Here is a 72,089-nt window from a genome sequence, read left to right as displayed (position 1 = left end):
CCAAATCACCACTTTCCTCCAAATCGTCCATGAACTTGTAAATACTCTAAATAGACTCTATCTAGTAGTAATTAGTTTATTAAAACACTTAAACCATGGCAAAAAGAGGGTAAATCCATGGCCTATCAACTCCCCCAGACTTACCATTTTGCTTGTCCTCAAGCAACTCATGTAGTCTTATGAAAGAGGTTTGAAACAGCCGGGACTCACATAAATTAAAATCACTACTCTTACTTCTGCAAATATGATAGGTGGAAGTGAATCATTACTAACCTTGGTTGCTTTCAATATACTACACACTAGCTTAGTCACCATACTATACATCACACAACAATACTGATAGCGCCTGACGTACACCTCTGTTGACCTTATTTCTGCATAAATATATATGTGTAGGCTACGTCTTGGGAGTATCGATCAAGGGATATGGGATCTTACTCAAGAAAGTTTCTGACCACACAGATAGTCTTCTCTGGTTCTTTTCTTCCCTCTTTTTCTCTCTTCTCTGAATCGTTATAGTTTCAATTTCAATGAATGTTGATGCTGATGCAGTCCATCTTGTTCATCTTATTTACTTGTCTACTTTTGTAGCTCTATTTGACAAAGTTTAGCGAATATCGGGTTCACAGGAGACACTCCTACCCCTCGTTTCCACAATGTGTAATCATTCCTTTCAGACTTAGAATAATGGGGTAACAGGAGACACTCCTACCCCTCTGCCTCTTCAAGGAAATCATTTCAATCTTTTGTATCTTAAGATGCCGCAGAGAGAGAGAGAGAAGGGAACCAGAAGCACACAGACTTTTACCTTTCAGACTTGTAGGAAGACTCATAGCCAACGTATACCAAGCCCCAAAACAAGCAAGTATAGTAGATTAAGGTTTGAAGTAATCTTTGGTTTCTCCAAACATTCTCAGCAGGTGTGGATGTTAGCATTACGTGATACACTGCGGGGTTTCTATCTAATACATCCTGCAATTAGTAAATCTAGATGGTGCTAGAGAGTGATTAGAGTAGCAATCAAATTGTATTTGATCATAATCCCCTTCTTGACTCGATAAAAACTTTTTTTGAAAACATTTGATAAAACTCACAATAAACTTAGATATCAGTAAACATCCCCCTACACTTAAACTACACTATCCCCAGTGTAAATTCAGTCGGAGTTATGGTGACAACATAACAAGTTTTGCTGAAGTGCTGTCGAATGATAGCAACATGGTCTCATCGCTCGATGGCTAGAGCAATCATTCGACACAATGAAGAGACAATCGATCATTGGATCTGAAGTGATGTCGATCGATATCGAGCTGGTCTCATCAGTCGATGTGCTAACGAATCGTCTACTCGGATCTGTTTTTTTTTTTCTTTTTATATATGTAACTAAAACAAGTATTAGTTGAACCTCCCCCAGACTTAAATAACAATATCTCCAGTGTTATACAGTCTAAGATCGGTGGGAAAATAAATCATAAGGACAATATTTAACAAGGAAAAACGGTATACCTGACTTTGATGTGAGTGTCGACCAACACAATTAAGTGGCGATCAATACTATAGAAGATCTGTCGATCGACACAGTTAAGTGGCGATCGATCGATGCTAGTGATCCTCTGTCGATCGATGCTGCGCAACCATCGTCGATCATCGTGCAAACTCGTCTTCCTCGTATCTATATCCTTTTACCTAACATAAATAAAACACAAAAAGTAAGTATAAATAAATAATAAAACCAATTATCTAAATATTTTTTTTATCGATGAATAGTGACTGCTACAGTGTCGTAGCTACAATAACTTCTGATTTCCTGCTACAGTGTCGCTCGATTCTCTTGCTATAGTGTCGCTCGGCGCTTGCTACAGTGCCATCATTACTGTTCACCTTTTTTTTGACCTGCATAAAAATAAAACAAAATCAGCAACAATCTAACATAAACTGAATAAATTACTTAATAGTGGGTTACCTCTCACTCAGCGCTTTGTTATAGTCATTTAGCTTGACTTTGGAGATCTGATTTAGTCCGGATGAGAATGAGAACATGCGCCAAAACAAGTCTCAATGTCTACTCTGTGGGAACCAAAATTCGCACTGTCGATTTATGTTGAATTAGGAAAGTTAGGAAAGCCCTAATTTCCCAGAGGTCACGGATATCTGCTAAACCATACGTCAAGCAACCAAGAACATGAAAAGACAGACGGAAAAATATAAGAATCGAAAAGAGAGCAAAATTGATCTTATTCTGAATCTGGGTATGAGCGTTACAACAAGGTAAGAGCCATGGCTACGAGAGCTGTCGTCAAGATTCCTAGTTCTAGCACCTAAGACTGCAGAAACCTAATTGAGTCGCAGCTGGAATAACAAAAACAGAAAGTTGCCTACATTGCTCTAAGTATTGCTCTGAGTAAAACATTTGCGCCCCTCTGTACCTTCAACTTCGATCCTCTTATATACTCCTTCTAAGGCGGTTTTCTCCTTTCCATTCAGCCCTTGGTCGATTTTATCGCTTCACGGAGTATTCCATTTTCTCTTCGATCTTTTGTGTTTATCCTTGGAAACTTAGCATTTATCTTCCGAACTTGACATTTATCTTTTTCCTGCAAAATAAAAGATAAACTGTCATATTGATTGGGCTCAACTTCGTATAGAGTCGTGATTGGCCGTTAGCCGCATTTCGGTGTTTCGGGTCCTTTCGGGCCGTTTTGACTTTAGTTTTTTTTACGATTTATCGGAGAGAGCGCCATCGAAACAACGTAGATTCCAAGAAAGTTTGTATTTCTCATACAGTATAGGCGACTCAAAGTGTTTTTAACCGTCGCTGTTTCGTATGATCGACCTGAACTTCACGCGATAAACGAGTCCTTGCGGGTTTTTAAATTGTAAAGTTCGAACAGTACCTCCGATCAACACGAAACAAGAGCGAGTTTGATACAATCTCGGGAGAGGAGCTACGAGGACGAGGTGATGGATTCTAGTCGACCAGCTCAGCCGTTCGCTGAACTGGACTGGTCCAGCTCGGCGAATGACCGAGCTGAATCCCGCGGACGATCCAGCTCTTCCGTTTCGACGAGCTGAACATTTGACCTTTGGTAGGGAAGGGAAGATTTTTTGTTCTTTTTCAACTTCTTTCTCATTTTATGCAAGGGGAGATTTCTCGGGAAGTTTTCTCTGACGTTGATTTCGTCGTAAACGATATTGACCCGAATATACTCTCTGAAGCTTTATCATTCTTGTGTGAAAGCCTCCTCCATAGACTCTTCTTCTTTGTCTATCATATCAGCAATAAGGAGTGCTCGAAGCTTTGCAAATGGCTTTGAGAAACATCTGCTGCGCACTCGGATTTCCTGACACCATTTGGGGAGTGAGGAATCAATGATAACTAAGACCTCCCTTGGTCCTTTTCCTCTTCTTCCAATTCCTCTCTTCTTTCCCCCCGACTTGTCTGATCGCGTGGTGGTTTCTCCATCCTTAAGCTTTCCACACACATCGAACTCCTTCTGGTCTGATACGCGATGGGTGTCGATCGATGTTGAGGTGATCAGTGTCGATCGATGCCAGTTTATTGGTGTCGTTCGATGGTATCCAGTCGGTGTCGATCGATGCTGCTTCTGCTGGGCCCTTATCGACTTCATATTTAAATCGCAACCCTCTCTCAGAAGTTTCTGCATGTAGAGGATCATAAAGTATCCCAATGTAAGGACTTAACTGCATACTTCTATCTGGTGGGATAGGAAATTCAACTTCAACCACAGCGAATGGAACCACAATCTTCACAGGATCATGTATCCTCTTCACTCTTTTGCGAATCCCAGCAGCTTCTTCTGCGCAGATAGGTGGTCTCCGAAGTTCATAAACAGCAAGGTGTGAGGCCTCAGACTTGTGCATTCTCTCCTCAATCGGTTACATCTCAACTATACAACCGTTTGGTTCGTCCAACAATGGGTGTCGGTCGATGTTGGGCGTGTATGGTCGATCGATGCAACCATGAGGGTGTCGATCGATGCTCTTCGGTGGATGACGAACGATGATATAAGGTGGGCGGTTGTCAGTGATGCAAGGTGGTTGTTGACTGATCTCATCAGGTTGGTGTCGATCGATTCTAACCTTTAGTGACGTTTCCAGGTCTCCTCTCGAAGTATGCTGATCGTCATCAAGTTTCTTCTTCGAATTCTGATCCATATCTTCAAGCCATTCCTCTAGCTCTAAGAACTCTTCTAGCTCCAAGAAAACTTCCATGGTGATTTCTCTATCCACATCTGAGGTAAGATAACAGCTTAATCCATCTGCACTCTCCAATGTCGAGTCTGCAATGTCCCGAGGACAACTCAAACTTTTCGGTGCTGAGATGGTGCTGTCGTCGATTGTTGTTGAGGCGGTGCTGTCGATCGTTGCTGAGGCGGTGCTGTCGATTGTTTCTGAGGTCATACCGTTGATGGACATTAAGGTCGTGCCGTTGGTCGACGTTGAGGTTGTCCTGTTAATCGACGTTGAAGTCGTGCCGTCGGTCAACCTTGAGGTTGTACCGTCGGTCGACGTTGAGGGCGAACCGTCGATCGACATTGAAGTCTTACCGTCGGTCGACGTTGAGGTCGTACCGTCGACGTTGAAGTCGTGTCGTCGGTCGACGTTGAGGTTGTATCGTCGAACCGTCGATCGACGTTGAAGTCGTACCATCGGTCGACGTTGAGGTTGTGGTGGCGATCGATGCTGAGCTCGTGTCACTAATGTCGGCTTCTTCTATTATGCTCAGCTCTCCAGATACATGTTGTTCATCACCCTCTACCATATATCTCCTCAAAGATTCCATCTCAATCTCTAGATTTGCTGTAGCATCATAGAGAAATTTGTTGAGGAAGGCATCTCTCATGTCAGTCCAGGTAGTGAGAGATCCTGGTGGTAGCTTCTTGAACCAGTGATATCACTCAAATTACCCTAAAGAGTGAATTTACTCTCTCAAATAAGAGGTTCAATTGCAGTACTTAGGGATCGAATCCATAAGGAGCTAGGGAACCTAATGAATCTAATATGATTTATTAAGTAAAGTGGTTTTAACGATTTAAATAGAAAGTTGCAGTTTTGTTGAGCAAGTAATTGCTTGATTGATTGGTTGAGGTTTGGTACCTAAAAGGAAATAGCTAGACTTAGGGTTTTTATTCAAGAAACTTGGGATTATATTCCTAGAGATGCCTATTAGTTGCATGCATGATAATGTAAAGCTCAACTACTAAATCAACAAGTCAATCAGCTCTCGCATGTCTGGACTTGTCTATTACCTAGATCTAATGACCCAAACAAATGTGTTCGATCAATAGCAGTGTCGATCGATGATCCTATACGGATATCGATCGATACACCTTTCGCTCTGTCGATCGATTATTCAGTATTGATATCTATCGACGCGCTTTTAGTTAAGCTTTATGCACGGGTTGAATGATGCTTACTAAGCTCACTAGATTAGCTCTCGCCTTACTCTTACCAAGAAACTTAGCTCAGTTAGAATGGTTTCAGGATGAGAATGAAGCTATCGCTTTTATCTAACAATCCTAGGGCAAGTTCTAGGTAGCTAATCTAGAATCAGACATTAACAACAATCCTAATGATAATTATCACAACTCAGCAATCTATAGTTGGAGCTAATCCCTCATAACCTATTTAAACCCTAAAATCTAACAATGGAACTACTCAGACATGGCCAAGCAATTCATGAAAGCAATTTGGTAAGAAAACTTCATTAGAATAGCAAATAGATATTAATAGAGTTCCAATCACAAATTATAACTTGGGATTTTCTCTCCAATCTATCAAAATCCTAAAAACCTTTGCTGATAATAATAACTAGAAACACAAGAAAGCACACTTTGCCTCTAACATGGTGGCAAAGCTTATATAATTAAGTTAAAACTCGTCAGGGGTAATCTTGTAAATTGGTGAAGACTTGGGCTTCAAGTCGGCTGTGACCAAACGGACTTTCTGCGCGTTTCGTTGTCGATTGATGTTCTGATGTGAACATCGATCAATATTTGTTCCTCAATATCGAACGATAGTCGAGCTCGATGGTCATCTCGGGTGTTTGCTCCAAATATCTCCAAAATGCTCCAAAATCACCACTTATCTCCAAATCACTCCTGGTCTTACAAATATAATAAATAGACTCTATAATATAATAATTAGTAGTAAAAACACCTATTAAACATGGGTGAAAGTGGGTCAAATCCATGGTCTATCAACCAGTGAGTGGCATCTCCAATAAGGGAGTATGGGAAGAGTTTGCAGAAGTAGTGATCTTCAAAGACTCCATTGAAGATAAACAATACCAATTCCTCGATCATGTTGATGTGATGTATTGCTTGCTCGTGAGGACAGCCATGAAAGGGATACTGTTCCATAAGAGTTATGTATATAGATTTCAGCCTAAAGTCCTCCCCCTCAGCAATACTTGGTATGATACCTTGACCTTCTCTGCCTTCTCGCAAGTAAAGTCGATCGATGGTGTTGTGTTGCTGTCGATCGATTTCTGGTTCACTTTGTCGATCGCTGTTGCTTGGAGGGTGTCGATCGATACTTCCCTCGTAGACTTACGGATCATGCATAAACCAGCAGGCTCCTTCTTTGAAGGACCTATAAATCCTCTCTTCATTGTTGTTCCTGGTACTGAGATGTATGTACCTGAAGCAGAAGAAAAATTTTATAAGTTTTTTCGAACAATAGTAAAACCTAGACTAAATCTAACTATGCATGCCTAACAAGTTGCATATTATAGAGCTCAACACTTATAAACAAACGGTTAGTCTCTCACTTTCTAGGTTTGTCTATTGACCTGTGTCGATCGATGATTCTATAGGAATATCGATCGATCCACTTGTTGAAACCGTCGACCGATCATTCTATTGGAATATCGATAGACGCGTTTGGTCAAGCTGTAATGTGCGGGCTGAATGTGCTCACTAAGCTTCCTAGATCAGCTCTCGCCTTACTCTAGCAATCTTAGCTCAGTTAGGATGAATTAAGGGTGAGATGCAAGCTATCGCTTATGTCTACAACTCCTAGGGCAAGTTCTAGGTAGCTAATCTAGAGACAGGCATTAATGCCAATCCTAATGATGATATCACAACTTAGCAATCTATAGTTGGGGCTAATCCCTCATAATCTATTTAAACCCTAAATCTAACAAGTGGATCGATTCAAGCATCAAGTTTGTCACATAAATCATAGATGAATAGATATAAAATTGCAATATATATAAAACCAAAACCAATGGAGTTCCAGGAGGACTCTGAAGGAGTTCCTCCCTTCTCTCCTAACTAATAGAAAACAATGAATAGAAAACAAAGATAGTCTAGCTAGCATAGTCGTCAACAATGGCTTATAAATAACATAAATAGGGTTTTAGATCGTCGAAGGGTATTCTGGTAAATTGTGATTGCTTCTGGGATTCAGTCGGTCATAAAATCTGCAAGGCCCATACTCTGGCATCACCGTCGATCGACAGAAAGGGTGCACCGTCGATCGACAGTCTCCTCGACAGCTTCCTCTCGGGAGGCAGACCGACAACTCTTTAGTAAAACATACATAACTTCTGCTAACTCAAAGCTCTATTTTGTTTCAAAATATCTGATGCGTCTGTACAGTTCTGCACTCAAAAGGCTCCAAAAGACACCAAAATCACCACTTTCCTCCAAATCTTCCTTGAACCTGTAAATACACTAAATAGACTCTATATAGTAGTAATTAGTTAGTAAAACACTTATAAACCATGGCTAAAAGTGGGTAAAATCCATGGCCTATCAATGAACTGCCATGGATAGGCCATGGATACCTCCGGGAGTTCCTTTCCGAGAAGGCCAAGAGCCATCTAAACAAAGAGACGTCGGGGAAGCCCACTCAATCTGCTCCCGCCTCGCCACCTCGACAGGACTGAGTGATCCACGTGATATCAGGAGGCTCGGAAGTCAGCGGCATAAGCCATGCGGCCGCAAAGAAGAGAACCTGGAACGCCAAGCACGGCCTAGAGGCAGCCAAGCCAAAACGCTTGCTCCTGGGTACGGACGAAATAAGTTTCACGGCCAGGGAGCAAGAAAAGATCCTAGCCCCACATCACGACGCCCTGGTCATATCGCTCAATGTAGTGAATTGCCTGGTGAAGAGGATATTGGTAGACAATGGAAGCTCCGGCAACATCATCTTCCAAGCCGCTTATCAAGATCTAGGACTGGAGGAAAGAGCTCTAACACGGAGAATAACCCCACTCATAGGATTCAGCGGAGAAGTCAAGCAGACCGCTGGAGAGGTCGTTGACTGCGAATCATCTTACAACATGATCCTGGGACGGCCCTGGATTCATGACATTGGAGCGGTCCCTTCGACTCTTCACCAGATGGTGATATCACTCAAATTAAACTAAGGAGTGATTTATACTCTCTCAAATAAGAGGTCGAGTTGTAGTACTTAGGGATCGAAATCACAGGGAGCTAGGGAACCAATTAAATCTAATCAGTTTGATTAAGCTAGGCTAATAGGTTTAAAAGCAGTAAATAAATATAGCAAAACAGTAAACAAGTTGAACAAGACAATTGTTCAGCTTGGCAGGGAGTTGTTTGATGGAAGGATGGTTGCTAAATCTAGGGTTTCTATTCAGGTGTTGGAGATTATAATCCTATAGATGCCTAACAGTTGCATGCATGATATATTAGAGCTCAACTCCTTAATCACAGTGATCAACGATGGTAATGTTTCACTGGTTAACTAACTAGATCTTGGATCTCAACTGTCGTCTTCTGATCACAAGAAAGTGTCGATCGATGATCCTATATTGATATCGATCGATACACCTTTCGCAAATATCGATCGATTGTCAGAAGACAATATCGATCGATGCTTCTAGTTAAGCCCTAGGCGTAGGTCGATAATGCTCACTAGTCTTCTAGATCAGCGGTTAGCATTTCTCTAGCAGTCCTAGCATGACAGATTTAATTCAGGACAGGATGATCAAGGATGCTTGATACATGCAAATTCCTAGGTTCATGTTCTAGTTAGCAAGGCTAAAATAAGCATTAATTAACAATCAATCAATGAATATCACAACTTAGCAAATCTATAGTTGGGGCAAATCCCTCAAACCTATTTGAACCGTAAACCTAACAGGTGGATCAATTCAGACATGAAGTTTGTCACAGAAATCATAGATGAATAGATAAAAAGCATAAATAATATTAAACCAAAACCAAAGGAGTTTCAGAAGGACTCTGACGGAGTTCCTCCTTTCTCTCCTAACTAAAAACAAGAATCAAAGAAAGCGTAGATAGCCTCACCGTCAACATAAATAGGGTTTCTGGTCGTCCAAGAGTATTCTGGTAATTTGGGGTTGTTTCTGGGCTTCAGTCAGTCATAAAATATGCTCGGCCCGCATTTTGGCATCCATATCGATCGATGTCAAGAGTTCTGCATCGATCGACATATGTTCCTCTTCTCGACAGCTTCCTCTCGCGAGGCAGATTGACCACTCTTCAGTAAAACAGGTATAACTTCTGATACAGGATGCTGATTTACCTTAAACCAGCGGTATTGGAAAGCTAACACAAATCTATATCTTGTGTCAAAAGATGAGCTCAATATAACGGTGGAAAGATCTTCATCCATAGCTAGACATCTGACGCGTCTGTGCAGTTCTGCACCTCGAAAGACTCCAAAATCACCATATTTCTCCAGAACGTACCTGAACCTGTAAATATTCTAAATAGACTCTATATAGTAGTAAATATATATTAAAACACTTATAGACCATGGCTGAAAGTGGGTAAAATCTATGGTCTATCAACTCCCCCAGACTTACCCTTTTGCTTGTCCTCAAGCAAAACAGATAGACAATCTCTCTAAGTTTGAAAACAGCAGGGACTCGCATGATTTAAATCTTAGAATCTTAACCTCTACAATATTGCAATCCACATCTAAGAAGTCCTAATCACAAAAGCACATTATACCATATCCTAGCTTAGCAACCAAATTCACCTAGCCAACAACTTAGCAAATCTTGTTTGACATTCCCCTCTACCATGCTCATTTCTTAACATAAATAAAAGTGTAGGCTTTACCTTGGGAGTGTCGATCACAAGATGCAAGGATTTTCAAACAAGTAACTGGATCTGCAGGTAAAAGTTAGTTCCTATATTTTTCTCTCTACTAATTTCTCTCTTTAGTCAAAATCTACTTATATTGCAAGATCATTGACCAAGATTGGACAGGCTTCCATGAATTAAGCCTTAATGGTGGTTGCCACCAAGTCCTGTTCACTTCTTTTTGCCAATATCCAAGAATTCATATGAATCGAGCCTTGAAGATTGTCGCCACCAAGTCCCATTCGAATTCTTTTTGTTGGAATCCTTATGAAGCAAGCCTTAATGGTTGTAGCCACCAAGTCCTGTTCGGATTCCACCTAACTAACACCTATTATATATATATATATATATATTATTTTTTTTCATTTTGTTTTTCTTTTTTTTCTCTTTTTTTTTTCTCTTTTTATTTTTTTTTTATTTTTTTATTTTTTTGAAAATAAATATCTCTACCTATAAATCTAGGGTCGAAGTAGAGAGAGAAAATGTGATAAATCTACACAAGGCTTTACCTTCCAGACTTGTTTGAAGAATCCGATCCCATGTATACCAAGCCCCAAGACAAGTAGTTGTGTCAGGTTTAGTGTTGGAGGTTAGCTTTGGTTCCTTCAAACAATCTCAGCAACTGTGAATAGTTGACAGGTTGATCCACTTTAGTATCTTTAGTACTATCTGCAATCAATAAATCTAGAATGGTGCTAAAGAGTGGTTGGATAACAAGTAAAAAACTAATATGTTCATTATCCCATTCTTGACTCAATAAAACTCTTTTGAAAACATTATGATAAGACTCACAATAAACTAGATATCAGTAAACATCCCCGAAGACTTAAATTAAACTGTCCCTAGTGTATATCCAGTCGGAGTTATGGTAATAACATAAACATAAGTACCTAATTTAACAAGTAAGAACGATAACCTGCTCAGTGTCGATTGACACAATGAAGTGACAATCGATCGTTGTTGATGAAGTGTTGTCGACTGATAGCGACATGGTCTCATCGGTCGATGGCTAGAGCAACCATTCGACACCATGAAGAGACAATCGATAGTTGGATCTGAAGTGATGTCGATCGATATCGAGCTGGTCCCATCGGTCGATATGCTGAAGAATCGTCTACTCGGATCTTTTTTTTTTTTTTACTCTAAATAGCTAACGAAAACACAATACTAGTAGAACCTCCCCCAGACTTAAACAACACTATCTCCAGTGTTATAAAGTCTAAGATTGGTAGGAAAATAAATCATAAGGACAATATGTAACAAGGAAAAACGGTATACATGACTTTGATGTGAGTGCCAACCAACACAGTTAAGTGACGATCAATACTCTTGAAGCTCTGTCGATCGACACAGTTAAGTGGTGATCGATCGATGTTTGTGATGCTCTGTCGATCGATGCTGCGTAGCCATCGTCGATCCTCTTGCAAACTCGTCTTCCTCGGATCTTTTCCTTTTACCTAACATAAATAAAACACTACAAGTTAGTAATAGATAACTAATAAAAACAATTCAAATTTTTTTTTTATGAACAGTGGCGGCTACAGTGCCGCTGCTACAGTAACTCCCGATTTTCAGCTACAGTGTCGATCGATTTGTTTGCTACAGTGTCGATCGATTTGTTTGCCACAGTGTCGATCGATGCTACTGTGCCTCTGCTACAGTGCGGTTGCTACAGTACTGTTGTTACTGTTTTTGGCCCTTTTTTTTTTTTGACCTGCAATAAATACAAACTTAACCCAGTAATAATCTATACTAAACTGAAAGAAATTACCTAATAGTGGGTTGTCTCCCACTCAGCGCTTTGTTATAGTCATTTAGCTTGACTTTGGAGATCTGATTAAGTCCGGATGAGAATGAGAACATGCTCCAAAACAAGTCTCAATGTCTGCTCTTTGAAGATTTATCATTTTTGTGTGAAAGCCTCCTCCATAGACTCTTCTCCTTTGTCTATCATCTCAGCAAGAAGGAGTGCTCGAAGCTTTGCAAATGGATGTGAGAAGCATCTGCTGCGCACTCTGGACTTCTTGACACAATCTGAGTAGTGAGGGGTCAATGATACCTGAGGATTACCCATGATCCTTTTTCTCTTCTTCCAATTCCTCCTCTTCTTTCCTCCAGACTTGTCTAATCGCGTGGTGGTATCTCCATCCCTAAGATTTCAACACACATCGAACTCCTTATGCTCTGATACGCGTCCAGTGTCGATCGACGATGAAGTGGTAGTGTCGATCGATGGTGATGCGGTAGTATTGATCGATGGTGATGCGGTAGTGTCAATCGATGCCGGTTTGTTGGTGTCGATCGATGGTATCCGTTCGGTGTCGATCGATGCTGCTTATGATGGGCCTTTATCGACTTCATCTCTAAACAGCAACCCTCTCTGAGAAGCTTCTGCATGTAGAGGATCATCAAGTACCCCAATGTAAGGACTGAGCTGCATACTTCTATCAGGTGGAATAGGAGATTCAACTTCAACCACAGCGCATGGAACCACAATCTTCACAGGATCATTTATCCTCTTTACTCTTTTGTGAAACCCAACAGCTTCTTCTGTCCAGATAGGTGGTCTTTGATGTTTAGGGACAACAAGGTGTGAGACATTAGACATGTACATCCTCTCCTCAATCGGTTCCATCTCAATTATACACCCTGGCGAAACGTCTAGCAATGGGAATCGATCGATATTAGGTGGGTGGTGTGGATCGATAAGTGGTTGGCGGTGTCGATCGATGTCGGGTGGGTGTAGATCGATGATGTGGGGTGGTTGTCGATCGATCTCATCAGGTTGGTGTCGATCAATGCTAGCCTTTGAAGTTTCCAGATCTCCTCTCGAAGTATGCTGATCTTCATCAAGCTTCTTCTTCGAATTTTGATCCATATCTTCAAGCCATTCCTCCAACTCTAAGAAGTCTTCCATAGTGACTTCCCTACTTGAATCCAAGTCTTCAAGCTTTTCTCCATCCTCCAATTCCAATAACTCTTCTAGCTTCAAAAAATCTTCCATGGTGATTTCTCTGTCTACATCTAGGTCAGGATGAAAACTTGATACATCGGTGCTCTTCTGTGTCGACCTATCGATCGATGTTGAGGTCTTGTCGTCGGTCGACATTGAGGTCATGCTGTCGATCGACGTTGAGGTCGTGATGTCGATCGACGTTGAGGTCGTATCTTCAGTACCAGCTTCCTCTACTCTGCTAAGCTCTCCAGACACTTGTTGTTCATCCCTTTTTGCAATAAAGTCATCGAGCAGCTGTACTGGAATCATATACTCATCATCTAACGATGCCAAGAACCTGTACCATCTATCATTTTTCTCCTTTTCTCGAGTTGCTTCAGCATCATCAAGAAATTTGTAAAGGAAGGCTCTTTCAATGTCATCCCAGCTGGTTAGAGATCCTGGTTGCAGTTGACTGAACCATCTGAATGCATCCTCAGAGATTGAATAAGGGAAGATCTTGCAGAGCTTGTGGTATTCAGAAACTTCATTCTGCTCACTCCTTGACACAAGATCCTCCAGCTCTTCGATGTGTTTTCTGGGATCTTGGTGAGGAAGACCCTGGAAGGGGTTTTGACCTACCCAATCATACCACTCTCGGCTCAGGTCAAAGTCATTCATTTCAGCAACAACAATCACATCAGGGATCACAGAACCCTGAGCATTAATCAACTGTCATGCGCTGTTGCGAGTGCGACCTTCTTCGTCTCTTAACATCCCATTCTCATCAACCTTAAGTATGAGCACTTCGATCTTCTCTGTCTCTCCGCAAGCGGTGATGTTTTTCACCGAATGAACAGTGTCGCGATGAACAGTGTTCAGATGAACAGTGTCGATCGACATGAGATGAACAGTGTCGGATGAACAGTGTCAAAATGAACAGTGTCTTAATGAACAGTGTTCGGGTGAACAGTGTTTTTCAACAGTAGATTGGCTCTGTTGATAACTGTTGTTTGTCGGGTGGCGATCGATTGATGTTGTACGTTGTCAATCGATATATGGTTCACGCTGTCGATTGATGCTGCTTGGAGGGTGTCGATCGATTCTTCCCTCGTAGACTTACGGATCGTGCGTGAATCAGCAGGCTTCTTCTTTGAATAACCCATAAATCCTCTCTTCATTGTTGTTCCTGGTACTAAGATGTATGTACCTGAAACAGAAAAAAAAATTTTATTAGTTTTTTAGAAAAATAGTAAAACCTAGACTAAATCTAACTAGACAAGATCTAATGGCGATCAAAGCTCCCCGGCAACGGCACCAAATTTGATATCACTCAAATTACCCCAATGAGTGATTTATACTCTCTCAAATAAGAGGTCGAGTTGTAGTACTTAGGGATCGAATTCACAGTGAGCTAGAGAACAAATTAAATCTAATCAGTTTGATTAAGCTAGACTAATAGGTTTAAAACTAGTAAATAAATATAGCAAAGCAGTAAACAAGTTGAACAAGACAATTGTTCAGCTTGGCAGGGAGTTGTTTGATGGAAGGATGGTTGCTAGATCTAGGGTTTCTATTCAGGTGTTGGAGATTATAATCCTATAGATGCCTAACAGTTGCATGCATGATATATTAGAGCTCAACTCCTTAATCACAGTGATCAGCGATGACAATGTTTCACTAGTTAACTAACTAGATCTTGGATCTCAACTGTCGTCTTTTGATCACAAGAAAGTGTCGATCGATGATCCTATATGGATATTGATCGATACACCTTTCGCAAATATCGATCGATTGTCAGAAGACAATATTGATCGATGCTTCTAGTTAAGCCTTAGGCGCAGGTTGATAATGCTCACTAGTCTCCTAGATCAGCGGTTAGCATCTCTCTGGCAGTCCTAGCATGACATATTAGATCCAGGTCAGGATGATCAAGGATGCTTGACACATGCAAATTCCTAGGTTCATGTTCTAGTTTGCAAGGCTAAAACAAGCATTAATGAACAATCAATCAATGAATATCACAACTTAGCAAATCTATAGTTGGGGCTAATCCCTCTAACCTATTTGAACCCTAAACCTAACAGGTGGATCTATTCAGACATGAAGTTTGTCACAGAAATCATAGATGAATAGATAAAAAGCATAAATAATATAAAACCAAAACCAATCTCAACAAGTGTGAATAGTTGACAGGTTGATCCACTTTAGTATCTTTAGTACTATCTGCAATCAATATGTCTAGAATGATGCTAAAGAGTGATTGGATAACAAGTAAAAATCTAATAAGTTCATTATCCCATTCTTGACTCAATAAAACTCTTTTGAAAACATTTTGATAAGACTCACAATAAACTAGATATCAGTAAACATCTCCCAAGACTTAAATTACACTGTCCCCGGTGTATATCCAGTCGGAGTTATGGTAATAACATAAACATAAGTACATAATTTAAAGTGTAAGAACGATAACCTGCTCAGTGTCGATCGACACAATGAAGTGACAATCGATCGTTGTTGATGAAGTGCTGTCGACTGATAGCGACATGGTCTCATCGGTCGATGGCTAGAGCAATCATTCGATACCATGAAGAGACAATCGATAGTTGGATCTGAAGTGATGTCGATCGATATCGAGCTGGTCCCATCGGTCGATATGCTGAAGAATTGTCTACTCGGATCTTTTTTTTTTTTTTTACTCTAAATATCTAACTAAAACACAACATTAGTAGAACCTCCCCCAGACTTAAACAACACTATCTCCAGTGTTATAAAGTCTAAGATTGGTGGGAAAATAAATCATAAGGACAATATGTAACAAAGAAAAACGATATACCTGACTTTTATGTGAGTGCCACCCAACACAGTTAAGTGGAGATCAATAGTCTTGAAGCTCTGTCGGTCGACACAGTTAAGTGGCGATCGATCGATGCTAGTGATGCTCTGTCGACCGATGCTGCGCAGCCATCGTCGATCCTCTTGCAAACTCGTCGATCCTCTTGCAAACTCGTCTTCCTCAGATCTTTTCCTTTTACCTAACATAAATAAAACACTACAAGTTAGTAATAGATAACTAATAAAAACAATTCAAAATTATTTTTTTTCGATGAACAGTGACTGCTACAGTGCCGTTGCTACGGTAACTCCCGATTTTCTGCTACAATGTCGATCGATTAGTTTGATACAGTGTCGATCGATTTGTTGCCACAGTGTCGATCGATGCTACAGTGCGGTCGCTACAGTACCGTCGTTACTGTTCATTCGCCCTTTTTTTTTTTTTTGACCTGCAATAAATAAAAACTTTAATCAGTAACAATCTAAACTAAACTGAAAGAAATTACCTAATAGTGGGTTGCCTCCCACTCAGCACTTTGTTATAGTCATTTAGCTTGACTTTGGAGATCTGATTTAGTCCGGATGAGAATAAGAACATGGTCCAAAACAAGTCTCAATGTCTGCTCTCTGAAGCTTTATCATTTTTGTGTGAAAGCCTCCTCCATAGACTCTTCTCCTTTGTCTATCATCTCAGCAAGAAGGAGTGCTCGAAGCTTTGCAAATGGATGTGAGAAGCATCTGCTACGCACTCAGGACTTCTTGACACAATCTGAGTAGTGAGGGGTCAATGATACCTGAGGATTACCCATGATCCTTTTTCTCTTCTTCCAATTCATCCTTTTCTTTCCTCTAGACTTGTCTGATCGCGTGGTGGTATCTCCATCCCTAAGATTTCCACACACATCAAACTCCTTATGCTTTGATACGCGTCCAGTGTCGATCGACGATGAAGTGGTAGTGTCGATCGATGGTGATGCGGTAGTATTGATCGATGGTGATGCGGTAGTGTCAATCGATGCCGGTTTGTTGGTGTCGATCGACGGTATCCGGTCGGTGTCGATCGATGCTGCTTCTGATGGGCCTTTATCGACTTCATCAAGTACCCCAATGTAAGGACTGAGCTGCATAATTCTATCAGGTGGAATAAGAGATTCAACTTCAACCACAGCGCTTGGAACCACAATCTTCACAGGATCATTTATCCTCTTCACTCTTTTGTGAAACCCAACAGCTTCTTATGTCCAGATAGGTGGTCTTTGATGTTTAGGGACAGCAAGGTGTGAGGCTTAAGACATGTACATCCTCTCCTCAATCGGTTCCATCTCAATTATACACCCTGGCAGAACATCTAGCAATGGGAATCGATCGATATTAGGTGGGTGGTGTCGACCGATAAGTGGTTGGCGGTGTCGATCGATGTCGGGTGGGTGTAGATCGATGATGTGGGAATGTTGTCGATCGATCTCATCAGGTTGGTGTCGATCAATGCTAGCCTTTGAAGTTTCCAGATCTCCTCTCGAAGTATGCTGATCGTCATCAAGCTTCTTCTTCAAATTTTGATCCATATCTTCAAGCCATTCCTCCAACTCTAAGAAGTCTTCTATTGTGACTTCCCTACTTGAATCCAAGTCTCCAAGCTTTTCTCGATCCTCCAATTCCAAGAACCCTTCTAGCTCCAAGAAATCTTCCATGGTGATTTCTCTGTCTACATCTAGGTCAGGATGAAAACTTGATACATCGGTGCTCTTCTGTGTCGACCTATCGATCGATGTTGAGGTCTTGTCGTCGGTCGACATTGAGGTCATGTTGTCGATCGACGTTGAGGTCGTGATGTCGATCGACGTTGAGGTCCTATCTTCAGTACCAGCTTCCTCTACTCTGCTAAGCTCTCCAGACACATGTTGTTCATCCCTTTTTGCAATAAAGTCGTCGAGCAGCTGTACTGGAATCATATACTCATCAACTAACGATGCCAAGAACCTGTCCCATCTATCATTTTTCTCCTTTTCTCGAGTTGCTTCAGCATCATCAAGAAATTTGTAAAGGAAGGCTCTTTCAATGTCATCCCAGCTGGTTAGAGATCCTGGTTGCAGTTGACTGAACCATCTGAATGCATCCTCAGAGATAGAATAAGGGAAGATCTTGTAGAGCGTGTGGTATTCAGACACTTCATTCTGCTCACTCCTTGACACGAAATCCTCCAGCACTTCGATGTGTTTTCTGAGATTTTGGTGAGGAAGACCCTGGAAGGGGTCTTGACCTACCTAATCATACCACTCTCGGCTCAAGTCAAAGTCCTTCATCTCAGCAACAGCAATCACATCAGGGATCACAGAACCCTGAGCATTAATAAACCGTCCCGCGCTGTTGCGAGTGCGACCTTGTTCGTCTCTTAACATCTCATTCTCATCGACCTTAAGTATGAGCACTTCGATCTTCTATGTCTCCCCGCAAGTGGTGATGTTTTTCACCGGATGAACAGTGTCGGGATGAACAGTGTTTGGTTGAACAGTGTTTGGTTGAACAGTGTCGTGGTGAACAGTATCGCGGTGAACATTGTTCGGATGAACAGTGTCGATCGACACAGGATGAACAGTGTCGATCGACGCGAGATGAACAGTGTCGATCGACGCGATATGAACAGTGTCGGGATGAACAGTACCTCGATGAACAGTATCAGAATGAACAGTACCTAGATGAACAGTAGCCGGATGAACAATGTTTTTCGACGGTTGATTGGCTCTGTTGATCATTGTTGTTTGTCGGGTGGCGATCGATTGATGTTGTACGTTGGCGATCGATATCTGGTTCACGCTGTCGATCGATGCTGCTTGGAGGGTGTCGATCGATTCTTCTCTCGTAGACTTACGGATCGTGCGTGTATCAGCAGACTTCTTCTTTGAATAACCCAGATATCCTCTCTTCATTGTTGTTCCTGGTACTAAGATGTATGTACCTGAAACAGAAGAAAAAATTTTATCGGTATTTTAGAAAAATAGTAAAACCTAGACTAAATCTAACTAGACAAGATCTAATGGCGATCAAAGCTCCCCGGCAACGGCGCCAAATTTGATATCACTCAAATGACCCTAAGGAATGATTTATACTCTCTCAAATAAGAGGTCGAGTTGTAGTACTTAGGGATCGAATTCACAGGGAGCTAGGGAACCAATTAAATCTAATCAGTTTGATTAAGCTAGGCTAATAGGTTTAAAATCAGTAAATAAATATAGCAAAATAGTAAACAAGTTGAACAAGACAATTGTTCATCTTGGCAGGAAGTTGTTTGATGGAAGGATGGTTGCTAGATCTAGGGTTTCTATTCAGGTGTTGGAGATTATAATCCTATAGATGCCTAACAGTTGCATGCATGATATATTAGAGCTCAACTCCTTAATCACAGTGATCAGTGATGGCAATGTTTCACTGGTTAACTAACAAGATCTTGGATCTCAACTGTCGTCTTTTGATCACAAGAAAGTGTCGATCGATGATCCTATATGGATATCGATCGATACACCTTTCGCAAATATCGATCGATTATCAGAAGACAATATCGATCGATGCTTCTAGTTAAGCCCTAGGCGCAGGTTGATAATGCTCACTAGTCTCCTAGATCAGCATTTAGCATCTCTCTAGCAGTCTTAGCATGACATATTAGATTCAGGACAGGATGATCAAGGATGCTTGACACATGCAAATTCCTAGGTTCATGTTCTAGTTAGGAAGGCTAAAACAAGCATTAATGAACAATCAATCAATGAATATCACAACTTAGCAAATCTATAGTTGGGGCTAATCCCTCTAACCTATTTGAATCCTAAACCTAACAGGTGGATCTATTTAGACATGAAGTTTGTCACAGAAATCATCGATGAATAAATAAATAGCATAAATAATATAAAACCAAAACCAATGGAGTTCCAGGAGGACTCTGAAGGAGTTCCTCCTTTCTCTCCTAACTAAGAACAAGAATCAAAGAAAGTCTAGATAGCCTCTCCGTCAACAATGGCTTAGAAAACACATAAATTGGGTTTCTGGTCGTCCAAGAGTATTCTGGTAATTTGGAGTTGTTTCTGGGCTTCAGTCAGTCATAAAATATACTCGGCCCGCATTTTGACATCCATGTCGATCGATGTCAAGAGTTCTGCATCGATCGACATACGTTCCTCTTCTCGACAGCTTCCTCTCGCGAGGCAGACTGATCACTCTTCAGTAAACCGGGCATAACTTCTGATACAGGATGCTGATTGACCTCAAACTGGCGGCATTGGAAAGATAACACAAAGCTCTATCTTGTGTCAAAAGATGAGCTCAATATAACGGTGGAAAGATCTCCATCCATAGCTAGACATCTGATGCGTCTGTGCAGTTCTGCACCTCGAAAGACTCCAAAATCACCATATTTCTCCAAAATGTACCTGAACCTGTAAATTTTCTAAATATACTCTATATAGTAGTAAATATATATTAAAACACTTATAGATCATGGCTGAAAGTGGGTAAAATCTATGGTCTATCAGAGGTACAGTACCCGGAGTGGCTAGCTAACGTGGTCGTTGTCAAGAAGAAGAATGGGAAGTAGAGAGTCTGCATAGACTTCACATACCTCAACAAATCCTTCCCAAAGTACCCTTTTCCTCTGCCTCATATCGACAAGCTGGTCGATGCCACAGCCGGGCATTAGCTAATGAGTTTCATGTACGCGTTCTCCGGCTATAATCAGATACTCATGCATTCTGAAGACCAGGAAAAGACATACCTCATGACATCCAGAGGGATCTATTGCTACAAAGTCATGCCTTTCGGCTTAAAGAATGTCGGTTCGACCTATCAAAGGCTGGTAAACATGATGTTCGCAGATCAGATTGGGAGGACCATGGAGGTCTACATCGATGACATGCTGGTCAAATCTCTAGAGGCTGAAGACCACATATCTCATCTGCAGCAAGCCTTCTTCACTCTCTGAAAGTACAACATGAAACTCAATCCAGCTAAATGCTCATTCGGTGTCAGCTCCGGGAAATTCCTCGAATACATCGTGACCCACCGGGGCATCAAAGCTAATCCAGAGCAAATCAGAGACATTTACTTGATCCCTTCCTCGAGGAACGTCAAAGAAGTCCAAAAATTAACGGGAAGAATGACAGCCTTGAGCAGGTTCATCTCCAGCCTCTCCGACGAGTCTCGCGCCTTTTTCGGAATCCTCAAGAACCCAAAGGATTTCCAGTGGACGGAAGAGTGCGAATCCGCTCTCCATGAACTCAAGGCTTACCAAACCACTCCTCTTCTCCTATCCAAACCACTGCTTGGCGAGGTCTTGCTGCTATATCTAGCAGTCTCGGAACATGTTGTAAGCGCCGTCCTGGTACGCGAGGAAGGGAGCAAGCAGCTGCCAATCTACTATGTGAGTAAGGCCCTCCTGGACGCAGAGACCTGTTATAGCCATCTTGAGAAACTGGCCTTAGCCTTGATAGTCGCTGCCCGCACGCTACGGCCTTATTTCCAGGCTCACCCAATCGTGGTCGTCACTTCCTTCCCCATAAAACTGGTCCTCCACAAGCCTGAAGTTTTCGGACGCCTAGCGAAATGTGCTGTGGAATTAGGGGAATATGATGTAATTTTTCGACCAGCTACAGCCATAAAGTCACTGGTCCTGGCGAACTTTGTGGCTGAATTCTCTCCTACCCTGCTCCCAGCTCTGGAGCAAGAAGTACGCCTCCATAGAGAGACAAAAGAAGAGTGAGAATGGGTCCTACACGTAGATGGTTCTAGCAACGTTAGAGGAGCTGGGGTAGGAAGAGTGCTTACCTCGCCAACAGGAAACACGGCCTCAAGAGCCGTTAGGTGAAACTTCAAGGCAACCAACAATGAGAGCAAGTACGAGGCCCTAATCGCAGGGCTGACACTCGCCCATTAAATGGGTGCAGAGAACATCCAGGTTTTCAGTGACTCCCAGCTAATAATCAACCAGGTGCAAGGGGAATATCATGCAAAAGACGACATCATGATACAATACCTGGGGTCACTGTATCATGATACCTAATCAAGAAATTCAAGAGCTGCAACCTCACACAAATCCCGAGGGAGTAGAACTCGCAAGCCGATGCTCTGGCTACTCTAGGGTCCGCCCTCGAAACAAATATCCAGATGAGCATCCTCTTGCTCGTGCTTCAATTGCCAGCCACCCTGGAAGAATCACAACCCAAAGAGATCTCCACTATCGAAGAGGACGAAACCTTGATGACCCCATTAATCCGGTACCTAGAGAATGACATTCTGCCGGAAGACCACAATGAGGCCAGAAATACAAAGAAGCAACCCGCAAGGTATTGCATCTCCAAGAGAAGATATACCGGAGGTCCTTCTCTGGCCCGTACCTGAGATGTGTCACACCCCGAGAAGCCGCTAGAATCCTTGTAGATCTACATGAAAGAGACTGTGGATCCCCCTCTAGCGGCAGAAGCCTGGTGCTCAGGGCCAGAAGGACAGGCTACTATTGGCCCACAATGGCTGCAGACGCCAAGAAGAAAGCTAGCATTGCGATCAGTGTCAAAGGCACGCTCCGGTTTCCAAACTCCCTCCGGAAAACCTCAAATCCATAAGCTCACCCTGTCCCTTCAGAAAGTGGGGCATGAATATAGTGGGAAAGTTCCCTATGGCGCCAGGGCAGAAGGTCTTCCTCCTGGTAGTAACTGACTACTTCTCAAAATGGATCGAAGCAGAAGCACTCAGCCGAATAACATACTTTCAGATCCAAAATTTCCTTTGGACGAACGTGATCACTCGCTTCGGGCTCCCAGTTCACAAGCCACAACTTCAAGGAGTTCTGCATGGTCTGGGGCATAAAACTCACCTTCGCCACACCCCGACACCCCCAGTCCAACGGACAAGCCGAATCCACGAACAAAACCATGGTCAACATGCTAAAAAAGCGATTGGAGGGTTCTCATGGGAAGTGGGCAGAAGAATTACACGGAGTCCTCTAGGCCTACCGGACTACTCCCAAGGCGGCGACACAGAAAACTCCTTACTCGCGAGTCTATGGCTCTGAGGCCATAATACCAACGGAGATGCACGTGATAACAACGGTCTCAGGGTCGTTGAGCCTACAACTACTCGGCGAAAAGAAAAGAATGGCGAACTGATGTCACTGAGCCTAGACCTACTCGGCGAAAAGAGAGAAGCCACTCGACTAAGAAACTGGTCCTACCAGCAAGATGTCACCAGGACCTACAACAAGAAAGTGAGAACCAGGACGTTCCAGAAAGGGGATTGGGTTCTACGACGAGTAGAAAAAACGACAGGGAAACTCACCCCCGGGTGGGAAGGACCCTATAGGGTAATCGAGGTGTGGGGAGCAGGAGCCTATAGGCTACAATATAGCAAAGGTAAAATACAACCCAACTGCTGGAACGCCCTGCACTTCAAAAAGCCTATCATTTTTAATACGGTCTCCGGACAATGATTTCTACTATTCTACTATATACTATTTAGGCATTATGATTTCCTACTCCTATATATGCTAAACGTCTACGGACAAAGCTTATAATAAAAATAGTTCTGACTATAAGGGTAGTAGGAAAATTATTATACTTAAAGGGGCATACGGCTGGATCAGGTCTCAAGAGACCTCCGATCCTGGCCAAACCTTATCAAAAAGTGGCATGTCCACAGAAAAAGAAAATGGGTATGAGACATAAAGCCGGAATGGGTCCGCGCAAGCCCGAGTATGTTGTCGAAACTACCTAAAGCTCCGGTGCAGCCGAAGGCGTATCGGGGTCCCTAGAGTACCACATGTGAAAGTACATGTATTAAAACGCTACGTGCTATACAATACATGGAACATTGGGTATACTTGCAAAAGTACTGTGAAATATAGGGATCAAAAGTGCAAAAGTCCAGGAGCACCTTATAAATCTCTGGTTCTCCAGACTTGGAAAGCAGTAAAGTCTGGCACTTGGGTCACTACACCCACACCAGCACCCCCTAAGTCTAATAGTGGCTTCCTGCAAAAGCATAATGCAGCATAGGAACTCGATAGTGGCCAGCTTCCGAGCGGCATAATGCGAGATCCGAAAAGGTACCGGTAGTAGTCATGCCTAGGAAGGCCGAGTACGGTCCCTGAAAAACCAAATATTCCGGGTTCCCACGAGGAACTCAGGGCCCATATATGATCCCACGATCTAAAGAGGAAACCTACGGTTTCCCGTACGATATCGGGTACTATATACAAGATCTAAAGTAGAACCTCCGGGTTCCCGTGTGGCCTCCAGGTTCCAAATATGATCTCAGGATCTAAGGAAGAACCTCCGGGTTCCAAGCATGATCCCAGGATCTAAAGAAGAACCTTCGGGTTCCAAATTTGATCTCAGAATCAAAAGGGAAAACCTCCAGGTTCCCACTTGACCTCAGGGTCCAAATACGATCTCAAAAAACCTCAGGGTTCCCAGATAACCTTGGGTCCTTACATGACCTCTGGGTTTACAAGAGCAACCTCCTGGTTCCAGAGTCTATAAAAACCTCCGGGTTCAAAGATAATATTGCAGGGTCTAGCGGTAACCTTCGGGGTCCCTGACGACCCTCTGGTCCTTGCGTAATCTCCAGGTCTAGGGCAACCCCAATATCCAGAAACTACCTCCGGGTTATAAAAGTGACTTCCGGATCCTCACGACATTTTCTAGTTTTAAGTCAAAACTCGGGTTCAATCCATTCCAAGGATCCCAATAACCTATAAAGAGGGTAAGAAGCGATTGTACCCTGTGGGTCCTACCACGACAAAAAGAGTCTACTAAAGGATACCTCAGCCAAGAAGCAAACGGAGAGTGTCCTCATTAAAGATTCGAGTTGCTACCATTATAGCGTGCAAAACGGTTCGATGAAAAAGAATGCATAAAGAATCGTCAAGCCATTATTCCAAAAAATCTAGAGGAGCTACAAGGAGCCATTATTCAAAAGAAAGCGAGATTTAACTAAAACCAGCGTCTCTAAAACAAAAACAAGGAAGAATCATTAAAAAAAAGGCTCCTCCGAGAATCGTGACCCCACAACGGACTTCGGGGTAGCAGCCTTGGTAAAACCCCCCGATTGCTGGTTGATTCTCCCGAACCGGAATAAATATTGGTGGTACTCTTCTTCGGGATCCCAATGCTCTACCCGCTTCTCTAGCCATTCCCTCATGAGCTCCCACCTGGCCGACGCCCTCACCTTCTGAATCAATAGATCCCGACGGGCCACCATATCCTGCACCTAGCTACGGAGAAAGAAAACCTCGCCAAGAAGCCTCTGATGAGTGTCTACCAATGGGCCATGATTAGGTGCAGCTCCAACACCAGTTGATGTGGTGGAAGAAAGACCATTAACCGACGAAGCGGCCCTCGCCAATCTCGGCGGAGGGGTGTAAAAAGACGCCTCTTCCGTATTTTTGCCTTTTGATGCTCGTCATAGATGGCTGACACCGAGAGCCTCACCACGTTCCCTGGGAAAAGGGAAAGGTTTACCCCAAATACGTAAGAAATAAGAAGACGGAATCCTATCAGATAAAAACTAAGAGGGAAAGGTTTACCCCAAATACGGCTATGGCGAAAGGCCTCCTTGCTCACCAGAAATTTATCCACCGGAATCACCGGGGAACTCCCATTATAAGCTTCGCTACTGCTTCTCCAGCGAAGGATACCGGGCGAGACACATCTGATGGAAAAAACCAAGCATCAATAAATACAAGGTCCCAAAAGAATGGTAAACTCAAGGCTCAAATAATAGAGAAAAGCTTACCGACAGTACGCCAGGACGTAGGATAGCCGAATGGCTCCTGAATCGTCATGAATACATACCGGTTGTTCCAACATTCTCCAAAGGGATAATTACCCCTTATACCCCTTGAAGGCTCCTACTAAAGGAGCGCCGTCGTGGGATCGGAGGTGATAGAACCCTGCTTTGTTCACCAGAGGGGCAAAATAATAGGAGTATAGAATCTCATGCACTCTGACGGAGAATCCATGTAATTCTCCGAGCACTTAGATAGCCATTAAAGTCCTCCAGGTCAAGGGAGTATAAGTTGAGAGAGACATAAACCAAAGTAAGAGGATACTTTAGCTATAAGAGACGGGATACCGCCCCAGAAGCCCACTTTTAGCTATACCTCATAGACAGCCACCTCACTCGCTCCTCCGTCTAGGGCACACTCGTACTCGGAAGACTCCTTATCCCCACTGAAGGATGAATCGTGTACTTCCTCCAAATATCAGCAAGATCTCCCTCCCGGATCTCGGAACGAGGACCGTCATCAAAGAAACATGAGCGACGCCGTCTCAGGGGCGCCTTCGGGACTTCTTCACTATCAGCCTCTAGAACATCTCCCCATGAAGGAATGGGAGAGGAGAAAGTGATACGCCCTAAATTGAAGGATCACTTTAGCTGGGTGTTGGATATGACCCGAGAAGGCAAATGACACTTCTGGAACTGAGATGGATTGAAAGGATCGTCAACAGATGCGGAATGGCTCTTGATATACCCACGATCTAAGGCTAACCACCTAAGAAAAAATGTAGTGCGTTGGCTAACCACCAAACACCACATAAAGATGAATTGGCTGACCACCAAATCAACAAGCCGGTTCACACCAATGAACTAGCTAGAGAACTCTCTCTCACTCAGAGAAAAGAAGACAACGAAAATAAACTCAAACTTAGATTGATTTTATTCGTAGAATGAGACTACATATATATAGTGTTTGTAGTCAAAGAGAAATAAATAAGAACACAAAAAATAATACATAGGAAATAGAAATATTGACTAGAAATAATAAATGAGTCAAAGACGCAGTCTTCCGTGCAGATTGGTCAAGGATGATCCTTCGGCTACTGTCCACGTTCATCCGAACCAGATGGGTGTACGGCGGTAAGGAGAAGGACACACACGGGACTGTCCTAATGGTCCGCCGGGTGAGAATGCATTTCCGTCTTTGGGTTCTTAACGACCCAAGCTAAGTCTGGCTCGACTATTCTCCTCAGAATGTCGAGATGGTCGGGAAATATGAGTTCTAGTACGGTCATTTCGGTCGTCTGTTCGTGGTTCCAGTCGAAACTCCATTCCGGACATACGTGGGTTGATCCGGTACACGGCTCGGTTAGTCTGATTGGTACGGTCGGATGGGTGAACCTCGGTTGAATTGTTCAGAATGTCCTGATCTCCATGCTGAGCTGGTTCCATGCACTGATCCATGGACTGGGGCGCATCAGAAAGGATTGGTGAAAAGACTATGTGGCCTTGAATGGCCACCCACGACTGAGGACGGAAACACAAGAAGTTCTGGATTCATCTTTCTTGTCCGAAAATCAGCACTCGAGCCTTTATATACACAGGGATCATCCTTCCTCACAGAGCCGGAAAAGGAAATATTCTGATAAGGGGATTCTTCCATATTTCCAAATATCCCAGAGAATCCTCGATGTAGACGACCAGCGTAAAAAGGAAACTCGGTCCTGGCAAGAAAAGGGAAAAATCCTTCCTGAAAAGGAAAAATTCCGCAAAAAAATGGACACGTGCCTCCTGTTGGGGAAAAATACTCAGGTATTAAATTTCTCCAAACCCCAGGCAGGACACTGGCCTCTTGTCCCCACTAGGAGACGCCCCGGGTCCCCGCTAGGAGCACTCCGGGTCCTGTCCCAGGGACAACCCCCTTCCTCCGGGAATATGAAAGCTTCTGATATGGAGACACTTCCATATTTCCGAATATGGAAGAGTTTACCCTACTCAAACCGACTAAGGCCGACCTCAAAACAACTATATAAGGGGAGGCTAAACCCTAGAACAATAGAACGACACTTCAAGACTTAGAGATTAGAGCTAGGCGGCTAGAACTAGGGTTCTTACTCAATCTATTGTAAGTCCGGCTTGTTTACTCAATAAAACATCTCTTCAAGTTTTATTCTTTTCAAATCAATACAAAATACAAAGCTTGTCTATCGTTTTGTGGTACTCACAAAGATCCTACACAAAAATCCCCTAACAGTTTGGCGCTAGGAGGGGAGTAATCCAAACTATGTGATAATGGCGGTGGATGAGCAGAACGAGCTACCTGAAGCTACCCAGAGAGATGCCGAGCTCCAAAGGCAACTCGATGGTCTATAAAGTCAACTAACTGAGCTGCACAGAGCTCGAGAAGAGGTTGTGGAGAATCCCGAGCTCTCCTCAGAAGTCCAGAGCTTGAAGGAGTAGCTCGACGAGCATTCCAAACAACTGGAGCAGAGCGCCGAGAAGCTCAACCAGCTCGAATCGGAGAACCTAACCCTCTGAGACGAAAACTAAGCCCTCAACACGGCAAATAACAAGAAGCGTTTTTTCTGGACTCATATCCGACCCATGTCAACTTTGGAGACACCAACTCTGGAGGAGATTAAGGGTGCTCGGATCTACGATATAGAAGACAGCGAATCTGAGTCGAAACCAGACAAGGAAGCACCCGAGGGAGTAGCAACGACGGAGTCTCCTATGGCTGCTTACCTAGAGGAGTTGTTCTCCAAGAGGCTCGACGCCATGCAATCTATGGTAGAAAGGCTCCCAGGGGTAGCTCCCCCAATCCGGAAAAGCAACCCCGACTCCTACGCCGACACTCCTTTCACGAATGAGATCACCCTGATCGAGATGCCCAGGAAATTCTCCTTTCCTAGAACAAAAGCGTATGATGGTACCAGGGATCCGGACTATCATGTCGTCCAATACAGACAAAGGTTGCTCGCTGTAGCACTCCAAAGGAGTCACGCGAAGCTACCATGTGCAAGGGATTCAGCTCAACCCTGATCGGACCCGCCTTGCAATGGTACGTCAACCTACCCTCCAGGTCCATATCCTCCTTCGCTATACTCAGTAACAAGTTCTTGGAGCAATTCGCCAGCAGCAGAGACCTGGAAAAAACCTCTGACGGTCTATACGAAATCCTCCAGCATCGGGCTGAACACCTACGAGTTTACATAGCCCGCTTCAATCAAGAGAAGGTGGCCATTCCCGGATGTAACATCCCCACTGCAATCTCTGCCTTCAAGAGAGGCTTGCTCCCCGACGGGGACCTCTATAAGGAGCTGACCAAATACCAGTGCAAGACCATGGAAGACGTCCTATCCCGAGCCTAGGCAAAGGTAAAATGGAAAGAAGATGTCGCCAGTTGCACTAAGACGCACCTAAAGCCAGACCCCAAGGCGGTCAGGCCAGACCAAACCGAGCAAGATGAAAGACCCTCTCCAAGACCAACCAGGGATTCTGGGAACATAAGCCGGGGCAGATACAAGACCAAAAGAGGAGGAAGTTTTCCCCCGAAAGGGATGCAATCATCAACGACGAAGTTAAAACCTTGGTCGGCGCAGGGTTCATTCACGAGGTACAGTACCCGGAGTGGCTAGCTAACGTGGTCGTAGTCAAGAAGAAGAACGGGAAGTCGAGAGTCTGCATAGACTTCACAGACCTCAACAAGTGCTGCCCAAAGGACCCCTTTTCTATGCCTCACATCGATAAGCTGGTCGATGCCACAGTGGGGCATTAGCTGATGAGTTTCATGGGCGCGTTCTCCGGCTACAATCAGATACTCATGCATCCGGAAGACCAGGAAAAGACATTCTTCATGAGGCATCAGCTAATGAGTTTCATGGACACGTTCTCCGGCTACAATCAGATACTCATCCATCCGGAAGACCAGGAAAAAACATCCTTCATAACATCCAGAGGAATCTATTGCTACAAAGACATGCCTTTTGGCTTAAAGAACGCGGGATTAACCTACCAAAGGCTTGTGAACATGATGTTTGCGGACCAGATAGGGCGGACCATGGAGGTCTACATCGACGACATGCTGGTCAAATCTCTAGAGGCCTAGGACCACATATCTCACCTGCAGCAAGCCTTCTCAACTCTCCGGAAGTACAACATGAAGCTCAATCCAGCTAAATGCTCATTTGGGGTCAGTTCCGGCAAGTTCCTCGGGTACATTGTAACCCACCGGGGCATCGAAGCCAATCCAGAGCAAATCAGGGCCATTCACTCAATCCCTTCCCCGAAGAACGTCAAAGGTCCAAAAGCTAACAGGAAGAATGGCAGCCTTGCGCATGTTCACCTCCAGGCTCTCCGACATGTCTCACGCCTTCTTTGGGACCCTCAAAAACCCAAAGGATTTTCAGTGGACAGAAGAGTGCGAATCCGCTCTCCATGAACTCAAGGCTTATCTTACCACTTCTCCTCTCCTATCCAAGCCACTGCTTGGCTAGGTCCTGCTGCTATATCTAGGGGTCTCGGAGCATGCTGTAAGCGCCGTCCTAGTGCGCGAGGAAGGAAGCAAGCAGTTACCAATCTAATATGTGAGTAAGGCTCTCCTAGATGCAGAGACCCGCTACAGCCATCTGGAGAAGCTGGCCTTAGCTCTGATAGTCGATGCCTGTAAGCTGCAGCCCTATTTCCAGGCTCACCCAATCGTGGTCGTCATTTCCTTCCCCATAAAATTGGTCCTCCACAAGCCTGAAGTTTCCGGACGCCGAAATGGGCTGTGGAACTAGGGGAATACGATGTGATTTTTCCACCATCTACAGTTATAAAGTCATAGGTCCTGGCGGACTTTGTGGCTGAATTATTCCCTACTTTGCTCCCAAATTCTCCCCTACCTTGCTCTCAGCTCTGGAGCAAGAAGTACTCCTCCGAAGCGAAACAAAGGAAGAGGGAGAATGGGTCCTGCATGTTGATGGATCCAGCAACATCAGAGGAGCCAGGGTAAGAATGGGTCTTGCAAGTCCTGTTCACTTATTTTTGACCTATATACAAGAATTCATGTGAATCGAACCTTGATGATTGCCGCCACCAAGTCTCATTCGAATTCTTTTTGTTGGAATCCTTATGAAGCAAGCCTTAAGGGTTGTAGCCACCAAGTTTTGTTCGGATTCCACCTAACTAACACCTATTAAATCTATATATATATATATATATATATATTTTTATATTTTTTTTTCTTTTTCTTTTTCTTTTTCTTTTTCTTTTTTCTTTCTTTCTTTTCGTTTTTTAAAATAAATATCTCTACCTATAAATCTAGGGTCGAAATAGAGAGAGAAAATGTGATAAATCTACACAAGGCTTTACCTTCCAGACTTGTTTGAAGAATCTGATCCCATGTATACCAAGCCCCAAGACAAGCAGTTGTGTCAAGTTTAGTGTTGGAGGTCAGCTTTGGTTCATTCAAACAATCTCAGCAAGTGTGAATAGTTGACAGGTTGATCCACTTTAGTATCTTTAGTACTATCTGCAGTCAGTAAGTCTAGAATGGTGCTAAAGAGTCGTTAGATAACAAGCAAAAATCTAATAAGTTCACTATTCCCTTCTTGACTCAATAAAACTCTTTCGAAAACATTTTGGTTATACTCATGAACACACTAATATTAGTAAACATCCCCCCATACTTAAATTTCACTATTCCCACACTACAGGAAATGTGGTTAGTAATAGCGGACGAAAAGCGCTATCATTTTGGTTTAATAGCGTTTCCTTGGACGCTCTGACATCACCCGTTATAAAAAGTCCAACCCTTTTAATAGTGATTTTCCTCTGTGCTATTACTAAGTGTATAACAATAGCGCTTTTGTGTTCGTAATTGTTAGTATTTATAATAACGTTTAATAAATGTTATTAGAACCAAATAATTTGATTTTTCCTAGTAGCAAAGATAGCAAATGTTTCGTGTTATTAATTAGTTTTATAATTATGCCAAAATTAATTAATAATAATTATTGAATTGATTTTTAAATAATTAATTCGAAAATATGAAATAAGAACAATATAAATTATTAAAATTCCAAAAATCAATATAATTATTCAAATCCCATAACACAACATTATCACATTCATACAAACCATCACACAAGCATACAACATATCATCAATCTACCACTAATAAACCTTCACAATCATCCCTAACATATACACTATCATCATCCATATCATCACCCATATCATCAACTTCTTGGACAGGTAAAGGAGCACCACCTAAATCCTCTTCTGTTTCCAACTCATGATAACCTCTAGGTGGTGCTCTCATAACAACATACCAATTTGAAGCATCATCCTCCCTAGAGTAGAAAACCTGTTTCGCTTGAGAAGGTAGAATGAATGGATCTTTCAAATAGGCTGCTTGGTTCATATGAAGGTTAACAAGAGTGAAGCCATCTTCTTCCTTCACACCATTCGCTGTGTTTGCCCAGTTGCATCTAAAGAGTGGCACTTTGAACATGTGATAGTCGATGACCAAAATCTCCTTTATCACTCCATAGTATGTAATCATATCCGCGACCTGTCTCATATCTCTTGCACTTGATCTACACATGCTAAAGGCTTCATAAGTTACTCCACTGTTTTGTGTCTTCAGCTTGACCGCATCAGTATGAAACCGTTGGCCATTGATGATGAATCCTTTATGTGCTAAAGCAACATTTCTTGGTCCAAATGCCAACCACCTTATCTCCTTAGAATGACTATCTTTTGAGTCTAAATGAATCTGCCGCAGGAAATCAGAGGATTATCATCAAGCCGAGGTACTTAAATTATAATCAAAACATGATAATATGTACCACGAAACCAATCATCAATCTACAAGCTAACCAGTCATAAAAATACTAAAAATCCAGACAGTTTCATCAAGCTATAAGCTACTCAGACATCAATTCGCTAAAATATGGACATGTTCTTCAAGATACAAACCAGGCATCATGATACAAGCTAACTAGTCATCACCAAACAAGCTAACCAGTATTTACAATAATAATCAAGAAAAGAATTTGGAGTTTGTAACCTTATTTTTAAGCCATTCTGTAAAGTGTTCAGTATGGTTTTTCCATAACAAAGTTTCATTTTTAGCCAATCGAGCATCCTTAGCTTGCAACTCTTCCAAATGCATCCTGATTTTAAATTAAACAACAGTATATGAAAATGAAATTATGAGTAAAACAAGTAGAAGAAACATAGAGAATTACTTACTCAAGAAAGGGATCCAAAGATGCCATGTTCATTAGCACATATCGATGTGCAATGTCTCTATCTTTATCTGACAGGGTAACCTCTATACCCTTCTGCAGAGGTCGGCCTTCAACCACCATTCTATCAGCCTCAACATCTTCATTACGATTAACTGCTTCTTGAACTGGTACTGATTCTTTAAGGAACTCTAAACAAAATGCAACACATTCTCCAGCTAAATACGCCTCAGCCATACATGCTTCTGGCCTTGCATAATTCTTAACAAAAGCCTTTAGTGTTTTCATGTACCTATAACTCAGGAAATATGAATATTAGTCAAACATCATTGTGGGAAGTGGATATATTGAAGAGAGATGTTGATCAAACCTTTCGAAGGGATACATCCATCGGAAGTGAACTGGTCCTCCCAACCGTGCCTCTCTTGATAAATGTAGTGGAAGGTGAAACATGATATCAAAAAGGGCTGGAGGGAAGAAGCGCTCAAGCTGACACATTGTCTCCACAAACTCTGTCTCCATGGATATAAGTTTCTCTGGGTATGCGCTGACACAACCTGTTGAAGTAACTGCATAATATATTTATGGCTATCCTAGGACCCCTATGTAACAACCCTCTTAATGCAGCTGGTAACAAGTTTTGTACTAAGACATGATGATCATGCGACTTTAAACTACCAATATTTGGAGGGTTAACTGAAACACTATTCGCAATATTACCACAATAACCATCAGGGCCTCTAAACTTAGCTAACCTTTGGCAGAAAATGGTCTTCTCTCTCTTCGATAACCAGTAGGCAGCAGGAGGTAAGTATGTTTTCTTTCCCCTCACCTCTGTGTGCAAGTGCTTTCTGATTCCAATATCTTCTAAGTCTTTTCTTGCTTTCAACCCATCTTTTGACTTCGCACTTTGCATCAACAGAGACAATATAGCATCGAACACATTCTTTTCTACGTGCATAACATCAATATTGTGACGAACAGGCAACTCCTAACACATTAAACAAGAAACTGTTAGACATATTGATCTCTTCTTCCAGTAATCAGATAATATAGGTCAGTTACTATAGTTTACCTTCCAGTAAGGTAGATCAAAGAATATTGATCTCTTCTTCCACCGCCATAGTTCATTTGATTCTTCACACTCTTCTTCTTGTAACTTCTCATCATCTTCCAACTCTAGTCTTTTCCTTTTTTTTTCCTTCTCTAGAGGTCTACCAAAATCATTCGTAAAAGCTTGTAGTGTCTCATATATCTCAGCGCCTGTTTGTATCCTATTAGCATTCCCTTCCTCCACAGTGTTGTCAAACCAAGCTTTTTTATATCTGTAACGATGGCCAGGCGGTAGTCTCCTTCTGTTACTCATGTAGACAAACTTGCGGCTAAACTTAAGCCACCTTGCAGGTGTATCCTTTCCACATACATTGCAGGCTTGTTTCCCCTTTACTTTACATCCAGACAGTGTTCCTAAGGCTGGATAGTCACTGATACTCCAAAGCAGCAAGGCTCTGAGATTAAAGTTCTCCTTCGCAAATGAGTCATACACTTCAATACCCTCAGCCCACAAATCCTTTAGATCGTCTATCAGTGGTGCTAGGTAAACATCAATGTTGTTACCAGGAGCAGTAGGACCAGGGATCAACAAAGTCAGCATTATATTCTCAGCCTTCATACACATGGTTGGAGGCGTGTTATAGTTCACTAACAACACTGGCCATGTGCTGTGATTGGTGCTTTGCATGGAGAAAGGGTTCATCCCATCTGTAGAAATCCCAAGTCGAAGATTCCGTGGATCAGCAGCAAAGTCTGGCCATTTAGCATTCACTTGTGCCCAAGAGATAGAATCAACAGGGTGCCGCATTGTACCATCTTCAGTGGCATTGGTATAGTGCCAACGCAGATCTTCAGCCATCCTTTGTGATCTAAACATCCTCCTAAACCTGTCCTTGATTGGAAAATATCTAAGGACCTTTGCCGGAATCCCCACCTTTAACTCATTACTGTGCTTATCCATTTCCCATCTTGAAACTTTGCATCTTGGACAGCTTTCTAGGTTCTCATACTCCTTCCTATACAATATGCAATCATTCTTGCAAGCATGAATACTGTCGTAGCCGAACCCAAAGATCTTCAGAAATTTTTTGATTGCAGCTAAACTCTTGGGAAGAACATTGTCTTCAGGTAGCAAATCCTCAAGTAAAACCAACAGCTGATCAAAGTAGTTCTCCGACACACCACTTTTAACCTTGAATCTGTAAAGTCCCATGATAGCTGAAACCTTTGTGTGCTTGAGACAATCCGAGTATAATGGCGTTTGAGCGTCTCTGAGCTTTTTCTTAAACTCAATTTCCTCTGGTGCTTCATCGTCTTCGTTGTCAGTTGTCGGGTTTGGACCACCTTCGTCCATGGAGAATATTGTCTTAAACAAATCAAACGCCTCTGTTTCATATTGAAGAACACTGTCTTCTGCAGAATCTCTTTTTTCTCCATGAATACTCCAACGAGAACTCTTATACTTCTTATCCATACCCCTAATCACCAAATGCTCCACAATTTTATCCAGTGACTGATGGCTCAGATTGCGGCAGTCTCTACAAGGGCATAGCATTTCAGACAGACTTCCCAATCTTTTTGCGGACGAATTCACAAAATTAGTTGCTCCTTCTGAATACTCGTGGCTATTCCTACAAGAATCAGACAAAAGAAGTTAGCTTTATTTCAATCGGCGAGTAGAAATGAGATCGAGGGATTTTAGGTTATACCTTGGAAGCCAAATCCACGACTTATCCATTTGCTTACTTTCAATCGGAGAATACAGGAACAGCTGGTTTGATTTTAGCTCGAGAGATACATGTGCTTTCTTTAGGGTTTTTTTGATTTTAGATCGCGAGACAGAAAGGAGTTTCGACAGAAAGAGAGATGTTGTGTTCTGAAATTTTCCGAGTGCAAACAGAGACAGAAAAAAATGAACGGTTGTGATCAAAGATTTGGAGAGAAATCGGACGGTCTATGATTAATCCGAGTGCAATCTTAGTAGTTGCTCCTCATTGGCTCAAAAAATAAAAAGAATGGCTAAGATTGAAGTTGGGAAGACACATCCATCGGCATATGGTTTGCCACGTCTGCAATCTTGGAGGTTACTCCTTATTGGCTCAAGGTATTAATTTCGTTTGAAATCTGGAAATTAATATATAAATATGATTTTGAAGCAAAAAAAAATTAAATTAAATCTTAAAAATCAAATATTCAGTTTTCCAATTTTACAAAAAAAAAATTGTATGAATATAAATTTTTTATGTGAGCTTTTATAAGATTGATCAATCTAGCTCATATGTTCATAAACACTACTACTTATTTGTATGTACAAAGGCTTTAGGGTATAGGGTTTGAACAAATGAGTGTTTATAAAATTTATAACTAATCAGTTTTGTGAAATTAAGATTACAATATCCTTTTAAGAATGAACAAAATTGTGAAATCAAGTACAATTAGGGTATAGGGTATAGGTTTGTACTTTAGGGTTTAGGGATTTCACTTTAGGGTATAGGATTTTAATTTTTGGTCTTCCCGTCTGTGGATTTAATTTTTAAAGCTTATGGTTTAATGTAAAATTATGCACTTAAGGGTATAGGGGTTAACAAGCTAAACATTTTCACACATAACCTTATATCATAATATAACACATAATTTTTGTTTTTTTGTCTGCTAACTGTTACATAATATCATACATGATTTCAACCGAGTAAAAAAGTACCTAAACATTCGATCACACACTAGAAATACATAGCCGATGAGAACCAACTTGAAAAATGTTTCAGACGACAATTTTAGACAAACTTGATTTTGTCATTTGGCCATGCCACAACCGAACCCATTGCATCAGATATGTATTCAATCTCTGAATTTGGCCTCCAGACTTTTGCATCACCGATCTTAGCCACATCAATCCACACCTTGCTTGCATTTGGACCTAGGGGTACAAAGTGGCACAACTCATTCGGATCCGTTGAAGCTACCCTTCCTTCAGCTACCTTACGTCCAGAGTTGTTGCAATCCAAGAGAGTGCACTTCTGCTTCGGACTTCTGGTCGAACTAGTGCTGCCTGGACTCTACAACTCAAACAAGATGACAGAAGCAAGTTCCAACATCAATCAAGGACGCAACATCAATCATCAGGCAAATAAAAAAATTTAACTTCATGTCAATTACATACCACTGCTTTTTTCTTGGCTGGCTTCGAAGGTGATGCTATTTTCTTCCCTGCACATTTAGTTGGTGTTACTTCTGTAGCAGGTGTAGGCATGACTTCAACCTTTAGGACTGGCCATGCTATTTTCTCGCTAAGTGCATCACCAATCAAGAACATATCAGCGGTTGGCCTCCACAAATATGCTTGATCATTGAACACCTTCACTACTTCGACACTAACAGCATTGGGACCCAGAGGTATGTTGTTAACCATGTCTTTGGATTTTGAAGAGCACACGAGACCTTCAGCAATGACCTCGTCCTCATCATTGGTCCAATCATATATCTTGCATCTTCGATATTCACCTTCCTTATTTGAAATTAGAAATTTTAGTAATGATTAGAGATGACTCAATTGTTGTAAGAAGAAAACAAGATTTGAAAATTTACCATAGATAAATCTTCAGAACAGTTTGGATCCTTATCCAAAATCACTTTATCCATTGGCCAAGATATCTTGTATCCCACAGCTTCATCAAGAGTTAACACATCCGTAGTAGGCCTCCAGAGTGAAGCTGATGCGCTTAGTGCATACTTAACTACGATAGCCACTGCATTAGGACCAATTGGTATACGACCAATTTTGTACTTCGGTTCAGCAGAGCAGAATTCTCCTTCACCAACAACAACATCCTCTGATTCAATCCAATCCAGTATTTGTACTCTGACTCCTTCTTTGAATCCACCACTACTCTCAGATGTTTCAGCATCAACATTACTTTTCTGAGAAAAGGCAACGGAAATCGTAAATGTCTTAAAACTAATTGACCAAAGGTAATGAAAAGGATTACCTTCTTCTCAGCTAATTCTCGCACCATCCCCTTTAACTCTTCAATCTCACTTTTCATTTCTGCAATCTTAGCGTCTCTAAATTGCAGATATGCTAGCTTATTAGCTGTAATCCCTCTACCAAAGCCCCTTACTCGTCCAGGTTTGTCTTTTCCCAAAACCTTGCTCACAGCATCTTCCCTTATGTTATCAGCAGCTGATGTGGAGTCCATCCGACTGTCAAGTGACTGTATTTGTTCCTGATACAATCATTTAAACACAAAATCATTCATTGCCATAGTCTATTAACTATACACAATATACAACTTCCATAATGCTTACAATAGTCTCAGCAAACTGGGGCTTCACAGGTCTGCCATCAGCATGAGTGTGTCCCGCAATCCAAACCTTGGATCTACTCACCTTACTTGGGTCTTTACTCTTTTTTTCTATATGAAAACAAACATATCTCACTACCATTTTAATCTAACAAGCTGATCTACAATATGTAGATGTTTGACTACTCTTTTACCATATCATCAGCTAAACGAAGCATTCCTTTGCGGCTGGTGGTGTGAGGAATCTGATTTCTTCTCATCGCTCTGTACTTGTTACTCGTTTCCTACAATATAAATATGACATTGATTATATCCATCAGACATGACCTTTAAGGATGAAACTTACTTAGTTGTAGATAACTCACTGTGAAAGATTTGGTAGTCTTACTCTTAACCCAAGTGTTCCACAGTTGAAGGGATGGGATGTTGCTCGGTTTTAAAGCTATTCTCTCAGCTGCAGTCTTCGCCACACGTACTTGTGACACCAGCCTTGACTTCCCAGCCCTCCACACATTTCCCAGCTGCTTGAAAATAACAGCTTTCTGCCACTCTTCTTGCAAGTTAAACCTCCCCTGCATCACAATAATCAAGTTAAACATGTTTATAATTTCATCTTGCGGTTAAACAAAACATACTAATATATATACAAACCTGAATTTCTTCCCACATTGTTGCTTTAGTCGCTGCATCAAGTTTTCTCCAATCGGCAAGTGTAACCGGAACATGTTCCCTCACAAGAGGACCAAGAACCGACGATAGGGTTACTGAACCAGGTCCAACATGCTCACCAATGTCATTGAATGTGACCATAATCTTATCATTGGGATTTTCAGCCACTCTACGCAACTTTGTAGGTCCTCTTTTATTTTTTTTTGAAACTTCCTCCCCTGCTAGCTTAACTCCTTCAGTACTAGGAATCTCATCATCTTGCGTAGTGCCATCTTCTTCCATATCGCGAGCTTCTTCTTCGCAAGCTTCCTCTTCGTTCCCTTTCTCATTAAGAACTCCATCATCTTCCATATTGGCCGATTCTTCTTCATTCTCTTTCCCATTGAGATCTCCATCTTCTTCATCCTCTTTCCCATTGACATCCTCTTTCCCATTGACATCCTCTTCATCGTCTGTATCTTCTTCAGACATTGACTTCTCAGCCTGATCATCCTTATCTTCGGGTGTTACATCTTCTACTTCATCATCCTGAGCAGGTGTTACATCTTGTACTTCATTATCCTTAGGAGGTGTAACATCTTCTACCTCATCATCGTCAGATGGTGTTACATCTTCTATGTAATCATCTTCAGCAGCCACTTTCTTGATTCTACTACTTCTTCTCGTTGGCGTTAAAACTAAATTCTTTTTAGGGGAAGCCGTTTTCTTTGCTGTTCTTTTCTTCACTTTTAGTTGCGGTGCCTTGTCCTCTTGATCTACTACCTCCAAGCCTTGATTACGTTTACTCCGACGAGAACCAACTTGTCCTCTTGTCTTTGCCATTTCTGAAACTGATAAACAAATCCAAAATCAAATCAAGCCATTCGATCAAAAAATCTAAACCCAAAATCAAATCGAAACCTTCAATCATATTCAAAATCAAACTGAAACCCACAATCATATTCAAAACCTAATCGAAACCCACAATCATATTCAAAACCTAATCGAAACCCACAATCAAAATCGAATCATGTGTTAACGCGGACATGCATGTGAAAAGAGATTTGAATCAAAGAGAAACCCAAAATCAAAGAGATTCGACTCGAGAGAACCAGTCTCTATTCTAAACTCAGAATCAAATCGAAACTCATACCAATTGAAGCTTCGACTCGAGAGAACTCTGAAGAACTTCGATGAGTCGGTTTTGATTTTGAGGAATGTGAAGAGAGTGAAGTGAAGAGAATGAAGTCTCGGTTTCGATTAATACTTAAGTTATTTTTAATATATTTTTTCATATACGATAGCATTTAGTTTTTGATTTGCAATGGTAAGGCGCCTCCACTTACCAAATTAACGCGGCTGAATTATTTTATTTTCCCGCGACTACAAAGATAGCTTATAAATTTCAAAAACGCTATTATAAAGGCCCGTGTTTATATACAATAGCAAAGAAGCAAAAAACGCTATGCTACGACGCTATTAATACCCACATTTCCTGTAGTGCCAGTGTATATCTAGTCGGAGTTGTGGTGAGAAATAATCATAAGTACATAATTTAAGAAGTAAGAAAGATGACCTGCTCAGTGTCGATCGACACAATGAAGTGACAATCGATCAATGTTGTTGAAGTGCTGTCGAATGATAGCGACATGGTCTCATTGGTCGATGGCTAGAGCAATCATTCAACACAATGAAGAGACAATCGATCGTTGGATCTGAAGTGTTGTTGATCGATATCGAGCTGGTCTCATCGGTCGATGTGTTGAGGAATCGTCTACTCGGATCTATTTTTTTTTAAGACTCATCATAAAACACAATATTAGTAGAACCTCCCCGAGACTTAAACAACACTGTGACCAGTGTTATACATTCTAAGATTGGTGGGAAAATAAATCATAAGGACAATATTAACAAGGTTTCGCGAGTATACATGTCATTGATATGAGTATCGATCAACACATTTAAGTGGCGATCGATACTTGTGATGCTCTGTAGAGCGACACCGGCCGAATGTCTACCGATGCTGGTGTAGAACTCGTCTTCCTCGTATCTATTTCCTTTTACCTAACATAAATAAAACACTAAAAGTCAGTAACAAAAACCAATTATCTAAATAATTTTTTTTCGATGAACAGTATCCTGCTACAGTAGCTTTGCTACAGCAACACAGCTACAGTGATACAGCTACAATATCGTTCGTCGATTCTGCTACAGTGTCAATCGATTTCCTTTCTACAGTGTCGATCGACGTTTCCGCTACAGTGTCGATCGCTGCTACAGTGCCTCTACTACAGTGCTTTTGCTACAGTGTCATTGCTGTTCATCCCTTTTTTTTCAACCTGAAATCATTAGAAGACAAAGAACCAGTAATAGATGAATATAAAACCAAAGTTAAAGCAAACCTAATAGTGGGTTGCCTCCCACTCAGCGCTTATTTGTAGTCATTAGCTTGACTTCTAGAGATCTGATGTAGTCCGGATGAAAATGAGAACTTGCTCCGAACCAAGTCTCAATGTCTACTCTCTCAAGTGTTATTATTCTTTTGTGAAAACCTCCTCCTTAGACTCTTCTCCTTTGTCTATCATATTAGAAATAAGGAGTGCTCGAAGCTTATCAAGTGGCTGTGAGAAGCATTTGCTGCACACTCTAGATTTCCTAACACCATCCGAGGAGTGAGGAATCAATGGTAACTGAGAACCTCCCTTGGTCCTTTTCCTCTTCTTCCAATTCCTCCTCTTCTTTCCCCCAGACTTGTTTGATCGCGTGGTGGTTTCTCCATCAAAACGATTTCCACACATATCGAACTTCTTCTTCTCTGATGTGAGCCCGGTGTCGATCGATGGAGAAAAGTGGTAGTGTCGATCGATACCGGTTTGTTGGTGTCGTTAGATGGTATCCTGTCGGTGCCGATCAATGCTGCTTTTGCTAGGCTCTTATCGACTTCATCTCTAAATTGCAACCCTTTCTGAGAAGCTTCTATGTGCTGATGATCATCCAATACCTCAATGTAAGAACTCAGATGCACACCTTTATCTGGTGGGATAGGAAATTCAACTTCAAATACTGCGCAAGGAACCACAATCTTCACAGGATCATGTATCCTTTTCACTCTTTTGTGAAATCCAACAGCTCCTTCTGCACAGATAGGTAGTCTCTGATGTTTGTGGACAGCAGGGGGCGAGGCCTTAGACATGTACATCCTTTCGTCAACTTGTTCCAGCTCGACTATGTATCCTGGCAGTTCATCCAACCATGGGTGTCGATCGATGCAATCGTGTGGGTGTCGATTGATGATGGAGTGTGGGTGTAGATCGATGCTATCTGCTGATTATCGATCGATGATACAGGGTGGGCGTTGATCGATGATGTGGGGTGGTTGTCGATCGATCTCATCAGGTTGGTGTCGATCGATTCTAGCCTTTGTTGAAGTTTCCAGATCTCCTCTCAAAGTATGATGATCGTCATCATGCTTCTTCTTCGAACTCTGAAACATATCTTTAAGCCATTCCTCTAGCTATAAGAAGTCTTCCATACTGACTTCTCTACTCGAATCCAAGTCTTCAAGCTTTTCTCCATCCTCCAACTCCAAGAACTCTTCTAGCTCCAAGAAATCTTCCATGGTGATCTCTTTTTGTACATTGTTGGTCGACGTTGAGGTTGTACCGTCGATCGACATTGAGGTTGTACCATCGATCGACGTTGAGGTCGTGCCGTCGGTCGACGTTGAGGTCATGCCGTCGGTCGACGTTGAGGTCGTGCCGTCGGTCGACGTTGAGGTCGTGCCGTCGGTCGACGTTGAGGTCGAAATTCTTGTACCGGCTTCGTCTACTCAGCTCAGCTCTCTTCAGATCCATGTTGTTCATCATCCTCTGGCATAATGTAGTCGACCAGCTGTCTTGGAATCAGAACTTCCCTCTTTATCTGCCAACTTTCAATGAGCATGTCCCACTTATCATTCTTCTCCTTTTCTCGAGTTTCTTCAGCATCATCAAGAAATTTGCAAAGGAAGGCTCTTTCAATGTCCTCCCAGCTGGTTAGAGATCCTGGCTGTAGTTGACTGAACCATCTAAATGCATCCCCTGAGATGGAATAGGGAAAGATCTTGCAGAGCATATGGTATTCAGACACTTCATTCTGCTCGCTCCTTGACACTAGATCCTCAAGCTCTTCTATGTGGTCTCTGGGATCTTGGTGAGGAAGACCTTGGAAGGGGTCCTGACCTACCCAGTCATACCACTCTCGGTTTAGGTTAAAGTCATTCATCTCAGCAACAACAATCACATCATGGATCACAACCCCCTGAGCATTAATCAATTGTCATGCGCTGTTGTGAGTGCGACCTTCTTTGTCTCTTAAAATCTCATTCTCGCCAACTTTAAGTATTAGCACTTCGATCTTCTCTGTCTCCCCAAAAGTAGTGTCGTTTTTCACCGGATGAACACTGTCGGAATGAACAGTATTCGCATGAACATTGCCCAGATGAACAGCGTCACGAAGAACGGTGTCGCGATGAACAATGTCGATCGACGCAGGATGAACATTATCGATAGACGGGGGATGAACAGTGTCGATCGACGGGGAATGAACAGTGTCGATCGACGGGGAATGAACAGTGTCGATCAACGGAGGATGAATAGTGTCGATCGACGGTGGATAAACAGTGTCGATCGACGGCGTATGAACAGTGTCGATCGACGGCGTATGAACAGTGTCGATCGATGCGAGATGAATAGTGTCGAGATGAACAGTACCCCCGATGAACAATATCTCGATTAACAGTTTTGTGTTGAACAGTACCCCGATGAACAATAATGTGGTGAACAGTAATGTGGTGAACAGTACTGTAGTGAACAGTTTTGTCCAACACAAGTTGAATAGTGTCGTTCGATGCTTGGTTCACTCTGTCGATCGATGCTGCTTGGAGGTTGTCGATCGATTCTTCCCTCGTAGACTTACGGATCGTGCGTGAATCAGCAGGCTCCTTCTTTGACGAACCCAGAAATCTTCTCTTCATTGTTTTCTGGTACTGAGATGTATGTGTACCTGAAACAGAAGAAAAAAATTTTATCAGTTTTTTTGATTAGTAGTAAAACCTAGACTAAATCTAACTAAACAAGATCTAATGGCGATCAAAGCTCCCCGGCAACGGCACCAAAGTTGATATCACTCAAATTACCCTAAGGAGTAATTTATACTCTCTCAAATAAGAGGTCGAGGTGTATTACTTAGGGATCGAATTCACAGGGAGCTATGGAACCAAATAAATCTAATCAGATTGATTAAGCTAGGTTGATTTAATGATTAAATGTAAGGTTGCAAGTTTTGTGAGCAAGGCACTTGCCCGATTTATTTGATTGGGGTTTTGGTGGAATGATAGTTGCTAGATCTAGGGTTTCTATTCAGGTAATCAGGATTATAATGCTACAGATGCCTAACAAGTTGTATTCATGATATTATTGAGCTTAACACTTAATAACAAACCATTAGGCTTTCGCTTTCTAGGTTTGTCTATTGACCAGTGTCGATCGATTATTCTATAGGAATATCGATCGATTACACCTGTTGAAACGTCGATCGATTATTCGATTAGAATATCGATCGACGCTTTTGGTCAAGCGTTAATGCACGGGTTGAATGTTCTCACTAAGCTTCCTAGATCAGCTCTGGCCCTACTCTAGTAATCTTAGCTCAGTTAGGATGGATTCAGGGTGAGATGCAAGATATCGCTTATGTCTACAAATCCTGGGGAATGTTCTAGGTATCTAATCTAGAAACATGCATTAATGACACCAATGTTGTTTCATCGATCGACAGTCCTGCCTCTCCTCGACAGCTTCCTCTCGCGAGGCAGACTGACCACTTTTCAGTAAAACTGGCATAACTTCTGATACAGGATGCTGATTGACCTAAAACCAGCGGCATTTGAAAGCTAACCTAAAGTTATACATTGTGTCAAAAGATGGGCTCAATCTAACGGTTGGAACATCTCCATCCATAGCTAAACATCTGACGCGTCTGTGCAGCTCTACATTCAAAAGGCTCCAAAAGACACAAAAATCACTACTTTCCTCCAAATCGTCCCTGAACCTGTAAATACGCTAAAATGACTCCAAAACATAATAATTATATCTTAAAACACTTATATACCATGGCTGAAAGTGGGTAAAATCCATGGTATATCAAATAGTTGAGACATCGCCTGCACAAGAACAATCTGATCATTAGGAAAGGGTCAAAATACCAAACAAAATGAAAAGGAAAGCAGCGCGTTACTTGGAGAATATCGCTCTGGACGGACTAGATGGCTGCAAGAGAGTCCTCCGGCAAAGACACCGGGGTCAAAGGGAATACCTAGGTATTGAGATTTGCCAGAACAGTGGTTGGGTCACTCGACGACGACGGATATACTTTCGGAGCCTTAGACCTCTTCTTAGAAGAAGAAGCTGGAGCGGTCGTCGCTTGGAGCTTGTTATTCTTGATGAACTAGACCTCATCATCATTCTCACTGGGGGCAGCCCGCTTGGGAGCAATCATCTTCGCCGATATGACCTCAAAGGCCCTCTTGTACTCCGCCAATGCTTCCTCACCTTTGGATCCTGACATATCACCTGAAACACGGTACTAACACGCCTCAAAAACTATTCGCAAGAAACAAGAAGAGAGGTAAGAAATTACCCCAGATGCTGCAACGCTCCAACGCCTCTCTGCTCACAAGAAAAGGGACCTGGCGTCGCTCGATGGGAAGCTTCAACACCCGTTCAGTCGTCCTCTTTCCTAAAGAAGAATCCGTGGAAGGCACACCTGCAAAAAGAAATAGGAATCATTAGTATCATGTCGTTACAAACAACCGTCGCGACTCCTATCACCAACCGTACCTCCATTCTCCACCGTTCAAAGGAGAGATAGCATAGGAATACAAAACCTCGGCGACCCAAATAGTAAGACCCTCGAGATCACCTAGATTTTGCATGGCTATCAAAATCCTCCAGGAGGGAGGATTCAGCTAACCCGGGTAGATCTCCAGGGCTTCTGACACCTTCGCCACCAGCGAGGGAACTCGATCTCTAAAGCCCGATTCAAAGAATCCCTCGTACACAGGGACCTCATCAACTTTGAAATCCAAGACCCTATCAATGGGACCAGGGATCCTGATGGCAACGTCGTTGGAAAGATGATACTTCTCCCGCCAGTTGGCAACTCTCTCTACTCTTATTATCGAAAGAGGGCCCACCGGGTGAAACCTATATGCCTCCACGGCCGGCGAAGTAGGTTCAGCAACTACACGGCTAAGGTTTTCACCCTCTGCAGTCAGATCCAGAGAAGAACCGGAGATATCCATTGATTCTGATGGACCAACCCCGGCTTTCTGCTTCTTCGATCTAACCCTACCGCCTATGGAAGAAGAATCTAGGGCGAGGTCCGGTTTAGATTTCATCCTAGAAGTATAAAGGGGATCTGGAGGAAGGATTCAAAGGAGGAATAAAATCGAGAGAGAAAAAAGGAAAGTTAGAGAGCCGCTAGGCGGCAAGAACAAAGAGAGGGGGTGTAAACCCTAGACGGGTTCCCACACGCCACGAGGAGGATGCCACGCTTTATGAATGGGTTTGATTAGTGTTCTCTAACTTACTAGACCAACTCTCGTGTGTATCTAGTCAGTTAGATCATACTAGTTATTTTCAGGTATTGAATCAAGCAATGTCTTGATCGCAATTAATCCTAGGATCTAAGTTTAAAGGGTGATCAATCCTAAACTTAGCTTTAAGAACAACTAGATGAAGAACTATATTCTTAAACACCCTAGCAACAGTTTAAGTTAGTAATACATATATCAACCTATTGAGAAACCTAAATCTAACATTAAGACTACTCAGACATATTCATAAGGCACATGGTTATGAGGGTTTGAATAATACTTAAATAAAATGAATAACAAATTGTAAGCTGTTAGGGTATTTTTGTGTACAAGTGATCCGTGCTCAGCTCTACGGAATGATAGGAGGAAGGAGTCATGTCGTTGAGTGTATTCTCCTGCTTCGATAGTTGATAAACTAGGAGATCCTGCTCTTAGGATACTGCCATAAGGGTATGGGCCTGTATAGGTCGTCGGTGCCTTAATAGCAGCAGGGGAGATTGGTCGTTAGGTGGGGGCCTCCTATCGATAGTGAAGATCGCAGGGTCTTCTTGATCAATGATCGATGGTTTCGACTACCAGGGTCGGTTCTTGGGTGCCTCCTGATCTGTAGTTGATGGTTCCGGCTACCAGGGTCGGTCCTTGGGGATACACACGGGACCATGGAAGGTGTTTGGATTTATAGCGGCATCCTTCAGTGGGGATTGCCTACGTACCCTTCAGTGAGGGATCATGCCGTTCGTAGTTCATGTATTGGTGGAGGCGTGTAGCCTAGATGGGCGCATAGGCTGATGGAGGCACATAGCCTAGATGGGCACGTAGCCTTGGGAGCACGTGGCTCTAGTGGGAACATGGCCTAGTGGGCACGTAGCCTTGGGAGCACGTAGCTCTAGTAGGCAGGAGTCATCTGTTCTAGAGGGCACATGGCCAGAACAGATGGTAGACATGTCGGTATGCTGCAGTGAGAGTGATGTGTCGATGTGCTTCACTGAGCATGGAGGGACCCTGCTGATGAGCTGGAGATTGTGGCCTGAGCCAGTAAGTAGAGTTGTAGACGTGCTGCAGTGAGCATATATCTTCATCTGGTTGATAGTAATCGTAGGGATTCGTCGGTTATGAGCATGTTGATGAAGATGGTCTTCTAGGTGTGAAACCTTGCCTTGGCGGCTGTGGAACTGGTGAGCTCTGGTCATGGACGTCTCCCCCTTCTTTAGGTTTAGAAACCTATATTTATAGTGGAGGTCATGCCTCCCTCTTAGGATTTGGAAATATTCATTATATCCTTAGATAATAGAATATTTCTCTTTTTCTTAAGGGAGGTCATATGTATTGAAATACTTCATCTTTTTCTCGGATCTAGGGAAACTCCTTCTTGTCCAAGTTGGTACCTTATTAAAGGAAGATTTCCATTTATCCTAAGGTAGGATAAATCACTCGGCCTGGAAGCAGGAGGCAGGACCCAGACCCGGGGGCAAGGACCTGGAAGCCGGAGGGAGGAACCCGGGACCTGGAGGCAGGAACCTGGAAGCCGGAAGCTGGAGTAATCTCTTCATGGAATATTTTTCCCCAACAGTTTGCCCCTTATTTCTGGTTTCATGTTTGAAGGCAGGAAATAACTTGATTTTCTTCATAGGACTTCGTGAGTTTCACCATGGTATCAAGCTCCTTGTTGAATTTGGAGTAGGACGTCGGCTCGCTGCACAGGGTCTTCAAACTTCCTTATCGAGTATGCTTGGATGTACTTACGCTCAGTCTGAAAGGATTGACAGCCTGATTGGAGATGTACGGCCTATAGAATGGGCAATAATCCTTGATTCGACACAGACACGTGGTAGACATGCTTCAGTGGGCATGTGTTTGGTCTGAGTGAGGATGGTCACATGGATGTAGTTGTACCCTTGATTCCGATGGCCAGGAAGTGGATTATCAGGAAAACCATCATGAAGGACCTAGTAAATCCTCTAAAGGCGTACATCACTGTCGCGCAGGATCAAGTTAAGTCTGTAAGGCTTTCTTTTTCTCCTTTATAAAGATGAGACGTTTCCCCCATGGTGGGAATTGGTCGGAGTTGGCCGCGAGTCAGATGGAGAAGCCGGGAACGTCTGCATAAAGGGTGATGCTCCTTCTCATACCCAAGATACTTGTGCTGCTTCTGTAGCTATACTCGGCCTTAGTTCAGGCAGAACTTCAGTTTGCATTCCTTGAGGCTCTCTGGTTCCATGAATCGTGTGGAGGAGTGTATGGGTCAGGACCCAGGAATTCAGAGAGGGAGAATCTTGGCGAGGCAAAGGATTAGGGGGATGAGGAGGTTTATTAAGACCCGGAGGCCGAAATTGAGGATCCTCATGTTTGATTCTGTTGGTCTTGCTTGCGCCTGTTGAGCTTCCAAAAGCTGTAATGGACTTTCATTCAGGTTTTCGTACCAGAGTAGAACTCTTGGACATGTTGTTCGGCATGAGCAGTAGTGCCCATGCCGAACAGAAGGCGGAACCATTAGTTGAACTTTGCCATTGATTCTTGGCCACTCCCAACTATGTAATATTGCAGTCTGCCCCCAGAGGTAGGCTACAACCAATGCTAGGATGACCTTGTGTCGTGCTTTCTTGGAACTCGGAGGATCCTGGGCATGTTTTTCCAAAGTCTGAATATTTAGAGATACATGATTCTGAAAGTCATGGCTCGTGGATGCGATTCTTCATAAATCGGAGGTTGTATGGACTTTCATCCAGGAACTCGGAGACTGGATGGACTTTCGTCTAGGAACCCGGAGGCTGGATGGACTTTCGTCCCAGAACCCGGAGGCCGGATGGACTTCCGTCCTGGAACCCGGAGGCTGGTTGAACTTTTGTCCAGGAACCTAATGGTTGTGTGGACCTTCAAGGGGACCTTCTCGTATATCTTTTCGACTCGAAGTCACCTCCATCGGGTAGACTCTCGTTGATTACTAGGTAGGCTTTTTGGAGCAGTGCCTTCCTTTATCAAAACCTGGGAGCGTCTTCTAATGCGTCGTCCAGCTACCCTTGGGAAGACTTACAGACGGAACCAGATGTGTTAGGTTCGTGAATTTGGAGTATAGAGATGCGTCACATTCCACCTTCCGTAGATGGGTTACTCATGAATTTTTCCCAAGAGATAGAAGGTCTCTCTTATGGACCTGGAGATTCAATAGTTGTATCCTGGGATCGAACAGAACCGTGGTATTACTTCAAAACCCGGAGATTTTGTTGGGATCCGAAGGTCGTTTCTGGAGCCCGGAGGCTGCCTTAGACCTGGAGGTCACCTTTAGAACCCAGAGGTTGAGTAAGGACCCGAAGGTCATTTGGGATCCGGAGGTTCCTTTAGACCCTGAAGTCGTATTTAGGACCCGAAGGTCATTTTGAACCTGGAGGTTGCTCTGGACCTAGAGGTCGTTTGGGAACCCAAAGGTTTCTTCTGTACCCGGAGGTCGTTTGGAACCCGGAGGTTTCTTTTGGACCCGGAGGTCGTTCTGAACCTGGAGGTTGCTCTGGACCCGGAGGTCGTTTCGGAACCCGGAGGTTCCTTCTAGACCCGGAGGTCGTTATGAACCCGGAGGTTTCTTTTGGACCCGGAGGTCGTTTTGAACCCGAAGGTTGCTCTGGACCCGGAGGTCGTTTGGGAACCCGAAGGTTCCTTCTGGACCCGGAGGTCATTTTGAACCCGGAGGTTGCTCTGGACCCAGAGGTTGCTCTGGACCCGGAGGTTGCTCTGGACCCGGAGGTTCTTTCTAGACCCGGAGGTTTGAACCCGGAGGTCGTTTTGAACCCGGAGGTTGCTCTAGACCCAGAGGTCGTTTTGAACCAAGAGGTTGCTCTGGACCCGGAGGTCGTTTTAAACCCGGAGGTTTCTTTTAGACCCAGAGGTCGTTTTGAACCTTGGGTTATATAAGAACCTGGAGGTTTACCTTTTCCAGGCCCTGAGATCTTTTCAGGACCCGGAGACTGCTTGGGGACCCAAAGGTTCTTAAAATCCCGGGGGTTCTGATCTAATAACCTTAAGGTTATCTTTAGACCCGGAGTTCGTAAGAACCCAAAACATTTGGTTTTGCAGGGACCGTACTCCGCCTTCCTAGGCAAGACTACTCCCGGTACATGTTCGGATTTCGTATTCTACCGCTCAGAAGCTGGCCACTATCGAGTTCCTATGCTGTATTCTACTTCTGTAGGAAGTCACTGACAGGCTTAGAGGGTGCTGGTGTGGGTGTTATGACCCAAGTGCCAGGCTTCACTGCTTTCCACGTCTGGAGAAGCAGAGTTTTAATTGCTCCATGTATTTCACAGTACCTTTGCAATAATTATACCATGTGTTCCCTGTATTGTGTAGCACGTAGCGTTTTAATACAAGTACTTTTCACAATGGTACTCTAGGGACCCCGATGCGCCTTAGGCTGCACAGGGGATTTAGGTAGTTTTGACAGCATACTCAGGCTTGCGTAGACCCAATCTTGCTTTATGTCTCATACCCATTGTCGCTCCCTGTACAAACTCTGAGTTTGCATACAGTAGTTTGCGTTTGTACTTATGCCTCATGCGTTGTTGCGGGAATTGGCATGTTTCATACGATGCTCCCTGCGTAAGAGTAAGCGTGTAAGCTTCTTACGCAGTACTTTGCATGTTATGTTATATGCTCCCTGCCTGATAATAAGCGTGTAAGCTCCTCAGGCAGTACTTTGCATTATATGTAATATGCTCCCTGCCTGAGAGTAATAGTGTAAGCTCCTCAGGCAGTACTTTGCATTATATGTAATATGCTCCCTGCCTGAGAATAAGCATGTAAGCTCCTCAGGAAGTACTTTGCATTATAAGTACTTCGTACCCCGCATGGGAATAGGCTCTTGAGCAGGAGTACTATATTTTGCCCGCATACTATGGCTTGTGCTAGCCCATTCCTGCGATTGTCAAATATTTTCCATGCGCCATATGTGTGGGTTTTCCACTTATGCACAAGATCATAGGATCTAGTAATCCCTTTTATTGATATGGAGGCAGGGATCAATGCAGGGGCCGGAGCCGGAGCTTTTCTCAACAGGAACCTGGAGGCAGGTGTCCTGCCCGAGGCCTGGTTGACTTTTCCCAACCAGTTTTTCCCTTATTTCTCGATTTCTTCCTCAAACTCGGGGAATAACCTGTGCACTCAAGTCAACCGGAGTAGCTCATTCTCAGCAGGCTTCCCCTGGGCAAGACATCGCTCCAGTAATCCTTCTTTCCCAGGTTCTTCTTATGTGTTGACCGTGTTCGAACCTGGAGGAGAACAAATTTCCCCGGGATAGACCAGGGTCTAGTAGTCGTTTCCAGGTTCTAGACTTGCTTAGAGATGACCTCCCGAGATTCAGGACCTTGGTCGCATTCCATTGGATGTCAAGACTTATTTATGGGGTCGTGGCATGTAGTAGTTTTCTCTGGTTGGCGCAAGACTTGATGGAGAAACGTTTGATGCTTCAGTGGGCATCAACATCGGCTTGTCGGTGGCAGGTCCCTTAGGCTTCACGTGAACAGGACGTTGCTTTGAAATCTCCTTATTTGGGTTCTTCTTAGGCATGGGCCATGTTTGAACCTGGAGGAGAGTCGATTTCCCCGAGATAGATAGGAATCTAATGGATATTCCCAGGCTTGTGCCTGGTTTAGGTTAATTGACTTAGGAAGATTAAGGCTCATGGCCTTGCATGTTGATTAAGACTAATAGGCTTGGCTGGTGAAGATCACTTGTATCTGTTGGAATCTGCTGTAGGTGATCTGTTGCCCCGCTCGGAAGCAGGAATTCTTGATCTCGGATTTGCATTGCAGTGATACGCGAGATCCTTCTTCCTGGCGCAGGACCTCGGTGGCACATAGCTACACATTTCCGGGGTCCGAATGGCACATGATTGGGGCACAAAAGCGAATTATCGATTTACTTCTTGCTTATGTGCCCCCATGATTGGATATCGGCTGGAGAATGATCTTTTGAAGAACCTACACCCTGACTCTAGGATGGAGAAGTTCCGTACTAGGTAGTAATCGAGTGAAGACCAAGATTTTTCTCATTCCTTCTGCGGGAGGAACGAGACCCTTTGTTGAGGCGTGGTGGCCGATTCTTCGTCGTACTACCCTGAGGTATCGACGTACATCGTGTAGGAACTTTTAGTCCCTAACGATTCTTCTCTGGAATCTAAGGCTCTCAAGGGCTTCATGTTCTGATCCTGTTGGACCTGTAGATTTTTCCTGGAGGTTTCAAGGAATTAATGCTCTGACACGGGAGGATCTGTATATATTGCACCCGGAGGTGAATCTTTGTTTTTCTATCTCGAACCCAGAGTCTTAATTGACTTAATACAACATCGCACTCTGTCATCCGGAGATGGACCACTCTCGATGTTGATTGGATGTGGGTTGTTGTCAAGATTGCGCCCGTTGCTTCCGTGGAGCCGTTCGGAATACCTTAAAGAACTATAGGACAGGTTCGTGGTAATAGAACCTTTGTGGGACGCGTGGTCCTGCAGTTTCTGGTACTCTTAGCTGGTCTCAAGTCTTTCCATTCTGTCATGTTGGATATATCTTCTCGAAATCCGTCGATTACGGAGATATCCTCCTGAGGCCCGGAGGTTCTGGAATTTATCCTCCTAAACCATGGAGGTTTTTGGGCTTTGTCTCCTAGAAACCCGGAGTTTGTGGAACTTTTTCTCTTGGAACCCAAGATTTTGGGGTAGACCCTTCTGAAACATGGAGGTTCCCGGATATTGGTGAGCTCCTCTGTCTGCCTTGCCAATGACCTTTGTACCTCTGGCGTATGGAGCAATATTTTTTCTCTTTGCACCAGGACGGCACTCCCTGTGTGCTTTATTTTTTCAGGTAAAGCGACAGTACTTCTCCGTCCCTGGGCATGGAGAGTATGGGTTGACATGATCTCATGTGATCTTTGACCCAGATTGGTCCATAGGCAGGAATTGACCTAGGTTTGGAGCCGGAATCGGTTGTTTAGATAGCAGGAGTTCTCCAGGATGAGGTGATTCTTCTCTTGCTTCACAGGGGTTAGCGTTTTCTTATGCATACTAGGACTTGATTAGTCCACTCCTGCTGTTGATCATCCACGGATATTGATTTGCTCATATTCCTTGGATTTCCTTTTTTGTAGGCGTCGTTCGATGACTCGTTCTAGCTGCTCCCTGCCCCCGCTTGGGTGAGCCACTCTCAGCGTTTCACGATGTAATTTAACGTCCAGGCTGCTCTCTGCTTCCCCTTGGGTGAGCCAGTCTCAGCGTTTTCTGGACGTCATTCGATGACTCGTCGCCTCTTCTTGAATCTTCTTTGCCACGGGCATGTTGATGGGAGTTGTTGATGCGTGTAGCCCCTTGGGTTAACGCTTAGCTCATCTGCTTCTGCTTTCCTCGTGGTCGTGTCTTCCTCTGAGGTATATCAGGGTACATGGCCAGGAAAAGCGGTAGTAAGGTGGTCGAAACCTTGGATCTGGAACCTGGAACCTGGGATTCAGAACCTGGAAGTTGGAACCCGGAACCCAGAGGTTTGGCTTTTCCTTTTGGATGAATAGTAGTGGGAATATCTCCATTTTTATGCTATGGAGGCTTAAGGGCAGAAGGGGAAAAGCGTAAACCGACCTTGGAGCCAGTATATAAGGAGTCCTAGGCGAGAGGCAAGGGGGAGGACTTTTTCACAGCAAACTTAGCACTTAGAGCGATTTTAGGAAATTTTCCGTTTTTGTTATTCGAGCTGCGACTCAATTAGGTTTTTGTCGTCTTAGGGTTTTAGAACTAGGAATCTCGCCGACAGCTCTCGTAGCTCAGGCACTTACCTTGTTGTAAACGCTTAAATGCAGATTCGGAATAAGAACTATCTTGCTCTCTTTTTCGATTTCGTATTTTATTAATGTTCTCATTTCGTGTTCTGATTGCTTGGCGTGTGGTATTAGCAGATATCCGGGACCTCTGGGAAATTAGGGTTCTCCTACTTTCCTAATTTAAACGGAAATCGACAGTGCGAATTTTGGTTCCCACAGTTTGGCGCTAGAAGGAGGGGGGTACGGATCAATCTAACTCTCAGCCACAAAACGCAGTTCGCAACAACGCTGGTAAGACAACCCTAGCCGCCGCTGCGCTTATGGCCAATGCTTACGCAAACGCCATAGTGCCTAAAAAAATCGAAAAAGCCTAGCCGCGACTTTTCGCCAACATGAAGTGCTACGAAACGAGCTTGCGGTTTCTCTGTCTAAACATAAAGGAAAATGATAAATTTTATCAAATCCCGTAAGTTTGGCTCATTTTCGAGCAAAAGATGTTTCAATGCATAAGGGTTTTACCACAACACGTTTTCCGAAAAAAATTCGGAAGGGTAAAACTTGTTCTCCCAAAAACCGCATAAAACCCCTAGGTTAATCGCGGCAAAAGGAAGCGCAGCAAATCGATTACACAACTCGGTCACTACGTAGCGATCGAGCTCTAGCCAAGCTCGGTTGCTACGTAGCGACCGACCATGCACAAGGCTCGGTCGCTACGTAGCGACCGAGCACGCACACGGCTCGGTCGCTACGTAGCGACCGAGCTCAAGCCAACTCTCCACTCGCTACGTAGCGACCTGTAAGGCCTCAGGAAGGTCCTCCTTTGCGTTCTTCTTTGAATCCTCATCGAAATGCTTTTCGTTTCGTCTCAATCGGAGTTTCCGTTGAGATTTTACGACGAAAACAAGTAGGACTCTTCTTGGCTTGCTTCCACTCGCTACGTAACGACCTGTCAGACCTTCACTCGCTACATAGCGACCTATAAGGCCTCAGAAAGGTCCTCCTTTGGGTTCTCTTTTGAAACCTCATCGAAATGCTTTTCGTTTCGTCTCAATCGGAGTTTCCGTTGAGATTATACGACGAAAACAAGTAGCACTCTTCTTGGCTTGCTTCCACTCGCTATGTAGCGGCCTGTCAGACCTTCACTCGCTACATAGCGACCTGTCAGGCCTCAGAAAGGTCCTCCTTTGGGTTTTCTTTTGAATCCTCATCGAAACGCTTTTCGTTTAGTCTCAATCGGAGTTTCAGTTGAGATTTTACAACGAAAACAAGTAGGACTCTTCTTGGCTTGCTTCCACTCGCTACGTAGCGACCTGTCAGACCTTCACTCGCTACATAGCGACCTGTCAGGCCTCAGAAAGGTCCTCATTTAGGTTCTCTTTTGAATCCTCATCGAAACGCTTTTCGTTTCGTCTCAATCGGAGTTTCCATTGAGATTTTCGACGAAAACAAGTAAGACTCGTCTAAACTCCTTCGCTTGCTCCTACTCGCCCTTACCTCCATCTTTGTGTTCTCCTTCAAATCTTGATCGAAACGTCTCTTGTTTCGTCTTGATTGGATTTACCATTGAAACTTTACGATAAAAAAAAACCGCAAAGACTTGTTTTCTCGCATGGATTCAGATTAATCGTATAAAACGGCAACAGTTAACTTAACACCTTAGCCGCCTCAACTATACGATTACGTTGAACCTTTTTATAAAAATTGAAGTCGTATCTAAGGAGAAGATAACAGTCAAGTTCGGAAGATAAATGTCAAGTTTCAAAGGGTAAACACCAATATCGGAAATGGCGAACATACACGAGAAGAGGAAGGGGAAAAGAGCAAGCAAAACTGAGAAGAGAACTAAGGTATTTCCGACTTGAAATTTTTGAAATCATACTTGGAATTTTCGTCGGAAATTACTAAGAAATAAAAACGCCTTTGAGATGCCATAGAACTTTAGGGAACGTAAAACCTAGGTGGATAGTCTAGCGAACTAAGTCTTAAGCGATTTTTCCTGTCTCGATATATTGTTCCATAACTGTTCATCCAGATCTTGCAAACCGATCTAAACTCTCCGAAAATCGAGAAATGATCACCACGCATATCAAGCTCGCTTCCTAAAGAGAGAAAAAACTAGAAACATGAACATCGTCTTAAAACCGATTTGTTTCTGGCAATTTTCTCGGAACCGACCAAGTGTCATCTTTAAATCATCCCGAATTATCAATCATTCCAAACCTCATAAGAAGAAACGTACACAACCCTTCAAAGTATCGGTTCAACCGTTTTCTTTCGTAAAAAAAAAATAAAAAACTCGATTTTCATAAGACTATAGGTCACATTATACGAAATATTCGTCGTATAACTGAAACCTAGAGCAGAGAATCGTTTTCTACGACTTTCGGCCATATTAGCATGGATAACCCCGGCAAACTTGGCCTATCAATCTCGACAAGCGCTCTTTGGCCCTCGGTCAATTACGCCTTCCACTTTAGGTCCAACCCAATATTTGCCATCCCCTTGAAGGACGATCGTAAACTAGCATGACCTTAAATGTTAAAGTACCATGGTCTAATCCGAGACCTACAACATCCTTGGCTATCTGAGTGAACACATCCCTCACGCCAAGCCAAACTATTTGAGAAACCATCGCTCCATCACTTAACGGCTAAACGACAATCTACGATTTGTCTAAAAACGTCGTGTGACTATTAAGAGAATAATTATCGTATAGTCGAAAGTTATATGATAAATTCCTCGTAACGAAACTCAGTCCTAACAACTAAATGGTTAACAGAAAATCTAAACTTTTCGAAAATTGACCGAGTTCAATACGCTCCACAATTCACTTTAAGCCCGCAACGTTTTACCCATAATACGCGGCATGTAAGGAAAAATTCGTAACAAAGCTTCTAGAGCAATACGAAACATCCTCAAAAATGCACGAAATAGATCTCGGAAAGCCAACACTTCACAAAGCACTATGAAGGAAAACGCTTCTTCCCATGGACAAATTTTCGCGACACCTTAGTCCTAATTCCTCGATCGCAAATCAAATCATTAGCATCCAAACAGGAACTACAATTTTGGCTGCGAACATCTGTAGTCAAACAAGAACGTTTCTCAAACGCAGGGCTAAGACTAAACCCTTGCAACATCGCGAAACATCTTCAAGCCCGCGAACATTTCAAGCACGAAACGCGGCATACGAAAGAATAACAAATCTTCAGCCTCGCGAGACGTCGCAGACGCCTGAAGATTCGTTCTTCGACGAAATTTCTTTCCTCGATAAAAATACTTTCTTGGAAGACCAGACAGTCATACGCACTAACATCTTCTCAAAACATATCCTTCGCGAAGACTCGAAACGGTATTTTTTTACCATTAAGTTTGTTGCTGATCACAACAAACTCTTAATGTCCTAAACAGACTTAGCCATCTCAAGAAGATGACTCTCGTACATCCGACACAAGGATAATAGCGCTATAAAAGAAACCCGAAATTTTGGTCCAGCACTTCCGGTTGGCTTAAAAATTGTCTCCGGAGAGATGCTCGATTCATATCTAACAAGTCATATAAGCCGAGAACCTATCGCGGACTTTAAATCGGTACGAATCAGGTTAAAATCGCGACAGATAAATCGATAGCCGACTAGTCACCGCATAAAATCTTAAAACCGAAAGTAAACCTAGGTCTTGCCCTAAACCCAGCGCACTGGTCTCTAACATCTCAAGGCATGATATCCAAAAGATACGAGATCCCAAAACTATGCCTCTATGTTTATATTCGGCATCTTCAGATATCCCGCGAAGTCGATATCTAGCGGAAAAACTCTCGAAACAGATCTCGAACAAAACATTTCACATCGAAAAAGGATATGAGACAACAACTCATCACCATTCTTCCACGCCATATGTAAGCTTATGAAAAATGCAACTCGACCATCTTGTCATAAAAAGCCGCAGAGCGGCGGGGACTCAAAGCCACATACGGCCAGTCCCGAAACACGAAATGAGGCCATTTAAGGCCGAAACATCAAACATAAAAAAATTCTCCCGCAAGAGATCTAACCAAAGTCATCCTCAGAGCTCACGCTCCCTCTTCACCCGTCGCTTCGTCCAAACCTGGAGCCGCATCACCTCCGAGCACCGGATCTTTCCCCTCCGGGCCTTCTGAACACGTCGGAAGAAAGCACACGGATTTCAGGTCAGCTAGGATGAGATCGAAATCTCCATCCACGACTGCCAAATCTCCCTTGCAGCCCGACAGTCGGGCATCTTCGGCCTCTAAGGTCAGAGGAGTCTCACTTTGTAACGACTGAACCACGGCCATCCCGCCCTCAATCATCGCCAAGGCTAAATCCCTGTTCCGGATGCATTCGAGAGAGCCCAGAAAGGCGGAGATCTTCGCCAAGCGAGCTTGAAACTCAGAACGAAGAGCGTACTTGGCCTCTCGAATACCGCGGCTCGCTAATCCTGCATCACCCTCGATCTGACGCTGAAGACGATGCACCTCCGAAGATTTGGCCTTCCTGGCTTTCTTCTCCTTAAGCAATGAACTCGCCGTCTTCCCTAGGTCCTTCTCGAGCTCCCCTATCGCGACCTCAAGTTTCGACACTTTCACGGAGTGAGAATCCTTGACAGCCGTCAGCATGGCCTCGGTTTCAGACCATCTACCCTGCAGCTCCAACAACTTCCCGGCAAGACGACTGGTCTCATAACCGCACTCGCTGATCATCCCGTCGATCAACGACATGAACTGCGAAACGAGAAGAAAGTTAGGGATTTTTTGTCTTTTAGAAAAATATGTAACAATCAAGAAAGTAAGTGAGCGACAAACCTTTCCGCGAAGCCCCGACGCTATGCTCGAGTCTCCTTGCTGCGAAGATTCCCTGTCACCGCCCTTGGTAAACTTCCTCTTCCGGCCCTTAGACTTAGCAACCGGAACAACACTAGGAGTACCCAGCGCTAGAACGATCTTCTTCCTGGCCGGAGGAGGCGGCATAGAGTCAGCAGCCCTCTCCTTATCTTCGACGAGAATCGGAGTCGTGGACGATCCAGCAGGTAAAGCCGAAGCATCCGGAACGACCGAGCCTGCGAGAGTTCCCGTATCTCGTGGAGTTACGCCCTCGGTCCCATGACCCGGAGCAACGGCCAGTGCAGAAGAGGACGGCAACTCGGCGCCAGCTCGAACCTGTTCTTTCTCGGATTGGCGACAAACTAATTTCTCTCGAAAGGAGAGATGATCGGCAACGCAAGCCGGCGCTTCGACCGGAGAAGTCAGAATCGGCGCCGGAGAGGTAGCCTCGCCCATCTCCACATCGGAACTTCGCTTATCACCATGGGAAGAAGACATGTTAAAAACAAGAGATTTGGAGCTAGAGAGGTTTTGAAGGTTTGAAGAAGGGAAGGTGTGAAGCAAATGAATGACAAGAACTCACTACTTATAGAAGTATGGGCTCGGAATTTTATATTTTTTAATAAACACTTTCTTGAGAATTCTCTTCCGCAGAGTTTGAAGTAAACTTCGTTCAATACGCCTAACTTTGCCAAAATCGTCAAACCGCCCGCAAGAGTCACGACTCTAACGAGCTGGGGGGCTAACTGTTGGGGTCAAAAACGGTTGCAACGAAGTTAACGTCAAAATCCCCGAAGAAGAAAACGTAGAAACCTTCTTCGACAAATACTTTTTCGAAATAGATTCTTCTTTACGAAAATCTTTGCGGAAGAAACGCGAGTCATCGGACAAGAGCTCGAAGAGGGTCGCTATGCAGCAACTGAACGCATGTTCCGCTCGGTCGCTACGTAGCGACCGAGCTCTTCCGAAACATCAATACGACATTAGTCCATGCTTTCTCGACTACCCTTCGATGCTATCTCTCGAAGACCGTAGCGAACCCATTTCACGCCCCCCCCCCCTCCCCCCCGCCATTCTAAGTTATCGATCAAACTTTACCGTAAAAACCGCGGAAAGTTCTTTCTTTATCGAAAGAAACCGTAATAAACGCTTCGAGTCAGAAGACGGCCCAAAGGGACCTAAGGCATGACTCGAGGCCCAACTTACGATTTCTTAACCAACAGCCCGTAAGCCGCATGACGGTTTATGCTTGGTTCGCAAGGAAAGATAAATGTCAAGTTTCCGCGGATAAATACGAAATTTTGAGGATAATTACGAAGATCGGAAAAAATGGAATATCTCCATTTTTATGCTATGGCGGCTTAAGGGCAGAAGGGGAAAAGCGTAAACCGACCTTGGAGCCAGTATATAAGGAGTCCTAGGCGAGAGGCATGGGGGAGGACTTTTTCACAGCAAACTTAGCACTTAGAGCGATTTTAGGCAATTTTCCGTTTTAGTTATTCGAGCTGCGACTCAATTAGGTTTTTGCCGTCTTAGGGTTTTAGAACTAGGAATCTCGCCGACAGCTCTCGTAGCCCAAGCACTTACCTTGTTGTAAACGCTCAAACGCAGATTTGGAATAAGAACTATCTTGCTCTCTTTTTTCGATTTCTTATTTTATTACTGTTCTCGTTTCGTGTTCTGATTGCTTGGCGTGTGGTATTAGCAGATATCTGGGACCTCTGGGAAATTCGGGTTCTCCTACTTACCTAATTTAAACGGAAATCGACAGTGCGAATTTTGGTTCCCACACCCGGCCGGAAGATGTTATGCCCTGCTTGAGGACCTCTTATCTTTCTCATATGTGGCAGAGTTGTAATCTTGGAAGGATTGATGGCGTCCAGGGCTTGCTGGATTGCTGCCAGTTGGTTACCCGCTGATTTGATGTTGGTGATGACTGCTCGCGTTGGGCCCAAAGGTTGTAGAGGCTTGACTTATAGTTAAGACCCGAAACCAGCAGGAACCAAAGATTGTAGAGGCCTGCTTTGAGGCTGAGACCCAGAACCAGCAGGAACTAGCAGGGACTAGTAGGTAATTCATGCGTTGAATCTTGCTACTGATGTTAGCATGGTGCTATCCTCCCATGGGGAGGTGTTTCCAGCCGTGTGAACCATGGGTCTGGTGAGAAGAACTTGTTTCTTGCCCCCAGGTAACGCAGGTTGAGAGATTTGCGAGAGGATACACGTAATGTTCCTCACACCTATCCCATCGTCACGTAGTATATCAGTGCCCCTCCTTCTAGTGTCAAGCTGTTAGGGTATTTTTGTGTACAAGTGATCTGTGCTCAGCTCTACGGAATGATAGGAGGAAGGAGTCATGTCGTTGAGTGTATTCTCCTACTTCGATAGTTGATAAACCAGGAGATCATGCTCTTAGGATACTGCCATATGGTTATGTGCCAGTATAGGTCGTCGGGGCCTTAGTAGCAGCAGGGGAGATTGGTCGTAGTACCCAGGGTCGGTCCTTGGGTATCTACGCACGAGACCATGGAAGGTGTTTGGATTTATAGTTGCATCCTTCAGTGGGGATTGCCTACGTACCCTTCAGTGAGGGATCAAGCCGTTCGTAGTTCATGTATTGGCGGAGGCGTGTAGCCTAGATGGGCGCATAGCCTGATGGAGGCACAGAGCCTAGATGGGCACGTGGCCTTGGGAGCACGTGGCTCTAGTGGCCACATGTCCTAGTGGGCACGTAGCCTTGGGAGCACGTAGCTCTAGTGGGCACATGGCCTAGTGGGCATGTAGCCTTGGGAGCACGTAGCTCTAGTGGGTAGGAGTCATCTGTTCAAGAGGGAACATGGCCAGACAAGATGGTAGACATGTCGGTATGCTGCAGTGAGAATGATGTGACGATGTGCTTCAGTGAGCATGGAGGGACCCTGCTGATGAGCTGGAGATCGTGGTCTGAGCCAGTAAGTAGAGTTGTAGACGTACTGCAGTGAGCATATATCTTCATCTGGTTGATAGTAATCGCAGGGATTCGTCGGTTATGAGCATGTTGATGAAGATGGTCTTCTAGGTGCAAAACCTTGCCTTGGCGGCTGTAGAACTGGTGAGCTTTGGTCATGGACGTCTCCCCCTTCTTTAGGTTTAGAAACCTATATTTATAGTGGAGGTAGTGCCTCCCTCTTAGGATTTGGAAATATTTATTATATCCTTAGATAATAGAATATTTTCCTTTTTCTTATGGGATGTCATATGTATTGGAATACTTCCTCTTTTTCTCGGATCTAGGGAGACTTCTTCTTGTCCAAGCTGGTACCTTATTAAAGGAAGATTTTCATTTATCCTAAGGCAGGATAAATCACTCGGCCTGGAAGCCGGAGGCCGGACCCAGACCCGGGGGCAGGGACCTGGAAGCCGGAGGGAGGAACCCGGGACCTGGAGGCAGGAACCTGGAAGCCGGAAGCTAGAATAATCTCTTCATGGAATATTTTTCCCCAACATAAGCAATAGAGTAAAATGAAAGCAAGGGAGTTCAAGATCTTCTCTGTTTTGTAGTTCAGATCTATCTCTCCAATCCTAAGCTTTCTCTTCCTCCAATGGTGTGTTGCCTCTCTCCAAACTAGGTCTAGAACAGGCTCTAGGCAAGTCTGCCTCTAAAATAATACAAAACCCTAATAGTATAGCCTCACAGGCGGCCATGGACTTAGAATGTAATTATAGGAACTTTTGTGAAACTTGCAATCTTCTAATTTTTCATTAACTCTCGGGTGGCTTCGCCGTCGATCGATGATACAAGCCTTCCATCGATCGATTGTTCTTGGTAATTGTTGGTCGACATTCAGATAAATAATCGACTCTCTCGGTTTCCAGTAAAGCTCTCAAAAAGTCTCCAAATTGCTCCAAATACATCATTTTCTTCAAGTAAGTACATGAACCTGTAATTACTCTAAATAGACTCTATATCGTGGTAAATATACCTTAAAACACGTATATACCATGGCTAATAATGGGTAAAATCCATAGTCTATCAACTCCCCCAGACTTACTCTTTTGCTTGTCCTCAAGCAAAACATACTAGAGCAGTCTCTCTGAGAGAGGTTTGAAAACAGCGGGCACTCACAGAGTTAAATCTTAAAATCATCACTTCTATAATGTTGCTAACCACATAAATGAAATCCTAACTTTAGAAACACATCATATATTATCCTAGTATAGCAACCAAATTCACCTAGCCAACAACTCAACAGATATTATTTGACATCCTTCTCTACTAACCTCATTTCTTGCATAAATAAAAGTGTAGGCTAAATCTTGGGAGTATCGATCAAAGGACACACGGACTCTTACCCAAGCAGGTATCTGAGTAGTCTTATTCTTGTTTCTTTTCTCTTTAAATCTCTCTTCTCTGAATCCTTTTATCTCAAATCCATTGAATAATGATGCTGAGTCCATCTTATTCATCTTCTTTTCGATTTTTCTTATATTGGCAAAGTGTGGGCGAATAGTGGGGTCATTGGTAATGTACCTACCCCTCACTTCCAACGATGTGTGATAATTCCATTAGAGAGGAATAATGGGGTCGCATGAGACACTCCTACCCCTCTAAACCGCATGAAATCATTTCAATCTTTTTTTTAATGCCGAAGAGTGGAGAGACGGAAACCAAAAATTTACAGACTTATACCTTTCAAACCTGAAAGAAGAATCTGATCCAATGTATACCAAGCAGAGTTGAGCTCAATTAGGTTGGAGGTCAGCATTGGTTCCCTCAAACATTCTCAGCAAGTGTTGTCATGGTTGACACGTTGATCCACTTTAGTATCTATAGTGCTTTCTGCAGTCAGTTAGTCTAAGAGTGGCGCTATAGAGTGGTTAGACAACAAGTGAAAACTTTTAAGAAGTTCATTATCCCCTTATTGACTCGATAAACCTTTTTTTTCTTTGAAAACATTTTTTTTTAAAATAGAAATCATATAACAAACTAGTATCATTAAATACCTCCCCCAGACATAAATTTCACTATCCCCAGTGATATTCAGTCTAAGATTGGTTAGAGAATAAATCATAAGTACTAAGTTAGATGTTAGACAAGAGAAAAGAATGCTCTTACCCTTCTGTCTTGAATGTCAATCGACATAAGCACATCGTCTCGAATGTCAATCGACATAAGCACATCTTTATCGATCGACCTAAGCGCCTTACCGTCGATCGATGTAAGCACCTCTTCGTCGATCGACGGCGCAGAGAAAGAAAATTTATGCGCTTGCTGCAATGTATTGATGGGTCTAAGTCATCACAATATGAGTATTAGTCAGCCAGGTTAGCTCTGTTAGACAATCCAAACACATGCAAGATTAGCAAATAGATAAGCTCCAGTCATAACATAAGATAATAAATCCGAGAATAAATCCTAATAGTACAAGAGCAAAAGAAAACATAAGTAGATAGGGATAGAAATATGAGGACTAGTCCTCATCAGTAGTCTCGTCGGTGGCCTCCTCGGAGTCGCCCCTGCGCTGGCGTGATGTTCATGCTGCTGTTGCTGAGCTGGCTCGCACACTCGTTCTGCTCGAACAGCGACATCTCGATACTCTAGCCCAGATAGCGGTGAGAGCATCAACTACAACGCGCTGGAATCCGTGGTTGATCCTGCTCGTCCGATCACCGAGATGGACTGGTCCAGCTCGGCGAACGGCCGAGCTGAATCCGTGGTTGATCCAGCTCGGCCGTTCGCCGAGCTGCATCCGTGGTTGATCCAGCTCGGCCGTTCGCCGAACTGGACTGGTCCAGCTCGGCGAATGGCCGAGCTGAATCCGTGGTTGATCCAGCTCGGCGAACGGCCGAGCTGGATCAGTGGTTGATCCAGCTCGGTCGTTCGCTGAGCTGGACTGAACTGGACTGGTCCAGCTTGGCGAATGGCCGAGCTGAAACCGTGGTTGATCCAGCTCGGCGAATGGCCGAGCTGAATCCCCGAACTGGACTGGTCCAGCTTGGCGAACGGCCGAGATGAGTCCCGCAGTCGATCCAGCTCGGCCGTTTCGACGAGCTGACCATTAGACCTTTGGTAGTTTTTTTTTGTTTTTTGACTTCTTTCTATTTTTTTGGAAGAGAAGATTTGCTCAGGAAGTTTTCTGACGTTGCTTTCGTCGTAACCGATTTTGACCCCAATAGTTAGACCTCAGCTCGTTAGAATCTTGAGGTTCTTGCGAGCGGTTTAGACATGTCGAGTAAGTTAGACGGAATCCAGTGTCTGGAAATTCAAAGTTGAATAGTGAATCCTTTTGCCTATAAGTATGTGGTGTAAGTTTTCAATTTTTTTACTTGCTCATTTCCACAAATTTTCTTTCAAAGAAAATCCTTCGCTCTCTTCTCTCCCTTTGGTAAAGAAAAATTTTCTATCTGTTCCTCTTTTCTTTTTGAGAAAGAAAGATCATGTCCTCAAAGAGAAAATCCTCCACCAAGTCTCATCACGACCGTTCCGTTCCCGATGGTTCCAGCTCGCAGCATGTCAATGTCATGCCTAAGGTGGAGTTCTCGGCGGACTCGATCGATCCTGAGGAGATCGATGCGTACTGGGCGGCTAGGGGTGAAGTAAAACCTCCCGTTCCTGGGCTGTGGGTTCCTTCTCCTTCTAAGACCAACCTTGTGGCCGGCTGTCCGAGCAGGAGTTGTCTGAATGGGCTCGCGGCCATTAGACGTTTCTGCAGAGTTCCCGACTCAGTCGAGTTTCGCCTCCCAGAAGCTGGGGAAGTTGCACGTGATACGCCCGAAGGCTATTTTACGTGCTACGAGGCGTACTTGATGCAGTGTCATATATGGTTCCCTATCCCGGAGCTCATTGTACAGCTTCTCAACCGTATTAACTTGTCGATCAGCCAAGTTAATCCATGCGGTTTGCAGCACCTTGTAGGAATCTTGGTGCTGAGTTATGAAATGGGAATCACCCTTGATGCTGATCATCTCGAAGCTTGGGTTGAGCCCCGATGGTCTTCTTCGCTGATGGACCATGGATTTGACCCACTTTCACCCATGGTTTATAGATGTTTTTACTATTAATCATTATATTATAGAGTCTATTTATTATATTTATAAGATCAGGAGTGATTTGGAGATAAGTGATGATTTTGGAGCATTTTGGAGATATTTTGAGCAAGCACCCGAGATGACCATCGAGCTCGACCATCGGTCGATATTGAGGAACTAATATCAATCGATGTTCACATCAGAACATCGATCGACAGCGAAGCGCGCAGAAAGCCCGTTTGGTCACAGCCGACTTGAAGCCCAAGTCTTCACCAATTTACAAGATTACCCCTGACGAGTTTTAACCTAATTATATAAGCTTTGCCACCATGTTAGAGGCAAAGTGTGTTTTCTTGTGTTTCTAGTTTTTCTTTTATCAGCAAAAGGTTTTTAGGATTTTGATAGATTGGAGAGAAGATCCAAAGTTATATTTGTGATCGGAACTCCATTGATATGTATTTATTATTCTAATGAAGCTTTCTTACCTAATTGCTGTTATGAATTGCTTGGTCATGTCTGAGTAGCTCTATTGTTAGATTTTAGGGTTTAAATAGGTTATGAGGGATTAGCCCCAACTTTAGATTGCTGAGTTGTGATAATAATCATTAGGATTGTCATTAATGTCTGATTCTAGATTAGCTACCTAGAACTTGCCCTAGGATTGTTAGATAAAAGCGATAGCTTCATTCTCATCCTGAAACCATTCTAATTGAGCTAAGTTTCTTGCTAAGAGTAAGGCGAGAGCTGATCTAGTGAGCTTAGTGAGCATCATTCAACCCGCGCATAAAGCTTAACTAGAAGCGCGTCGGTCGATATACATATTGGATAATCGATCGACGGAGTGAAAGGTGTATCGATCGATATCCCTATAGGATAATCGATCGACACTTGCTATTGATCGAACAGACTTGTTTGGGTCATTAGATCTAGTTAATAGACAAGTACAGAAACCCGAGAGATGATTGACTTGTTGCTTAGTAGTTGAGCTCTACATTATAATGCATGCAACTCATTAGGCATCTGTAGGATTATAATCCCAAGTTTCCTGAATAAAAACCCTAAGTCTAGCTATTTCCTTTTAAGCACCAAAACTTCAACCAATCAATCAAGCAATTATTTGTTCAACAAAACTGCAAATTTACATTTTAATCATTAAACCATCCAACTTAACAAATCCAATTAGATTTATTAGGTTCCCTAGCTCCTTGTGGATTTGATCCCTAAGTACTGCAATTGAACCTCTTATTTGAGAGAGTAAATTCACTCTTTAGTGTAATTTGAGTGATATCAAATTTGGCGCCGTTGTCGGGGAGCTTTGATCGCCTATTAGATTTAATTTTGTTAAGTTTCTTACATAAAATATTTTCTTGGATTATCAGGTACATGCCCAGCAGTACCAGAAGCAACAAGGAAACTCAACTGCTATTCTCACCAGATTCTACAAGTTTGGAGCGTTCAATCCGCAAAGAAGCACGCTCCTCATCGATCGACAACACCGCTTGTTCGTCACTCGATTCTCGTCAACCACCGTCGACCCATGCACTAGTCCCGTCGACCGATACTCGCTCACCACCGTCGAACGAAGACACTCATCTCCCGTCGACCGACATCTTCCATCCGACATCGATTGATACTTCAGTCCAAACATCAATCGATACTGAGCCGCAAGACATGGTTGCGACTTTGATTCTTGTACGTGATGAGAGAGGAGACTTGTATAACCAGAAAGGTCATCTGCGTAACGCAACAGGTCAGAGGATAGACGCTCAGGGGGCTGCAATCCCTGAGTCTGAAGCTGCAGGAGCTACTCTACCTGTAGATGAGGCCGCTCGACCCAAAACATTGGCTGACTACAACCGTCTAGAACAGTTCTACACCAACAGATCAGCCATTCGACCTCCAACTATTCAGAGGGATTTCGAGTTGAAACCGTAGTACTACACACTCGTGGGACAGACACCCTACTATGGGTTATCTCACGAACATCCTATGGACCATCTAGAGAGGTTCGCGGATCTCATATCTGCTATTAAAGTCGAGGGAGTCTCTGAAGACTACCTCCTATGCAAGCTCCTCAAGTATTCACTTGCTGGAGATGCTTCGCATTGGCTTAAGAAGTTACCACTATGATCTCTCACATCCTGGAGCGACATTAAGAATGCATTCTTATGCAACTTCTTTGATGAAGAACGTGCTACATTCACTCAGGAGCCTGTAGAATCATCCAGAAGCTCCTGGATCAGATTCAAGTCTAACCAGAGAGACTGTCCACACCATGGATTCAATGAAGTACAATTGCTCAGTACTTTCTATAGAGGTATCGCTGTGCAGTACCAGATGGCTCTTTATGCTTCCAGCAATGGGAACTTCAACACCAGGAATCCATAGGAGGCAGTGATGGTCATTGAAAACCTAGCATCTAGGAGCACCACCAAGAACACTGACTTTGAGAGGAAGATATATGCCACCATCCTTGGGAATGATCAGATGGATGAGGTGAAGGCAAAGTTGGACAGTGTTCACAAGCTTCTCATGAAGCAGGTCTGCTTGGTTGAAGATGCAGAGATTGTAGACATAGAGGGTATAGCAGAGGAAGCAGATATGAACTTCATCAGTGGAACTGTATTCCAAGGTTCTGGAAACCAGGGTGGAAACAGAAACTCCTATGGAAATAGGGGCAATTTCAACCAGAGTTCGCAGCACCAAAAACCCTACAATAACAACTACAACAACAACAGGGGTTATGGAAGCTCCTATTACCAGAAGCCACCACCGCCAACTCAAGGGAGCAAGATTGAGGAGATGCTTGATAGAGTTCTCGAGGGATAGCAGCGCATGATAGTGGACTTCAATGGGAAGATTGATTCTGTCTACACCAACCTGAACACAAAGTTTGAGACTTTGAGCGCTCATGTGAAGAAGCTGGAGATGCAGGTTGTTCAGACAGGAGAAGCTGTTAAGAGGCAGGGGGCCTTGACAAGAGGGGTAAAAAATGATGTGATGAAGCACCCCGTGAATGCCATCATTGGGGATGATTTCTGACAAGTGGTGAAAGAAGAGAAGCTACAAGAAGGATATTTCGAAGTAGAGAGTCTGATGAGTTTCGGCGGATCGCATTGGTGTCGATCGACGCCAAGCCACGAACATCGGTCGACAAAATTCATCCAAAACCGATCGACATCCTCTCCTGGACATCGATCAACAACACCTACGGAGTCAACCGCATCTTGCAATGCCGTGAGGATCATGACTCACGAGGAGTTCGCAGCAAAACACCCACATCCGCCCAGCCCTGTCTACGTAAAAATCGATCGACAGTCTGACCCCGTTATCGATCGCCATCAGGAGACCGACATCGATCGACAACAGCCAACGCCCATCGACCAACGAGCTCCTATTACGTACCGAGTGCAGATGTCGAAGATATATGTTGCACGTCTTAATGCACTCAGGCCCAAACCCAAACCTTCAGAAAACCCACCAGAGGCCGTCAGGACACCTTCAGAAGATGAAACTGATTCTATGGAGGTTGATAGGGTTCCTACGGGAAGAACCCTAAGGAGAAGAAAGGAAAAAAGTGGAGAAACATCTGAAGAGGGGGGCTAATGAAAAGGAAAAGAAAAGTTTCCGAAAAAGAGTCTTTAGAATTCTTCTAGGTAAGCCACTCGATGAGGCTTATTTTACCCACAGATTGTGGATGTTCTTCAGAGAAACCATAGAGACAGAAGAAAAAATTAGGAGAATGTTATGTGAAGCTAGAGAGCAGATGAGGAAGAGGGTTACATTGAAGAAGAAGAGTGTCGTGGGCAATTTGCAATACCAAGCACGGTGAAGGGTATTGAATTCTCACATGCATTGTACGACACATGAGCATCAGTCAGCATCCTACCTAGGATTATGGCAGGCCATATAGGTCTGCAGGTGGAGCCTTGCAAGGAATTATTCACTTTTGTGGATTGTTCTCAGAGAAACTCATGAAGAATTGTGAGAGACCTAGAGGTGCAGATTGGTAATGCCCTAGTTCCAGTTGATTTCCATGTCTTGGAGATCAACCTAAACTGGAACTCTTCTCTATTACTTGGGAGAGCCTTCTTGTCAACAGTGGGAGCAGTGTGCAACTTGCAAACCAACCAGTTGTGTATAACGCTCATAGAACCTAATGTCCACTACAACCCTATTCTAGTCAAGGAGCCACAGACGACCTCCAGAAGAATCAATGATCCAGGAATCATTGCAGCATGCCACTGTGGAGCTGAGTATAAGGCAGAATACTCGGCGTTGAGCGAAACTCACACTGCAACATCGATCGACAGTGTCCAGCAAAAATCGACCGATGGAGTAGAAGAAGAATCGGTCGATAGTAGTCCAAAAGATTGGGAGAACAACTGCCATAATCCCATCTTGGCAGTAAACGATGCACCGCCTGAGACCCGCGAAGATTTGTATGATGAAGAATACAGAAAGAAAGGAATTCTAGTCTACAAATTTCGCCCTCTAAAACCAGAAATTCAGGCACAAGCGGAAACAGATTCACTTCTTGCAGAAGCTTGTGGAAAAGGAACTCGCTTCAGCCGAATCAGTGAAGTAGACAGATGAATGGCGATCGACATCGAGATACAGGAGTCGCTCGACAGATCCAAAAATAAATCATTCGATGTTAACAACCCCCCATCGATCGATAGACGTCTAGAATTCGGCAGAAGAGCTTTTGACCTTTTCGGTACCAGAGAATTCTACTAGGAAGAGAAGGATGAGTATGGAATCTACAGAGATGATCAGGGATACGCCAGAGAAGTAGATGGACACACCATTCGCGTTCACAACAAAGATATCAGAAGAGCTTCGAGAGATGACCCAAACTACATCTGTCTTCCAGAACATGCTAGCTCATTCACACAAACCAAGCTAGTACCAGAGATCTACACCAAGGATGAGATCAATCAGATGTTCTATGGAATCTGCGGAGAACAAGAAAACAACATAGAAGACTTCCAGATGAAGCTTGATGGAGTCTACTATCCATTGAATGATAGTATCAGTTGGCTAAATACTTGCATGGAAGAGATAAGGCAAGACATAGCCAGAATTCAGCGTGCGACCGATGTGTCTCGCTCTACATTGATCGACAGACAACGACAGGCATCGATCGACAGTCGCTTACATGCATCGATCGACAGTCGCTTACATTCATCAATCGACAACCGATTACCAGCATCGGTCGACGACAATCCACCACACTCACATGCGATGAAGTCTAAACCAGATTTTCACACTAGGGGAGAGATAGATCAGTTGGTAGAAGGGATCTACAGAGCTCTGGAAACTACAAAAGAGAGGCTTGATAGGAGATGTGATGACATCTATTTCCCAATGGATCTTAGCATTAGTGCTTTGACTTCTAAGATTGAAGCTATTCAAGGGGAATTAGTGGAGATTCAGAGTTACATTGCCCGTCGACCAGAAGCTTCAGTATCGATCGACAGACGCAACAATAAATCGACCGACACTCACAGACAGACATCGGTCAACGACCCTACAAACCAAGGGAGGCTAGTACAAAAGGTGACATCAGATATGTCTAATACACACAACCGTAAGGAGGAGATGTCAGCTGACACATACGCCACAGTTATGAGACATCATTTCAATCTTGAGAGTCTTGGAGATAGATTGCAGAAGATAGAAGATGCAACTAAAATAATGAAGGACAAATGGTGCAGAGGAGATGAAGCAATGCGAGACTTCACTGGTACATGGTTCAACAAGCGCATAGAAGAGATGGAGACTTGTTTCCCAACAAGTGCCAGCTTTCAACATTACTAGTCCAATCACCTCCAACGTCAAGCTAAATGACTATAACAAAGCGCTGAGTGGGAGGCAACCCACTATTAGGTAATATTTATTTGGTTTTTATTAATCTACTATTTATGTTGGTTTTTTTTTTATT

General features: G+C 43.5%; 2 protein-coding genes across 4 annotated transcripts; both read right to left on the bottom strand.

Annotated features, from left to right (window-relative positions):
* Positions 1 to 31,691: 31,691 nt before the first annotated feature.
* Positions 31,692 to 38,310, bottom strand: LOC125591456. Of its 3 annotated transcripts, none has more exons than XR_007327480.1 (2): positions 32,696 to 35,778; positions 31,692 to 32,401 (listed from the first exon to the last, which is right to left on the bottom strand). XR_007327480.1 is itself a non-coding variant. In XM_048765724.1 (2 exons), exon 2 carries the CDS (start codon positions 35,482 to 35,484, stop codon positions 33,934 to 33,936), a length of 1,551 nt encoding a protein of 516 aa, XP_048621681.1. In that variant the 5' UTR covers positions 35,485 to 36,985; positions 37,090 to 38,310; the 3' UTR covers positions 31,692 to 33,933. The 3 variants fall into 3 exon arrangements, 2 of the variants coding, with proteins under 2 accessions (XP_048621681.1, XP_048621682.1); XM_048765724.1 differs by adding an exon at positions 37,090 to 38,310 and having other exon boundaries at positions 31,692 to 36,985; XM_048765725.1 differs by adding an exon at positions 37,916 to 38,310 and having other exon boundaries at positions 31,692 to 37,847.
* LOC125591457 (high mobility group nucleosome-binding domain-containing protein 5-like) lies at positions 31,692 to 40,918 on the bottom strand. The gene is made up of 3 exons (XM_048765726.1): positions 38,882 to 40,918; positions 38,596 to 38,802; positions 31,692 to 38,514 (listed from the first exon to the last, which is right to left on the bottom strand). Exons 1-3 carry the CDS (start codon positions 39,719 to 39,721, stop codon positions 38,413 to 38,415), a joined length of 1,149 nt encoding a protein of 382 aa, XP_048621683.1. The 5' UTR covers positions 39,722 to 40,918; the 3' UTR covers positions 31,692 to 38,412.
* Positions 40,919 to 72,089: the final 31,171 nt, after the last annotated feature.

This window comes from Brassica napus, chromosome C8, assembly GCF_020379485.1.
Source record: "Brassica napus cultivar Da-Ae chromosome C8, Da-Ae, whole genome shotgun sequence".
NCBI classification, from domain to species: domain Eukaryota; kingdom Viridiplantae; phylum Streptophyta; class Magnoliopsida; order Brassicales; family Brassicaceae; genus Brassica; species Brassica napus.
The sequence above is the reverse complement of the archived record's forward strand: the minus strand, read 5'-3'. Positions and strand labels throughout refer to the sequence as shown.

Bases quoted from the DNA above. Each gene is read 5' to 3' on its own strand.
- LOC125591456 (XM_048765724.1), bottom strand. From the start codon at position 35,484: ATGCTATGCCCTTGTAGAGACTGCCGCAATCTGAGCCATCAGTCACTG.
- LOC125591457 (XM_048765726.1), bottom strand. From the start codon at position 39,721: ATGGCAAAGACAAGAGGACAAGTTGGTTCTCGTCGGAGTAAACGTAAT. The intron at 38,803-38,881 runs GTTTGTATATAT...ATTGTGATGCAG, and splicing joins CAATGTGGGAAGAAATTCAG to GGGAGGTTTAACTTGCAAGA. The intron at 38,515-38,595 runs GTGAGTTATCTA...TTTATATTGTAG, and splicing joins AGACTACCAAATCTTTCACA to GAAACGAGTAACAAGTACAG.